The 72,089-nt window shown below is 36.1% G+C and overlaps 3 protein-coding genes across 6 annotated transcripts; 1 reads left to right on the top strand and 2 right to left on the bottom strand.

The window, feature by feature from the left end:
• The first annotated feature begins 8,747 nt into the window (after window positions 1-8,747).
• Window positions 8,748-15,587, top strand: LOC120071316 (receptor-like serine/threonine-protein kinase ALE2). 4 transcript variants are annotated; one of them, XM_039023512.1, is made up of 14 exons: window positions 8,748-9,379; window positions 9,679-9,804; window positions 9,885-10,124; window positions 10,350-10,484; window positions 10,638-10,709; window positions 11,013-11,144; window positions 11,232-11,441; window positions 11,548-11,613; window positions 11,705-11,794; window positions 11,883-11,981; window positions 12,069-12,728; window positions 12,842-13,231; window positions 13,366-13,609; window positions 14,671-15,587. In XM_039023512.1, the coding sequence occupies exons 1-14, from the start codon at window positions 9,298-9,300 to the stop codon at window positions 15,368-15,370; spliced, it is 3,246 nt and encodes a 1,081-aa protein (XP_038879440.1). In that variant the 5' UTR covers window positions 8,748-9,297; the 3' UTR covers window positions 15,371-15,587. The 4 variants fall into 4 exon arrangements, with proteins under 4 accessions (XP_038879440.1, XP_038879441.1, XP_038879443.1 ...); XM_039023513.1 differs by having other exon boundaries at window positions 9,930-10,124; XM_039023515.1 differs by having other exon boundaries at window positions 9,733-9,804; window positions 9,930-10,124.
• A 12,402-nt stretch (window positions 15,588-27,989) lies between these two features.
• Window positions 27,990-34,732, bottom strand: LOC120072211 (WD-40 repeat-containing protein MSI4-like). Its single transcript, XM_039024623.1, has 15 exons — window positions 34,343-34,732; window positions 33,904-33,967; window positions 33,567-33,653; window positions 33,412-33,474; window positions 33,045-33,110; window positions 32,860-32,934; window positions 31,934-32,009; window positions 31,497-31,713; window positions 31,190-31,271; window positions 30,751-30,824; window positions 30,390-30,501; window positions 30,071-30,145; window positions 29,741-29,817; window positions 29,471-29,570; window positions 27,990-28,353 (listed from the first exon to the last, which is right to left on the bottom strand). Exons 1-15 carry the CDS (start codon window positions 34,621-34,623, stop codon window positions 28,252-28,254), a joined length of 1,551 nt encoding a protein of 516 aa, XP_038880551.1. The 5' UTR covers window positions 34,624-34,732; the 3' UTR covers window positions 27,990-28,251.
• Window positions 34,733-62,128: 27,396 nt separating this feature from the next.
• LOC120071519 (transmembrane protein 258) lies at window positions 62,129-64,218 on the bottom strand. The gene is made up of 4 exons (XM_039023842.1): window positions 64,058-64,218; window positions 63,837-63,937; window positions 62,654-62,732; window positions 62,129-62,468 (listed from the first exon to the last, which is right to left on the bottom strand). Exons 1-4 carry the CDS (start codon window positions 64,058-64,060, stop codon window positions 62,421-62,423), a joined length of 231 nt encoding a protein of 76 aa, XP_038879770.1. The 5' UTR covers window positions 64,061-64,218; the 3' UTR covers window positions 62,129-62,420.
• Between the last annotated feature and the right edge of the window lie 7,871 nt (window positions 64,219-72,089).

Consider the following 72,089-nt stretch of genomic DNA (forward strand, 5'->3'; position numbering starts at 1 on the left):
TGCTCTTATAAATGCTCCTTTTTTTACTTTTCACAAAACTACTTTGACAATTTTTTTTAATTTCCCCCAAGGGCTTCACTTCGATTGAGTGTTTGCCAAACAACCCTTTATTGTTTCTTATTTTATTTACTCATCCTTCCACGTTTTGCCAACTAATATTAATTCTAAACCCAATATTGGCTAATTAAGATTAATCTAATTTATAATTAAATTCACTTGATTTCCCATGTGATTACCTCTACTACTTCTCAACCACTCCTTAATTTAAAACTAAAAGGGAACATTATATATGAATTAACAATAATTTAGGAGGTATTTCAAATAATATTCTTTCTTTATTTGTTTTGTAGAGTGTTAAAATTAAATTAGTTCATATTATTTTATAATTTTCAACTAATTTAGGAGATATTAATTAGTTTACCCTTTTAGTAAGCTTGGATTGATGTACTATAAGTGTGGAATTTGAGTACTCTATATTTGGCTTGTGGGCTTATCATTGGGTATAAAGATTTTTTTTCTTTTATTTTTTTTAAATAGTTAAAGCCGATAGAGCAAACAACTCAAAATGATGGAAAGAATGTTATCTGAATAAAAAAAAAACTTTCCAATCAAAGAATGCCTTTGAGAGGAAGCCAAAGTTGTAATGACATGAACATATATTTTATAATATAAAGAATGGATATAGCAAATATTTTATAATATGTTAATACTGAAGGATCTCTAATTATAGAGGACCTTTGAGCGAAAGCGGATCGTCCAAATTCTATTTTGAATGAACTCATACATTTACAGTTGTACAGAACAGATTATGCAACAAACTTAAATTACAACATGCTCTCGAAATGAAAAACAAAGGATAAAAGGTTATACCTTTGAAGAACCTTTCTTCAAGATAATCCCTCGATTGTTCACCAACGTGTCGAACAAGACGATCTCCCTCGATCAGCAATAGGTAGCAACTCGATCCTCGAACCAATCGGACAATACCACTAGGTTATCTTAATATTCTCAGTGTGAGAATCTAGGAGTGGTGGGCTCTAGCTTATTTTGGTTGGAGGAAAAATTGGAGTTTAGGAGGAAGATGATCGTATAGGCAACAACACTATCGTGTAGAAAAAAACTAGTCTATCGCATAGACTTCCTACTCGATCGTTTAGGCTCTCAAGTGGTCGTATAGTAAGACTCTCTGACTCGATTGCTTATCAAGTTAGTTCTCTAAGATTTTGAAATCAATTTTCATTTTATCCTAAATTTGCCATAAAACTAAATAACTACCCACTAAGGGTGGTTATTGAGAAAAAGAATTTAATGATCAAATAATTAATAAATATAAATAAATATGATAACTAACTTATCATATTATATTTATAACATATAGTTTTAATATTGCATCATATACAATATATAAACCATAGTTCTTTTTCTTTATTTTATGGAATTTAATATAAATCATATTTATATTAAATTTAATAAATATGAATCTTATTCATAGAAAATATATTTTAATCATATTCAAATATTAGTTCCTCCAATCAAACAATAATGTATCAAATATATTATATCAATTATATCATATATAATTGAATTAACTTAATTATATCATATATAATTGAATTAACTTAATTATATCATATATAATCAAATTCACTCTTATTAATTTGAACATTTCAAATTAATCCCAAAAATTGATTCTCAACTTAAATCTATTGAGCTACCAATGGGACCTTATGGATCTGTAGCTTAAAGCTCCAACGGTACGTGAATAACTTATTAAACTCTTTAATCACATTATCCACCATCCGTTAACTGTCGGGCACTCCACTAAAGACCGACAGCTCTACTCTTTGCACTACATATATATTTCTATGTCCATTGGACATAATCAATCAACAATACGATGACCCTTCACAAACCGCTCATAAGTACAACTGGGCCAAATTACCGTTTTACCCCTATAGTTACATCTAACTTCTTAAATACCACTGATTCCTCTAATGAACAATAGATCATAGTCCCACTATGATTGAACCCCTCTCGAGTCAAGAGAGGGTGTGGCTTCACATTATTCAAGACTCGGAATCCGCCCTTAAGGGAGCAATTTATCTACTTACCCCTGCTTCGGGGAATGAGTGAATTTCATCTTATGTAGCTGAGTTCTCAGCTCCCCAATTAGACGAATCCCCAAAATGGTAAGCTTGTTGAGTCGGCAATCTGACCACTCTCACCCGTGCAAATTAAAGGACCGCCCTCATAGGCAGAAGTTCACAACTCACTCAGGATTGAGGTCGTGTTACCTATGGTCATCCTAGTGAAATGAAAGTCTCAATTATGAACGGCATTATATAACGAGACTAAACATTTCGTGGTCCGGTCTTATACAAGCTCTTTTGTATAGAATATCCCTGCTCGCATGTCTAATACATGAATGATTAGGATCAGATCATTTGTAGCACTTTACAACATTCGTAACACCTACAAAGTGGGACATACTCGTAGTGTCACTAAGATAAGGTATCCAACCTTATCCATATACTACAAACCATTTAGGTTATCATTTAAAACACGATCCACTTGTATGTCTCTGGTGGCGGGAAATTAGAAGTCAAATTATTCAACAACCAAAATCCCGTGGACGTGGTATGCGATGCATGTTCCTAAGATATGCGTTGATAGTCATGCGTCGATAGTCATGCGTTGGAATGATAATGCGTTAACGAATGTATGCGATGACCATGCGTCCTGCCACAAGTTTTCTTGTGCTCACGCTAAGTATAACACAAACGCAAGTTTTTCGGGTAATCCGAGGTTGAACACAGGGACTTGTAGCTATATGAATGCGGTGATGTACATGCGGCGGTTTAAATAAAAGAATGAAAGGGAGGTTGATAAGTTAAGCCTACTCCTACTTTTATCTAACAGACAATGCAATGAGAATATGCATGAAAGGTAGAGATACTACAACACTTGACATGGTATAAATGTGTGGGAAAATAGATAAAATGCGGAGGTGATTTCATTGCAACCCTTAAGAGTGACCGCAAGAGCAACCCTAGTCAATGCAAGCCATGCGCTCATGCAACACACATACAATAGTAATCCACCTCTCGGTACGAATGCTACGACTTTTAATGCTAGAACGCATGCGATATATGTGATAAGTCTATAGGACCTACACATAAGCCTCTATTCTTATTTATGCGATGAAAAAGTGACACACACACAAATAAGGCGACCACATAATATCATACCTATTCCTAGGGTGTATGCGATGCAGTGTTGACAAACAGAGCTTATCTTTAAGTCCCTATCTCTCTCGAATCTAGATTCCAACCTAGCTCTCTCGAGTCATTAGGTTCTTTCTTTAGACTCTCTCTTGAGTAGCTCTAAAGGGGTGTTGGGCACAACATAAAACAAGACAAATGCATGAACTTAGTTGACGCAAGATTATTACTATCCCTAGTGAACAATGCATACATTACTTAATGCATCCAACCACTTACCCTCTCGGGCAGTTGATTGTTGCTGACTTTACTCATAGACAAGCAATGCGTTAGCCTATAGACAGGTGTTGCAGCAGCTTCACACTAAGCAAATAAGGTTACTCACACACTCGCGCAACGCACACCTCTTGTGGGATGCTACATGCTTCATATCTCTAATCCACATGACTAAGTATGCAATACCCAAGCAATCCCACTAATTGTTGTAATGAAAGTAAAGATGCTAAGCAAAGAAGATGGAGATGGAGTTGAAGGAAACAGAGAAGTGCATTGAAAACAAGTTGTATTAATTCCTTAATCACAAAATGTCATACAATATAATATAAGAAAAGAAGGGGAAATGAAATGACCGGCTGGAAGCAAATATTTACTTCCAGCGGATGTGCGTCAACGCTGCCGGTGGTGCCATGGATGGGAGGAGGAGCTAACTCTCTTGAGATCTAACTCCGGTCGAAGGCTCTGGTCGTCACTCGGAATGGTTGAAGGAGGTGAAGAACTCTCAAGTGTCTTCTCACGCATTTTGTCTGGATCGCAAAGATCCGCCCTAGGCAAACCTCAAGCGAAAACCTTGGATTCAACCTTGGGCGAAAACCCTGGATAATTTGAATTTCTGCTCATTGGCTTCTATTTATAGAGCTTAGATCGCCGACAACATTAATTGGACTGCTTTAAGTCTGACGTTCGGTGTGTTAGTTTTTTTCTGAACCTCTGCCACTAACGGCGTGGTAGGTGAAATATCAGCATCAGCTTTGGATTTTCTCGAGGTAGATGTGTTGATGTGTTCATTCCACCTACCTTGCATTGATCCCATTAGTTTGCGTTGTCGCGCAGCCGTAATCATTCAATGAGTGCGTTCGCTTAATGCCGCAATTCTACACGATGATCGCAATCGCTTGACGAGCGCAACTCCCATGCGATGGACGCATACGGCTGATTACTGTAACATCCATGCGTTGATCGATGCGTTTTCCTTTGCGATGGAATGTTTCTCCACATGCGGTCGTCTATGCGGTGGTCCAGTTTTCGAGTTTGCGTCCATTTCCTGCTTTAGCTACAAAAATAGAACATTGAATGCATAATAAACGCAAAATAACGGGTTAACTGAGATTCGACATGCTGATCGGCGCAAACTCGTTTGCTCGTGAATTCCTAGCATAATTGCCGCATATCCTGCCTAATAACCTTCATAATTCTAAGTAAAAGACCTAAGATGACATGCATTTCTGCATGTCATCAGTCTCCAGATACATGTTTAAGTTACAACGACAACCATGGATCTTAGTTTATTGGTTTGTGATTAATGCAATTAAAATATCAAATATTTCAAAGACAAATCACATAATGTTTGTTCATACAAGTGTTTACAAACTACATGACCCTACAAAATTTAGGGCATCAACCCCAATAAATACCATTATTTTGTGTCATGCCCATCGATTGGGTGCAAAGTTAGGATATATAATATAAGGAGTGGGTATTTAATAAGTGTAACCTATTTAAGGAGCGGATATTTAGTATTGGATATTTATATACAATATAGGATATATAATATGAATTTAATTAGCTTTGAAATATTTTAAGTTTAACACCAATTTAATTCAACATATAGAAGTGGCCAAAAATAAATAAATAAATAAATAAATCTTTTAGTTAAGGATATAATGTCTTAACCAATTAATTTTTTTTGCTTGGTGATTTACACAAGTCCAATTTTTTTTTTTTTTTTTGTTACAAAATGGGATAAAGGAGAATCAAATCTCTAACTTCAAAATCGATTGACATGTTTTATATTTTTTATCAATTAAGATATGCTCATTTTGGCTCATAGAAACTACTTAGTGAGCTTTTCTTTCTTCTTCATTGATGCTTCTTGAAATTCAGCATAATCTTAAGTTTAATCACGATATTAAATTTTGGTCAATATTTCAACAATTTTATAATAATACTTTCGCATTTTCATGAGTTCAACATAGACATAAGAGGTGTATCAAAATTTTCATTACATCATGAAAAATCTGAAACATAAAAAAATAAGCAACAAATCACTAATATAAATATAATATATCCAATAAATATGTTAACTTGTTTAAAGCAACGTACGTACATGTTTATTTATTAATTTAAATATTTTTATTTTTTAGTCATCTTTATAATTTCTTAAAACATATCCACTGATACATTGAAATTTTATCGATATTTTTATCTACACTGTAATATTGAAGTCTTGATACTTTTATTGACACATCGACATTTTAACCATTAGGTATAATCACTATTAATTAATGAATTGTCAATACATGTGTCATTCAGTAAAAAAAGCAACAATTATCGTTTCAAAAAGGTGAATGATTCGATTCTCCTGTAAAATAATTATGAAGAAAGGTTAAAAATAATGCACAAAGATTTATTTACGGGGTATTTGGTTGGCGACAAGGAATCCAATAATGAGTCAGCTGATCATGTTACAACTTACAACACAACACATAGGGATTCTTAATATAAATGTTTAATGTCTCCTAAGATATCCATTCTGTCCCTTTTCCTTTGATTTCTAGACAAACAAAGGGGACATGGACTTGTTTTCTTTTTCTTTTTTGTTATGTTTTTCTCAATTCATTTTCATCCTATGCCAAAACATAACCATAATTTGGACATACCCACAACCAAATTTGTAGTTTTATCCCTTTTTTATTATTCACTCTATAAATTTTGTCACTCATATATATAGAGTCAAATTCATCGAAAGTTGATGGGTTACAATATATTGTTTTATTCATCAATACATATTATTTGCTCGTGTAGACTTTACATGTAACTTAATAATGAGCTTTTAAGCTTATATGCTTTTATCTATTTGGTATTTCATTATTTTCATATTGACGAAGAACACTACTCTTAGTTTATGAACTGATTTTAATCAAATTTAAGTATTGGTGTTGAAATTGATCATTATGCCTATTAAGTACAGAATTATAACTCCACAATCTCATTAGAATCTTAGTTAAAATACATTTTTGGTATGGTCGTTTATTCCATTTTATTTCATATACTTTCAATTATCCAATTTTAAAAGTTTAAATTGAGTGTTTCAAAGTTTTTCTTTAATCCAAATTGGTTAAGTAGTAATAATAATAATTTTTGTGTAAGTAAAGACATCATGTGCATATATATTTTCACAATTGATAAAGGATATGCTAATAGATACTAAATATTTTTAATAAAATAAAAACAAACTAACTGCATGAATTAATTTCAAGATGTATTGAAATTAGACGGACTAAAATTGAACACTTAAAATTACATGGACTAAAATAAAATAAAATACTTTGTACATGAACCAAAATTATAATTTAACAGTAAATATAATATTAAATTTACCTTCTCCCATCAACTTAAATTTTTGGGTCAATACGTGATTTGACGAGTTTTTTATATGGACGACACATTCAAGTCCTTTTATGATTAATGACTCGCCCGGTATGAAATCTAACCTTCTAATTATGTTAGAGCACTCTACCGCATTTTATAACTAACGTGATGACCATCTCTAGTCTGATCTTCATCTTTTTCAGGAAACTCCAACAAACGGCGAGAAAACTGAAAAATACGACAAACAATTTATGACCATGTAGCTCTAACGCAATGGTAAAAACATCTCTATTGCAATCCTTTTTGTCTAAAAAAAAAAAAAAAAAAAAACTAAGGAAAATGAGGAAAACATATCGCAATAAAAATGATTATTGTGTTAGGGTTACAATAGACATAATCATCCATAATCCGATAAGTCATAAAATGTAATAGTGCATTCTAACGGAAGTAAAAGATTAGATTTCATACGTTTGTGGGGGACGGATCATCAATTATAAAAATCCTTATGAAAGGTTATTCAACCCAAAAAAAACTCGGATTTGACATTAACCTAGATTTTTTTTTTTAATTTAAGAATATGGACTAAATAAATAGATCTTAAAAGTCCTTAACATGTTTATTTAGAACCAATAGCATATCTTAGTATAAAAGTTTCTACAATAGCCTTGAAGAATAAGCAACACACTTTGAAAATATTAATGTTTATCAACTACTTTATAAGGCAGTTTAATCATTCTATAAATGATCATTAATAAATATTGTACTAATAAAAGAAGAAAAACAAAAAGAAAAAGGGAAGAAAAAAAAAAGGAAAAAGGGAAAACGTTTTCTTTCTACAGCTATTTGAGTGAGGATTTTGACCCATGAAATTAACGTATAAGTCATTCATTGAAATTATTATGATGCTGAATCCTAAGCACCAATTTCTAAGATTCTTAAACAAAAAGTTGAACAAAATAAAATTTTGTTTAAATATTATTTTCGTCAATTCCTTTCGACTTTTAGTTCACTCTAGTATTTATACTCTGAAATCGTCTATTTCAATTTATATACTTTTCACTTTTACTCATTTTCATATTTGTAGTTTTGAAACTTTTATTTTGGAATTTATACTCTTAAGAAGGGATAATTCCCGTTCCTTTAGTAAAAATTTTACTAGGACATTTTATTCACTAAATATTTTTAAAAAATGTTATAATAAATATGTATCGAAGAGTTTCAATTATATGTAGACTTCGTGCAAAAACTTTTACAAACTGAGACTTAAATCGTCATTTTTTTAAAAATTTACAAGTCAAATTTAACAAGATACAAAGTTTAAATATAAGGACCAAGATAAACACGGTAGATATTAAAATGAAACAGAGTTAAAAATAGGCTAAAATATCACTTAGCTCCTACTTTGGTTTCATTCCATTTTGGTCCTATGCTTTGAAGTTTGTTTAATTTTAGTGTACGTACTTTCAAGAAATCTTGATCCTTACTACTTGTTTATTGTTAATTTTTTTCAAAAACTTTTGTTATTTATTAGCAATTGGAAACAACAGTATAAAGACTCAAATTGAACAAATTTCAAAGTACAGAAACTAAAATGATATTTTAATTTATTTTAAAAGACAAAATGAGCCAACACAAAACTTATATTATTGACTTTGTAATCAAAGATTCGATTTTTCACTTCATCTTGTAGGGAAAAAAATTAAAATCTAACCAAAGTTAGAATATGAAGACTAAAATAGTATAACAATAAAATTATAGTGTAAGATATGGAAGGTGATGAGTCAAAACGAGTTTCAAAGCAAGTCACCATCTGTGAAAAAAATGGCCAACAGGAAAAGCACAAAACCAGGAAAATCAACCATCTCGATTATGAAAAATAAACCCACAAATGAAATTAAAAAGAGAAGGAAATAAGAAGAAGAGTTGGCTCAATTCCCATTAACAGGGTCAGTGTCTTCCACCTCAGTTGGATCCAAAAAGAAACCCATTATAATATTTCACTTTTTATTTTCATTTTTCAGTCACTGAATGATATATGAAGCGACTGTTACTTCAATCCCCTGCTTTGGATTCAACATCTTGGGTTGAATGTAAATATTTCCAAACAAATTTATAGAGATTCTGGCTTTTTGGGTCAGTTTCTTTTGGTTCATAGCTACCTCAAATCCATTTCAAAACGGATGCTTCGTTTTTTTTTTTTTTCTGGGTTGTTTTCACCAAACACAGCTTTGGGTTTTTTCATCACATTGCTTTCTTTTCACTGTTCTTCGGGGGTCTATATTGTTCTTGCTTCAAGTTATAAATTCCTAATTTCAACTCATTTTATTTAATTCGTTTTCATCTGTTTCTTCTTCATTTATCGATGTTGAATAAATAACTTTGTCGTCATTTGAGGAAGTGGGATTTTGGGTTTTTGAGTTTATATGGGATGGAGGAGGTTCTGATTCTTCAAATGGTGATTCTTTGTCTCATTATTGCTGCTAATGCTTCCAACCTTGGGGAAATTGCTGGTAAATCTCTTCCTTAATTCACATTTGGAATTTTGTAATCTGGGTAGTTGAGATTTGAATGAACTGGTTGGCCATTAGATTTCATTTTGTTTCTTCCTTTTTCTTTGGGCTGATTTACTGCTATTGTTGTCCTTGGTTCATGTGTAATTTCCTTAACTGGGTTTGAATGGTTGGGAGTTCTCATCTATGTTAGTGCCTTATTTTCACTTGAAATCTCTACTCAACCACTGATTTTTCTTAGTTCATTGATTTGTTCTGAATTTGTGCTGGTTTGGTTTCACTACTTCCCATGTTAATAGGATTAAGAAACTCTCCACCCCCTTCAACTTTTTCTGCATTTCCTCCGGTTTTAGGAACACCTGGTTCAGTCCAACAAGAAAAATCGTTGAGAATCAATGGACCAAGCTCAGCACCACAGCAAAATGGTAGAGTCCATAAACTTTGTAACTTCTAAGCTGCTGTTTCTTCAAATCGTGATATAAACATTCTGATTCTGATAATGTAGAGTCAACTTTGCAACCACCTGTTATGTTACCAACAATTGTTCCAGGTCCATTGCCTGATACGATCGAAGGGTTTATACCATCCGCTTCACCCCATGCTCCGCCTGAGGCACCACCATTTAATAGTATGCCTCAGCCATCTTTACCAGTTCAACCAAATGCTCCATTGATTTCACCAAGTGCACCAGAACCAGAAGGTAAAGCACCAGCGAATGAGACTCCTCTGTCGATTGTTTCTCCAGGTAAATGACTAATGATATGTTTGGAAATGATTTTAAAATGATAAAATCACTCGAAAAATGCGTTGAAAAGTGTGAAATTAAACATTGAATTGATTTTGAGTGATTAAGAGTGTGTTTTGAAGTGATTTTAACCATTTCAAAATCACGTCCAAATATGCTCTAATACTAGTGTCCTATATTCCTCATGTGAAGTTAATTCATCATTTGCTTAACTATAATCCACAGGTCCAGCTGTGTCATCTTCAAATTCTCCACATTATCCTCCTACAAGTTCCCCACATGAGCAAACAAATACTTCATCAAGTTCTCATCAAAGCACTTCACCAAATGTAGCTCCAATCCCTGAGCCAATTTCTCCAGGTTCCACTTGTTCCATCTATTTTTTCGAAGTTCTTATGACATCCCCAAAAACTAGCCGATTGTGAGTTTGTCTTCTCTTCCCTTTTGCTATCTGAAATTTCTTTTCCTTGTCTCCTCTTATTTGAACCATTTCCATACGACTTGCAACGCCAGCGAGCAAGTTGCCTAAGAACTCACCGGCTAGTCATCCGGTAGGTCTTGAAAGACCACCATCCATATTACCAGGTGAATGTCTGTTTGTGATCTTATCTCAATTCTTAGTTATGTACAACACAGGAAGAATTATTTAGTCCCAAAAGCTAGGAAAACAAACAATTTGACACCAGAGCATAGGAAAAAATGATTCTCCTTGATAAGTTAGTAAAGTACGGAAGGTTTTATTCAGATTTCAATAATGGAAAGTTAACAAGTGCGGTCTAGATCTTAGTTAAAAACTTCATTCATATCTTTATCGTGGAATATTTTCACAGTTTTTTATCTGATCTATTTTGAAATTCTTTGTTTGGTTGGTCAAATTTGATGTTTCAGAACCCATTATCTCTCCAGCGATAGCTATTTCCCCAAAAGCTAGCGACAGAAAGAGATTAGAAACACCAGCAGCTACACCTTATAATGCACTGCCCAAGTATATGCCACCTGTGAATCATTCCCCAGGAGAAGGTACTATGTGAAAGTGTTTCAATTAAATTGCTCCTGAAGAAAGAAACTCCCTCCCTGGTGCTTATTTTCTAGTTCTTTTTTATGAAGCTCCTTCCAGTCACAATGACATGGGACATTCTCATGATGCTCAACAGCCGATCTCTCCACCGCAGAAAACTCTGTTTCATAGAGTAAATCTTTCTCCAACATCTCCTCCTTCGCCCTCAAATTATAAGAATCGCAGAAGGGAGAATCATATCATCAGTCACGCACCTGGACCATCATATCCAATTTCCTCCCCCATGACAAAAACGCCGGGTATTGATTTAACCTGGATTTTGCCAACTTCACACCTATTTTAAGTCTTGGTATCACTGGTATTGAAGGCCATTGAATCTTTTTCCCCTTTGGTTTAATATCATAGGTCCAGTTATTTCTACAGCACAACATTCGCCGGGCAGACAACACCATGCTCCACCTTCGGAATCAGGTACTTGGATGTATATATATCTTGTGTGAAGTGTTTAAAATCAAGAATGAGAAAATGACCAATGTGATTTACATACTTTCTTCCTGTGCAGAACCTCCTTCACATTATGCTCCACTGCCGCCTGTGACTCATGTTTCACCTTCTCCTTCACCACACCAAAAAATATCTGGGCATACTAGAAGTAAGGACAATGTTTAAATCAAATAAGTGTTCTTTAACACAACAATATAAAAGAACTGACTTTGTTGTTTTTTCTTTCCATTTTTCAGGACATTTTTATCCTCCTAAAGCTTCACCGTCGAAACCTTGGGCAAAAAGCCCAAAGATGCCACCAATTCATACATTGCCACCTCCACCTCCCGATGAAGGTATACATCTACTCAAATTCTTTCTCATCCAGATTAGACGGAGGAAATTACTATTCAAGAACATGCTTGTTCAATTTGCTTTTGTAGATTGTTTAGCTACCCAGTGCACCGAGCCGTATACAAATACTCCCCCAGGATCTCCCTGCGGTTGTGTATGGCCCATGCAAATTGGACTTCGCCTCAGTGTTTCGCTATATACCTTCTTCCCTCTAGTTTCAGTGCTGGCAACAGAAATTGCTGCTGGGGTGTTTGTAAAGCAAAGCCAAGTTCGCATCATTGGAGCCAATGCAGCTAACCAGCAACCAGATAAGACTGTTGTCCTTATTGACTTAGTCCCACTTGGTGAGAAGTTTGACAATACTACAGCCTTTTTGACTTACCAAAGGTTTTGGCATAAGAAGGTTTCGATCAGAGCTTCCTATTTTGGGAACTATGAAGTATTGTATGTTCGATATCCAGGTTTACCTCAATCACCTCCTTCTGGAGATTCAGGACTAGATAATGAGCCTTATTTCGGTAATAGTAATGACGCGAGGGCAGTAAAACCAATTGGCGTCGATGTGCAGAACAGACAGCACAAAGATAGGCTAAGTGGTGGTATGATTGCCATCGTTGCCCTATCAACTACTATTGCAGTGGTTTTATGTGTTGCAACTGCTTGGATTTTGCTCTTCAAACGCAATGATGGCCCTTGTCAGCCAAAACCGACTCCAAATGTTTTGTTAACCTCCCTCAATAAACCATCAGGTAATATGGATTGTCTACTTATGTGGATCTTTTGCGACGTTAGTTAATTGCATTTGTTAGCTCACTGTTCTCAGTCCTCCTACGTTTTTCTAAGTTCTTTTAGAGTCTTGCAGGTGCTGGTGGATCAGTTATGGCTACCATGCCGAGTTCTGCCTCTTTATCATTTGGATCTAGCATTGCCCCATATTCAGGGTCAGCCAAGACATTCAGTGCCTCCGACATTGAGAAAGCCACCAATAATTTTGATCCTTCAAGAATATTGGGAGAGGGTGGCTTTGGACGTGTTTACAGAGGCGTTCTCGAAGATGGTACTGAAGTAGCAGTCAAAGTTCTCAAGAGAGATGATCATCAGGGTGGTCGAGAATTCTTGGCTGAAGTTGAAATGCTTAGTCGTCTCCACCATAGAAATTTGGTCAAGTTGATTGGAATATGTATCGAGGAACGTAGCCGCTCCCTGGTGTATGAACTTATTCCAAATGGCAGTGTGGAATCTCACTTGCATGGTAAGAAAATGGTCTTCATGTGTTTCCTTTATTGTTTAAGCAGCATGATTGTATTTCTACGTACCGATATAAAGCAATTATAATTTTGAATTTTCATACACCTGTTTTTGTTCTTCTTTGTTCTTTTCTATCAGGTTTTGATAAGGAAACTGCTCCACTCGATTGGGAAGCCCGGATCAAGATAGCACTCGGCGCTGCTCGAGGTCTATCCTATCTACATGAGGATTCAAGTCCTAGAGTCATACATCGAGACTTCAAATCCAGCAATATCTTGTTAGAACATGATTTTACACCAAAAGTTTCTGACTTTGGGTTGGCTAGAACTGCAATGGATGAGGAAAGCAGACACATATCCACACGTGTCATGGGAACTTTCGGGTATAAATTCCTTCCATTTTGATGTTGTTAGAAGTTCTTTTTTATTTAACCCTGCCAGATACTGTTAGAGCTAAAGCTGAGGTTGTCGTAGTTAGTTTAATAGTCACAATCTTCACTTAAGGATCCTTGCTTTTATATTATGCAGGCAAGTAGGGGTGTTTAAAAAACCCGATCAACCTAACCTAATCCGTACGGTTTGGGTTAGGTTATCAACTCATTCAAGTAGAGTTAGGTTCAAATAAATGAAAATTTTACGGGTTGAGTTGGTTCATGAGTTCACCTAAAATAACCAAAACCTACGATAAGATTTTATATACATTATTTATTTTATTTATGCTTCAACATTTTTAATAGTTTAGAAGGATCTACATAATATAAATTGAATTGAGTTGCTAATTTAATTTAATATATGAAAATAATTAAATATATCTTTTACATATAACATTTTACTTCTTTGTAAATAAACAATTTAAATAAATGGCTTGAGTAACCCAAATCAACCCAATCTAAATGTTTTATGGTTGGGTTGGATTAGGTTCATTGTTTAATAAGAGTTTTCTGGGTTAAGAAAACTTACCACCAAAATAATTTGGTAGAATTTAAAAAGTACTTCAAGCCAATCTAACCCCCGAGCACCCCGATTGTCTCAGCTTGAGCCTACTAATATAATTACAAACTTGAGTATGGAACATTATAAGTGCTATTAAGTTAAACTAGGCTAATGCCTCCAGAAACAAAAACAAAAGAAAAAAGGTTAAACTAGGCTAAGATTTTGACATTTCCCATTGACTTAAGAAGCAACTTTGGTTCACACAAGGTTGCTTGCATCCCGGGAATCATTAATAGACGTTGAATGTTTACCTGAATTATTGTAAACTTGATTACCTTCAAAGTAAACGTTTATTCTTAATTTCAACTTAAGGCTGCAACTTGTGGAAACAAAGAACACTGAACCCCAATTTTTGTACAATAATAATGAGATTATTATGCATCTTCTTTTTGTTCGTTTTGTATTTTATGACTTCTCTTACTCGAGAATTTTCCATCTCTGATATACTTAGGTATGTGGCTCCAGAGTATGCAATGACTGGTCATCTACTTGTGAAGAGTGATGTTTATAGCTACGGGGTCGTTCTTCTTGAGTTATTAACTGGTAGGAAACCAGTTGATATGTCGCAACCACCGGGTGAAGAAAATCTTGTTGCGTGGGCTCGTCCTCTCCTCACAAGCAAAGAAGGCATAGATGTTATAATTGACAAATCAATAGATTCTAATGTTCCTTTTGAAAATATTGCCAAAGTGGCAGCCATTGCTTCAATGTGTGTGCAACCAGAGGTATCACATCGACCCTTCATGGGTGAGGTTGTTCAAGCATTGAAACTAGTTTGCAACCAATGCAACAAGGCTCGAGAAACAAGCTCACAGGCTAGTTCGAGCCCGCAGAATTCAACTATCAATACGAATGATGATGAGGCATCGAGTTCAAGATATATGCTAGACTCTTTTCATAGCGAATATTTAGTACCTAACTCAATTTCGAGTCTTTATGGCATTGATACACGTCTCTCAATTTCAGACTTGTTAAATACTTCAATGGGTATCGGAATGCAAGAATCTAGACAGCTTGAAAGATGCTTTAGTTCCGGTCCTCCTAGAATTGGAAAAGGCAAGAGGCACTTCTGGGAAAGAATGAGAAGATACTCAGGAAGTAGCATAAGTGAACATGGAATGCCCACTAGAATATGGTCAGGTTCTACCTAACAAATTAGCATGCCTTTCCACATTCTTAAATTTCTGTCTGACTCCTTTCGATCCAAACCTCCCTAAGATGAACAACGCATGCTAATTTCGAATTTTTAACTAACTGACTCCTAAAATAGCTTCGAAGTGTCATATGCAACTTCTTGGAATTGTGGAGCAAAAGTTCAATAGCATGATTGATGAATCGAGGCATACAAGCCCAATTGTTTTCCTCTTAGATTTTTTTTTCTTTTGCAGAATAAAACATTAGAGTGAAGAGAATACTGTAAAATTCGAAGTCTTTTCTTTTCAATCAATCAGTATATATAACACTTTGCATCCAGAAAAAGAAATCCAAAATTTTAGAGTTCACTCCACTCTTCTTAAATGTAATCTTTTTCAAATATGTAATTTACATGTATTCTTCATATGTAACATCATAAATATTAATATCAGATTTATATACTATCCTTTCAATAGAACTCTCAAATTTGTTTACTATCCTTTTAATATAGGGAAATTTGGGCCAATGACTTAATATTTTAGCCATAATGCCAAATGATCCCTTTTTTTAAAGAATTGTTAATTGACCCTCTGCTTACGTCATCACGGTATGAGATTACAAAAATGTCTCTCTAGTCTATATAGTACTCGTGCGCTCAAACTCAACGGTCGTCTCACTCCGCTCAAAATTATCGTGCAAGTGTCGTTCAATCTCGCTTTGCAAAACCATTGTCCATTTACTATCGTAATCAAAGTTCTCTACTGGGTTAGTGAATTTAATTTTTGTCTTCCATATTGTGTTACGTCTGTTTAGGTTGATTTCGTTTGATCGGTCGTCACATTCATAACTAGTTTCAGGGTTTAATCGGTCGCGTCTATTTTTTATTTTGGGTTTCGATGTGTTTTGCATTGGTTGAGGACGAAGAAGATATAATTAGAGTCAGACAAGGTAGTGGACGAGTTTTGTGAGAGCGAGATGGGCTAGAGCGAGATAAGAAAGAGTGAGAGTGAAACTTTAACAGTATGTTTTGTTAGTGATTTTTTAGTACGAACCTATTAACTGATAAATTGAATGTTCATACAATGCATGAGTAATTTAAGATGTCAAAATCTTTGAAAATTCATGAAGTTGATAGGTTTTCGGGGCAAGTAACGTGTCTGACCTACGTTGCCAATGTCAATAAGATTGTAAAGCATAAGCTTACCGGAAGGCAGTTAAAGATGTTTAAGAAAACAGTTTTTGGTCGCTTTGTAGATACTAAACTTGTATTCAACAGCCCACTAATCTACCATATGTTATTAAGGGAAGTGAAGAAGTTAGAAGTGGAATCGATTAGTTTCTTTGTCAAAGAAAAGGTCGTCACATTTTCGAAGGACGACTTTTTATTGATCACTGGTTTGTGGCGGTCTCCTATGCGAGTTGTACGGAGTGAGGAGTCCTCATAAGAACTTTTGATGAGGTACTTTGGTAATCGGTCAACCTCAGACACATTCCACTTGAATTTACTTGAAGAAGAATACAAAAATTTGGTATTTGAAAATGACAATCATGCTGTTAAAATTACCCTAGTATTACACAGATGTTGCAATGAAAGGTATGAAGGATCTCATATCGAGAGTTCCATGAGCGGGCTGAGATCGCTCTGATTTCACAGTGATCGGAACACAAATGATATACATTCCATACTAACAGTTATGCATATTAAACTCATCAATAGCATGCTCAGAATACAATAAAATATAGAGAAAAGGGGTTCATACCAGAGGAAGACGGTCTTCGTATGTGTGAACCCAAAGCAACGGAAAACTCCCATCGATCTACCAACACCTGGCGAGTCTGCTGACTATTACTGCACGATCCGAACATACACGAACAAGGCTGCAGGGACAACACCACCATAAGGGAAACCCGAGTATCCTCGGCATCAAAAACCCAAAGAGTGGGCTCTGGTGAGTTTGGTAGAGGACAGAGGAAAAGATTTCGTGTAAAAGATAAGCGCGCACGAGAAGAACTCTGCTATCGTATAGCGGAGACGCTTATCGTATAGTAGAGCTACACGATTGTTTAGGAAAAACTGTATGATCGTTTAGGAAATTGGTATACGATCGTTTAAGGAACGCATGAACTAAACGATTGTTTAGACGAATGAGATTCTATCATATAGGCTCTCACGATCGCTCTTTCGCAGTTTTTTTTTGGGCGTGGGATCTTTAAAAGCACGACTAAATTCATTCTTCAAAATGAAAACGATTTTCAAACTTTAACCCGCCGGTTACCTTAACCTTCGCGGCCCCATGTTCCTACGTTCAAACGTGAATTAATTGGTTAATTATTAAATAATTATTCAATTAATTTAATTAATAAATATAATCATATTATATTTATATCCTATAGTTTGATATCATATATCTACTATAGTATTTTTTCTCCACTGGATATAAATCATATTTATATCTAATTTCCTCCAAAATAATGTATCTCATACATTTAGCCAATTACATCATATATAATTAACCAGTCCAATTATATCATATATAATTGAACTTCCTCTTGTCAATTTGAACATTTCAAATTAACCCAAACACTGGTTCTCGACTTTATCCAAGCTACCCAGGTGATCTAATGGACCTATGGCTTATAGCTCCAACGGTACATGAATAGCTAACTAAATTCTTTAGCCACGAGATTCACCATCCGTTAACTGTCAGTGATTCCACTAAAGACCAACAGCTAAACTCTTCTTACCATAGATATATTTCTGTGTCCATTGGATATAACCAATCATGAGTACGATGACCCTTCACAGATGCTCGTAAGTACAGCTGGACCAATTTACCGTTTTTCCCCTGTAGTTACATCTCACTCCTTAAGTACCACAGATTCCTTTAATGAACAATACAACATAGTCCAATTATGTATGAACACCTCTCGGGCCAAGAGAAGGTGTGTGGCGCCACATCGTTCAAGCCCCGGAATCAGCCCTTAAAGGAGCCATCTATCTACTTACCTCTGCCTCAGGGAATGAGTGAATTCCATCTTGTGTAGTTGAGTTCCCAGCTCCCAAATCAAACGTATCCCCAAAATGGAAGGTTTGAATCGGTGACTTGGCCACTCACACCCATACAAATCAAAGAACCACCCTCAATGACAGGAGTTCCCAACTCACTCAGGATTGAGGTCATATTACCTATGGTCATCCTAGTGAAGTGAAGTCTCTGTCATGAACGGTGTTATATAACGAGACATTAACACTTCATGGTCAGGTCTTATACAAACTCTTTGTATAGGACACCCCCGCTCTCATTTCCCCAACACGAATGATCAGGATCAGATCATCTGTGGCAAGTCCCAACATTTGTGACCATTCCACAAAGCGGGTCGCGTCCGTAGTATTACCAGGATAAGGTTTCCCTCCTATATCCATATACTGCAGACCATTTTGGTTATCACTCAAGACATGATCCACTTGTATGTCACCACATACATGCTGAGTCACATACAGATAACCAGAGATTTTATGTTTATTGGTTTGTGGTAAAGCAAATAAAACAAATAATCGAGAAAAACAACAAGATGTGAAGTAAATATCATATATTAACAATCACAAGTGTTCATATATACTATTTACAAACTACAGGACACGAGACTTTAGGGCATCTACCCCAACAGGGTAAAAACAAGCAAAAGAATATTGTTGATCGTACTCTATTTGACAATGTTAAAGACATAGATTACTACAACAATCTTGATTGGGGTACAATTATTTGGCAGAGGACACTCGACGCCTTGAAGACTGCACTGAACGACAAGGTTGGTTTATACAAGGAGAATGTGAGGGGAAATAAAAATTATGTTGTGAAGTATTCACTCCGTGGATTTTCCCAAGCATTCCAGGTAGATGTTCCTTAACTTAACTTTATCTTTGGTTTAACATTAACATAGTTATAAATTTGAGTTGTTTGGATTTAGGTGTGGGCATACGAGATTCTATCGTCAATAGCAGAGAACGTTGTCACTCAAAAGAGCAAGGTAGCTGTGCCTCGTATATTACGGTGGTCATGCTCCCACTCGGTGTCATTCAAAGCACTCGAGAAAGACATTTTTTAGTCTCAAAATGTAAGTGTAATCTATGTAGCCACAGTATGTTTATTCAGTAGTTAAATGTACACTAACCATCTTATTGGGTTCCTTAATGCAGATAAAAGTCAAAGAGAGGCTTGTCATGTCCGATGCTGAGAAGGAGTTTCGGGACACCCCAATTGATAGACGGGCCATAAGACAAGCACACTTTAACACCAAGAGTTCAGGGAGCTCTAGTAGTTCAAAGAGTGGCAGTAGTTCAGAGAATAGTTCAGAAGGTGGGGAAGGTGAACAACAGAGTAATTCAGAAGGTGGAGTGGGAGACGAAGAATCTGATGGGGACCAAAACATCCACCAGCCTACTTACACCCCAGCGAGGATATGTTTCATGATGTGTTGGTGGGTGACGTACGTCCTCAGCCTAAGGAGGAGTGTTCTATCCCGGAGGTTTCGGCCCAAGGGAGGGAGGCAATGTTGATCCTGATGTATATTCATACCTGCAAAGCATTGTCAACTAAATATCGAGCTTGGATGCCCGTGTATCAAACCTGGAGATGGACACGAGAGACATCAAAGCACACTTGTCAACTATTTTGTCTCTATTACAGTCTATGAAGGGTTCCACGGTGTTTGAGACGACGAGGTCTCCACACCACAGACAGGCAATGATGCCACCATGTCCCCCATCCCGACTCTATCTCAGTCACCCACCCAACTTGTACGTAGGTCACCTACCCCACCTCCACCTAAGTCACCTAACCCACCTCTATCTCTCAATTCATATGTACAGCTTGATATCATGACCTCTTCTAACACCCTACATCTCGATTCACAGGTATGATCATTATGTGATTCAAAAATTTCTTTCTTCATATTTGTTATTCAACATGTTCACCATTTTGTTATATTTCTGTAGGTTATGGTTGAGAGTAGAAAAACAACACGTAAGAGAAAGGTCGTTGATAAATACACACCCTCATCGAACCAAAAAAGAAAATAACAAAAAAGAAGGAAATGGTTCAACTTCCTTTGAATCGTCCAACTATTAAGTACCCTCTCCTTGGGATACTTATGATACAGTTTAAAGTGACGATCCAATACTCCTTGGAGCATGAGGTTCCAGCTGTTGTATTCAAAGAAATGGTGAATTGGATTGACGATAAGAATACGGACAACGAGGTTTGAGAAAATGCAGTTCAGCCATTATCCAAATCCTTTTTCCAGGAGTTGACCGAACCAAGTTCGTGGGTTGAGTGTGACGTAAGTTTACGATCCTTGTCTTTTTTACCAAGTACATACAGTTTACTCCCCTCTCCTAACGTATATCTTGTTCTAGATACATACCCTAAATATCCTACTTCAGTTCATAAAAGATGAATTCTATAGGCGACCAGACATATGTATGGCCAGCTTCACCATCCTACCAATTGGAATAACGGTAACCATTTACTGCACTTTTGAATAGAAATAAGTTGATTGACTATTATGTGTTTTTAATGTTCTTTTTGAAGGAACTCTTAACGAAGAGCATCCATGAGCACATTCGGATCTCTCCGATTTCATTTTGACCGAAATACAACACATACATTCTAACAGACAATTATGCAAATTCACAGTAATTAAAGGCATGCTTTGAACACTAAAAAACAAGGGAAAAAGTTCTCATACTAGTTGAAGACCCTCTTCAAGCTTTAAACTCAGATGCAGCGGAAGAACCTCCACCCGCACTCTATCGCCCAGCAAACAAGTCGGCTGCAGCAACACGATCGTTTACACGAAGGGCAGCAACATGAATAGTCACGAACGCATATAGCAGCGGGGACGACACCACCAAATGGAGCCCTTGGTATTCCCGGAGTGAGAATCCAAAGTGTGGTCTTTGATGAATTCAGTAGAGGTTGGAGAAAGAACAAATCATGTAGACGATAAGCAAGTGGGAGAGAAAATGAGCTATCGTATAGCTAGGGTTCTTATCGTTTAGAATAAGCTACACGGTCGTGTATGCTTTACTAAGTGATCGTTTAATAAAAGTTAGACAATCGTTTAGAAAACTCGGCACGCGATGCGATCATTTAGGAAAGTTAAGCGATCGTTTAGGGACGGGCATGTGATTGTTTGGGTGCGAGGTGTGCGATCATTTAGATGATAAAGCTCTATCGTATAGGCTCTCGACTATGCGATCGTTTACATTTCCACACCGATGCGATTTTTCGAACTTTTGCAAAATGAAACAAATTTTCATTTTATTCTTCGGTTACAATAACCAACTTTGGATTCTCCCACTAACGCACGTCCGAGAGAAGTTTTAGGCCAATTATCATATAATTAACCAATTTAATAATTAATGAATATAATCATATTATATTCTTACCCTATAGTTTGATATCACATATCTACTATAATAATTTCTCCTCTACTTGATATAATCATATTTATATATAATTTTCTCCAAAATAATGTATCTCATACATCTAGTCAATTATATCATGTATAATCAACCAGTTCAATTATATCATATATAATCGAACTCCCACTTGTCAATTTGAACATTTCAAATTAACCCAAACACTGATTCTCGACTTTATCCCCAGGGGACCTAATAGACCTGTGGCTCGAAGCTCCAACGGTCCGTGAATAGTTGACTAAACTCTTTAGCCACGAGATCCACCATCTGTTAACTGTCAGGCATTCCACTAAAGACCAACAGCTGAACTCTTCTTACCACAAATATATTTCTGTATAGGATGCCTCCGCCCGCATGTCCCCAACACGAATGATCGGGATCAGACCATCTATGGCAAGTTCCAACACTTGTGATCATTCCACAAAGTAGGCCGCATCCGTAGCGTTACCAGGATAATGTTTCCCTCCTATATCCATATACTACAGGTCATTTTGGTTATTACTCAAGACATGATCCACTTGTATGTCACCACATACATGCTTAAGTTACATACAGATAACCAAGGATTTTATGTTTATTGGTTTGTGGTAAAGCAAATAAAACATACAACTGAACATAAAATAAGATGTGAAGTAAATATCATATATTATACAACACAAGCATTCGTACAAATTGTTTACAAACTACAGGACACGAGACTTTAAGGCATCAACCCCAACACTTTTCGTCGTGTAGAGTCACCTAAATTCTCGAAATGGGGTCTATAAACATATTAAGAACAAGTCGACTTTGCATGCTGCCATAGCATGGGGGAAGAGACGTCACTAGATTATGTCGTGGGTAAATTCGATGTCAAGTGGTCAGATGTGGACTTCGTGTATACGGCAACAAACATCGATCAACATTGGATGTTGATTGCATTTGATCTAAATAGAGGCCGGTTTTTCGTATTTGACTCACTACCATCCATGACATCAAAGAAGAAGTTGGAGTCTTTCCTTGAATTGTTGACTTACACCCTACCATCGCTTCTTCACTACTGTGACTTGAAACGTTGGAAGCTGGACATAGAAACATCTCATTGGAAGATATCCCGACCTACCTCTACGAATACACTTCATGGGTCATTATATTTTGAAATATTTGTTGTAAAATTTTAGAACATTTAGCGACTGGTAGTGCCTCATCTGTAATCACTCAGGATAAGATGAGTGACTATAGGATGTAATTGGCATGTCAATTGTGGACGAACACTCCATATTATTGACGTACATATATATTATGTATATTATGTATATTATTGATGTAATTTTACTAACATGTTATTTAAATTGTTAGTGTAGAACTACCATGAATAGATTAGAAGATTCATCCATGAATATCTAACAAGTTAATTAAACTTATAAAAGGGAGAGCTAGATAAGCGAGACATCTGAAGAGATTCATGAATAGACAAACTTTAGTAATCAAACTTATAAGTGAGACATTTTAAAAGGGATTACAAGTGATAGCGAGAGCGAGACGTTTCCAGAATGGTTCACGAATAGGCAACAATTTAATTAAACTTATAAAAGGGGGAGCGAGATAAGAGAGACATCTGGAGAGATTCATAAATAGAAAAACTTTAATAATCAAACTTACAAGCGAGACATTTTAAAAGGGATTACAAGCGATAGCGAGATTAGCGAGACATTTCCAGAATGGTTCATGAATAGCCAACAATTTAATTAACCTTATAAAAGGGAGAGCGAAATAAGTGATACATTTGAAGAGATTTGTGAATAGACAAGTGGCACATAGAAAATTACAGTTTTGAGGATTAAAGTGGCACATAGAAAGTTATAGTTTTGAGAATTCGTGAATAGACAAATGGCACATAGACAAGTACAATTGACCGACATTTGAATCATTTGGATTAGAATCAGTAGGTCGCCCGGACGTGAGCGGTTCACTGCAGTTTTGTCGATTATGCCCGTAGTTCCCACATCTACCACATTTTATTTGTTTGCGTTGTTCTCCTCTTGATGGTATTCTTTGTACTCTTCGTCGCCCAACCTGTACCACTCTTCTAAGAGGTGCAATATGCTTTTCCACATATCCCTGAGGTCTCTTCCATTCAGATATGTGACCGAGTGGATTTACGGGCTCTGCATAAGTAGCCATGAGGGAGTCAAAGTTATAGAATGGACTGCACAAACCATGGATGGGGATGTTTCGTTCTCGCACAGCCACAATTACATGCGAACATGGGATATCGAGTGAATCAAATTCCTTACATGTGCATTCCTTTGTATGAAGGTTCACAATACCATCCAATCAATTGTCCCGCACATGGATCCTATAACAATCAATCGGCTCAACTCGATATCGTCTGCCCTTGTCACACTCAATTGCTAATCGATTTTCACAGTAGTCCGAATGTGACGTCATTCGAGATATCCAATAATTTCTCCGTTCATAAAACCATGATTGGATGAGGCCTCAAACATGTTCCAACAAGCACATTAAGGGCAGTTGTCGATATTCTTTGGTCAATGAATTGAAACACTCTACACTATTGGACGTCATGTTATCGTATCTTCGTTATGTTTGGTAAACACGCACCTACCTTTCAAGACCAATATCCTCCAAATATTTCGATACTGCACCATTTCGAAAAGTACGTAGTTGGTCTCAGTGTGCTTGGAACTCTAACATGCGAAATGCCCTGGTTGCATCCTTGAACATCCCAACAATCGTATTGTCCTTAAAGTCGGAAAGAATATTATTTTCTAGGTGGTATGTGCACAATTCATGAAATGTTGTGGGAAAAACTACACGAATGGCATGGCCAATAGATACTGCTTGATCGGACACGAACACCAAGTAGGGGATTCTCTAATGGCCCACTTCAAGTTTGACATAAGCCACTTCCAAGCTCGATCAGTTTCATTGTCCACTATGGCATATGCTAGTGGGTAAACTTGGTTGTTTCCATCCATGGAAACACCGACCAACATGGTCCCTTTGTATTTTCCTTTCAGATGTGATCCATCAACAATTATCACAGGCCGATAACTTGAACAAACTCCAATACAAGGCCCTAATGCCATAAACATGTACTTGAAATGGACATCATTTTCAAGTTCGATTCAAACCTTTACCTGGATTCTCCATTTTTAACGCTTCACCATATGCATGTAAAACAGCGTATGACTCTTCTGGAGTACCCCTAACAAGAGCATAAGCGGTTTCCCTTGTCGCCACGCCTTATCATAACTTATAGTTACGTCGTAATCTTTCCTCATATCCTCAACGATGTGACGAGGTTTATAAATACGTCCTATGCCTGTAAACTTGTCTTCGATTAGTTCACCAACTACCGCAGTCGCTGCTTGTCTATGGTTATGATTTAAAATTCCAATAGAACACGTGTGCGACCGCATATACTTCATGATCTTAAATATATCACACCCTGGAATTTTCAATGCACGAAGGCTCCACTTACAATTATCCTCTATACATTTGACAGTAAACAAAGACTTAGTTGACTTCCTTACCTTATATTCAAAATTATTATTTATAGACAAAATAGACAATTTCATTTTTAAATCACTCTTACTCAAAAAAAATTGATAATCATCAACATCTATCTCAGATGAAGAGGTACCAGGTATAATCAATTCCCCTCTACGACATGAAGACATGGAATTCAATCCTGTTGATCTCTCAGTAACAGCCACTGCAGGTCCATGCACCTCTGAAGAACCACAGTCCATAGAATTCAATCCTACTGATCTTTCATTACCAACCACGAAAGGATCACGCTTTCTGAAGGACCACAATCCATAAAATTCAAGTTTGTTGATCTCTCATTACCAAGCAAAGGTCCGTTACATTGGGTTTCTCTTTCCAAGTCCACTACATGAATGTTGTCATTGTCTATTAATAATGTTGATGATTGAGTGTTTATAAACAATGGAATATCACTCTCTTCTCAATTAAGCTCATATGATACCTTGTATTGTCTGTCTACACCTATACTATCATGACTCATATTCACATTTTCGTCGTGGTATGATTTTAGTGTTACATATAGTTGAACTCTAGAAAGATCGTCCCGACAAAGAAGGAAGTGAATATCACCGTCATTCCATATATACTGTGGAGGGGCTTCAAAGTCGAACTTAACTCTCATAACAACATTAAATTCTGAGCAACTTACATTTGCAACCCTGTAAATATGAGCTTTAAGTTCTTCATACTTCAAGGTAATAGCACGACAATTCCTGTTAGCTCGCCTCCAACATACAAATTTTGGTTCTCATCCCAATGACCTCCGTATCAAATTAGTAATACACATGGATCTCTCTTACTATCACTCCCAAGTGCTCTCGCTCTCGTGACTCTCACTCCCAAGTGCTCTCGCTCTCGTTATATCTCGCTCTCCCGCTGTCGCTCAATCTCGCTCTCGCTCTCACATTGTCACTCAATCTCACTCTCTTGTTGTCGCTCAATGTCGCTCTCTCTCTTTCCACCTTCTCGTTGTCGCTCTTTCTCACACCCCTTTCGTTATGCTATTTACAATGTCTATTTACATACCTTTTTTGAGACCACGTTTCTACAAACACCAATGAAACCAAGTTCAAGAAAAGTATGTTCCATTCTGAAAAACCCATTCTGAAAACTCCATTTGGTTCTCAAAAACTCCGTTCTGAAAAACCTCGTTCAATAAGTCTTCATTCAACAAAATGACAATTAAAATAAAGTTTAGATTTTAAAGAATTCACCATTACACATTTTGCTCTATGCCAACGATTTTAAGTTGTAGACAGATTTCGTAAAAATTATCAAATCAATTATACAGTGACAAATAATCACATCACAATGGAAGATAGACAAACAATGAGAGCAAGATCCAAATAGCAAGAGTAAGACGATTATCAGGGACAATTCTTGTAATCTCATACCATGATAACGTCAGCAAAAGATCAATTCATAGTATTTTTAAAAAGTCATTTGACATTATGGACCTAGATATTAGGTCATTGGCCCAAATTTCCCTTCAATATATTAGTTCTAATTCATTTGGATCCATGTATTTTCAAATTATTTATTTGGGTACTTTATTTTCATTTTCAAAGGACCAAAAGGATCACATTTAGAGAACAATGTTAAAAATGAACCAAAGTTGAAAATCCAACCTATGTAATTTATCTATTAGTCATTACCAGCCTCCTGAAAAACTTCCAGCTTCTACCAATAGATTTTCTGAAGATCAACATTAGAAAGTTCAAAATAAGAAATAGTTCACGTGTTTTAATGACCCACTGCATCCATAATCTTTCAAGACTATATGCCATAAATTTTGATTTCGTTTATATCTCGCTCATAACAAATGAGATCAGAAGGGCAAGTATTGACAAATAAACTTCAAACAATTTATCACCAGCATAACCCTAACCTTGGAATATTTTCAAGAAATTGGGAAAAAGAAATCAAATGTGCAAATTATTACCAGAAAAATAGACAGATGATATGCAATTTGACAATTCAATGTGGAGTCCAAAGAATAACCAAAGGGAGAATAAAATGATTACTAGCCACCAAACAGACGAGATATGGTTTCGAACTAACCTAATAAACGACCGTAAGAAGAGTAATGAGGAAGAAGAATGATAAAAGCCACACATAGTTTCCTCATGCTCCTTGAATTTATGATAAAGTTCAAACCGAATAAATACTAAAATGCGAACAAACAACATTTAAAAAAAGCAATAAGATAAAAAGATTTGAAAAAAAAAAACTAATCCATTTTTTTTTAGTAATTGAAGAAAAGAAAAGAGTTTAGTACTCAAATTACAAGAAATAAAAGTAGTCAAACCAAACTACGGAATCGATACTAAAGCAAACAACATATAAAGACTGAGCTAGAAAGAGACATTCCAATTCGAAATATATCTCGAATGGAAAATTCTATATAAAACTCGAAACAAAAGCACCAGAAAGAAACTTTAATCCTTGCAATTCCAAAACAATAAGAGCGACATTTTAAGAATCGAATTCTGTGACTGGCTAAATAAGTTGGTTCTGGCAAGAATAAGAAATCCTAGTTCCCATTGAACTTCTAAACAAAATCAAATGCAGAATGATTAATGAGTTCTAACGCCAAATTTCAAGCATCCATGCTCCAAGTAATCCAGGTGAAACAAGAGCTCAATTCATTGAAGGTGCCACAATGGATCATATTCATTCTACGACTATATAAACTCTATAAATGGTAGAGAGAGCCTGACGCCGGATATTTCAAATGCTTGCACACAAAAAAAGAAAAGAATGGAGCACAGAAAGACTAGAAGTCGAAACCTACTACAAACACAACATCTACAACCTACTAATAAGTTATGTCTCGAGAAAACATGGCTTACGAAGCTCTCAAGGCTTTGCAGCACATTCAATTACATGAGATTTGAACTTTTCAAGCTCAGCTAACACCTCCTCTTCCGGTCGATAAATTAGGTCACTCATGCGCCAAATCTGCAACTCATAACAAATTGAAGAAAAAATTAAGGCATATTTGATAGAGAATCCATATTCTATTTAATGTTTTAGATTCACTGAATTCAACAATTATATATTTGACAGAAAATCCCGAATTCTGCTTTTAAAAACTATTTTCGGATTTTGTAATTCAAATAGTACAAATTTTAAAAACATTTTTATATTTTTATTGTATCCAGTCATGAATTTTGAATTTTGAAGTGCAAAATTCTATTAAATAAAGATAAAAACACTTGGAAGTACATTATATCATGTGATAAACTCAATTCATTTTTTGAAAAGTAAAATATGTATTATGTAATGTATTATAAATTACATAATATTACAAAATAATAATTATACAAAAGAATTAACAGAAAGCATGTTTATAAATAAATTAATAATAGTCTATTGTCAAATAATATTTAGTGGGTAATTACAACAAGTTTTATGATTTATAAAAATAAGGAAAATTTTCACAGATAAAAAAAAGGTCAAACTATTGACAGAAATAACAAAAAACACTTATAGACACTAATAGACTTTTATCAAGTCTCATTACTGATAGACACTGATAGACTTCTATCAATCAAAAAAGTTTAAAATTTTGATATTTTGTGTAAATAATTTCACTTATTTTTCTATTTTTGAAAATCCTTCTAAATATAATATGAATCACATTTTAAATCATTATTTAAATTAGAATTCAATTTATGAATTTGGTACCATATTTGAAAAATATGAAATACAACTCCGTTTTCATTCTGTTTTCAAATTCCCTACCAAACAGGTCTTTAGCACCCCTCCAACAACCCCAATTGTATAATAAAAACCAATTGCATTGTAGTGTAGGCAACCAGTGAAATAAAAGTGTGGTTATTCTCTCAACTTTAATTTGCTTGATTAGAGGTCTTTTTTTCTTGAATTCTTTCATTTATTCTTAAGGAAAGTGTGGTTATTCATTAGAAAAAGAAAATGAACGACCCTTGCTTTTGCTTAAGAGGTGAAAAGTCTTGTCAATGGTAACTTAGCACTTCAATTCCTATGTTCAGAATCCATAAAAATCTATTTATTTCACTTTTGTGCATGAGAGAGAGAGAGAGATGTAGTAGACCTGCAACGTCCCTCCTCCACCAGTCGTATCACAATCATCAGACACGCTCACAACAGTCCATGGATCAGCTGCATTCCAATGAAAGTCGACGACTTTATCCCTGGATGTAGCCAAGAGGTCAGATGGGAAGGACAATTTCCACTGAGACCAAATCTAGTTAAAATAAAATTCTGCCACCCTACAAGTACATAACACGGAACACTAACCAAAAGCAAACTAGAAAAAACAAAAAATCCCTAAGCTATATCAAGAAAGGCAGCAACATGAAACCTGTGCCCAGCATGCTGAAAAAATAAACCGGGAGGAGCAGCAGGCGTCCTTGTAGCTCGCTCTGTCTTTTTACCAACCTGGAACATATATGATATATATGCTGAGATCACAAAGAACATTGTAATCTATACTACAAAGAACCCAATTCCAATGACAAATTCGCCAGATGCCATGAAAGTTTGTGGAATCCAATCTCTAAGCTAAAGAGCATTAGAAGTAACATAGTTTGACATATTATTATCCTGCGTTCTGGCATTACACCAAGCCCTAGATATTCTACAAGCGAGATGGTGAAAACTAAAACATGGTTTAAATCTCAAAATACTGTACCTTATCGTAATCCCAAATATTCAACAGCCCATCCTCTGCCGAACTTCCAAAGACAGATGATTTATCTGGAGACCACTGAACAAATATACATGGACCAGATTGTATAAACAGTACGTCTTACAACTAATAGGAAGAGAGCATTTTCACATAAAAAGCAGTACTAAGAAAAGAAGCAAATACAGTGCCTATTTGAATTCACTTTTTAAGTACTTCAAAAAAGTGTTTCTGTGTGCGCATGCGCGACAGACAAAAAAAAAAAAAAACACACTTCGCCAATCCAAACAAACCCATAATAAAACTTAGAAAACAAAAGGAATACCTGAACACAAAGAACCGCTGCTTTGTGGCCCTCAAATTTGTAGATGGGCGAGCCAACTCCATTAGAAGTGAGATTCCGACGATCAAACAAACGAATAGAATTATCTGCTGACCTGAAGAGAAATTTGTGCCAATTTAACCATGTATGTCTACGGCAATATCTATAAGATGATGAGACAAAACCAAATGCTACACAACAACCAAATTAAGTCGGGGAAAATAGCAGTAAGACCATTGTGCTATTTATTATTTCTTCTCACTCCCTGTCTCTGAATATTTATTCTCTTTTTTGTATAAATATATGAGACCCAATTTTGCCATAAACATAAGCAATTGAAAGAAAATAAAGTACTAAAATTTACCCTGTTATTATAAGATTATCATCATGGGGATTCCAATCAACACAATGAAGATCAGCATTATGTGCCTTTTCGACCTGCCAACCAGAAAGAAAGATAGACTAGGATGAATAACAGAAGCTCCTAAAATATGCATTGACGATAAAACATTGAAGGCAGAAATAAATTGTAGGATTACCCATTTCATCTTGCAGGATAAATCTCGTACACAAAATACTTGGAACGAACAACAAAACAATTACTACTACAAAAGAGAACCATGGAAATCTCATCCTATCAACACAAGCCAGTATAACAAACACAAAATATTACTCATAATAGGAGAATTATAATTTCTAGTTTTGTCAAATGCACGCTCTATAATACAACACATTTCAACTTCCACATTATATGACAAGGAGAGTCCCTCATTACACAGAAAGCTAAACAAGAGAAGTATGACCTTGACAGCTGGGCCCGAGCCAGTACGGGCATCCCATAATATTAGGCAAGAATCGTCTCCCACACTGCAAAACTCCTGTGCGCTTAAGAAGGGAAAAAAGAAAAGGAGGATGCTGGTTAAATTTGGAAAAGAAACCACTAAAAATTAGACTTCCATCCACCAAACCCCAGCTAGAAATCACATGTTCTACATGCTAATCAAAATATATAAATAAAGATGGTTTTATATGCCCCATCCACATGTCCATATATAGCTAATTCTCAACATAAAAAAGTGAATGACTTGTCATTCAGAATTAAGATATTACTTGGACGGACAGAAGGTCACATCTTCAACGGTATCCTCATGGCCATGGTAAACTCCTCGTGGCCCAATAGAAGGGCCATCAGAAGCCTTATCATTTGCCTCTCCCGGCTTCTTTATGATAGATCCTCCAGATCCTGGTGATTTTGAAGCAGCAGGGTCTGTGGCAGAAGTTGTTATGTGGTCCTGGATACTCCACAAAACAACTAATTTGTCCTTCCCTGCCATAAGATTAAATAGAATCTGAGAAATAGAACCCCATATGCAACACTCCAAACCATAAGATAGACATAAATCCCTTACAGCAAAGAAATCGATGGTTTTGAAAAAGATAACAAAAACAATTTGAGATCCAAATCTGTAACAGTGCCAGAGTTGAGTAAAACTTTACAGATTGAAGGACCAACTTTAAGGAGAGAAAAAGATTGGAAAGCTTTCAACCTCCAGAAAGAACATAAGGTTCAGTGGGGCACATTGCTAGAGCAAACTCGGCATTTTCTTGATGACCAGTCAGGATCTGCAAATTGACAGTAAGTTAACACAAAATTGCACAATGAAGGTTTTTAACAAGCAAGGTTAGAATGTCCAAGTTACAAACACTAGAAGAATTTATCTTTTGCCCAGGTTGAAAATTTGTTAAGATGTACAAATGAGACCTAAGAAGTCTTACACACTTATTAATGACCTGTCATGGTCTACCAATGGGACTGTGAATCCACCTCAGCTCAACATAATGGTTTTATAAAATATCTCCCATCAGATTAAAACTACGACATGCTTTGACCTTTAACATACACATTACACGAGAAAATAAAATGTGGCTTATTGTTCAACCATGACAACAACACTTAATAGTATGAAAGTTAATTAAACTCAGTTGGACATATGAATATCCTAATAAACTTCTATAACAGGATTACAATTAACCTCAGCCAGCCAAGCCCATAATCTACATCCAAGAGACTGCAAGAATTTCAGATTCTCACAAAATCTAAGCCTAGAAAATTTGAGTCTCTCTTAAAACCATATGCATATTTAGTGCTTAAATGAGAGTGATAAAACAATTTTGTACAAAGTATATCTACCATCTTAACAGCTATTCTCAAACAGCATCCTAATGATGCAGATCCAAAGATTTAAAATAAAATGATAATATTTGTTTTGCTTCTTTTTTTTTTTCAAAAGATATTAGTTTTGCTTTAATGCAAGGCATACTCCAACATCAACGTTATGTATTCAACTGTGGTTGTAACCAGAACGTAGATAGAGAAACATCAAACAGAGATGTAAACCTGAGATTTAAGATATAGCAACAAGTATAGGACAACAAAGAATGTGTTGGAAAATCAAATTTTTAATGGAATTACCAAATCTGGGCGAGAATTTGTGGCACCAAGGACAGCATGACGGTTAGGTTGTGCCTCAACATCCCAAATGAGAACCTAGATGTTGAATACCAAAGAGACGTAAACCAATATCTGTTGAATAAATGTACCAAAGACATAAAATTTCCAATTGGAATACAGCAAGAATTAAAATTGATAGCACATACATCTGGACTATCAGTGTGTGTGGCAACAATTCGGGAATTCTGGGGAAGTTCCCTAATTCTGTTAACCTGGGAAAAATTCAACAAAGAATATTAGAAGGAGAACAATTTTAAAACAACTCTTCATTTTTAATCATTTTCAACTTCCAACCAAATGATTTGATAACTAGCCCAAGAAAGCAATATAAATTTTTCAAGATTGAGAAAGACCTTGAAACTCAAATGGGGAAAAATAATGTAAGGATAACTACATGAAAACATGGAAGGAATGCCTGAAGGGATCAACCAGCTTATATGAAGACAAACTTCATTATAGCTAATGTTTTCATATGTTTTGTACTTCATTGTTTGAGAGGTTGCAACACCATACCTCACCAGGATGTATGATAGTCTTGTACTTCTTCACAAATGGTGAGCGTGCTTCTTCATTGAACTAAAAATATAACAATCACACACGACATATAGATTAAGTAGCATGAAAAAAGAAGTACATAGAGCTTTCAAACTTTTAAATCGATCGATCACCTGAGAAATGTGCTCTGCAGCTGCAACCCTAGGCTTCACAACTTCACAATTTGCAATAACCAGTGTATTTGGAACACTACCATCAGTCTGATAACAAGGAATTTAAAAAAATAAACAATAAACAACATTTACATAACAATCTCCAACGTGATATAGTAACATCTAGCTCTGCACCATAAGCAAACAGTCCACAGCCTCCAATAAAAAAAAATCAGCACAAGCTAATTTCTCTCCCTAAGGGAGTTTAACGTCGCAATTCAGCACAAGTACATCAAGAAATAAACACTGTAGCCATTTCAACAAATCATAGTTATTCACTGTGAAGGTAGTCAGTCACCTGTTCGGAAAGATAAAGTCGCTGTCGATTCTTATACGTCGCTTGCTCAAGCTGAGGACCCCACCTAGACCCAGAAAATTTTCAAACTCAAATCAAAGAAACGCCATATAGACAGCCCCCTCCCCGCCAACTAGCCGTAGAAGGGGAAGGAAGATATCGTAAGAAGTAATAAAGACAATGCAATATGATAATCAACAATAATAACGTAACCACTCGATTTCACAAGCTCAAGTTCGCAAAAATGCGATAAATAGTATTTTTAAAAATTTTAAAAAAAAACCCTAAAAATGAACAAGTGACAGATCCAGTAATCCAATGGAGGTGATTTTCTCCAAACAACACGAGTGAAATAAACAGCAAACAGAAAACCCTAGAACCGAAAGAAGAACCTACATTTGACATTACAGTGGAAAAACAGAAGAAAGAGTAAGTAAAGTACCGGCAAGAGAGAGAAGGCCAAACGAGATTATGGTTAGCAAACCAGTCATAGAGAACAGGAACAAGAGACTTCCACTGAGTATAACGCTCGTCGACGGAGGGTTGTTGTTGAGCCTTCATCTTCTTAGTTTGTTGTTCGTCCTTCTTCTCGTCCTTAGGCTTTGGCTTTCGGCCTCTAGTCTCCTTCTTCTTCACAACAGGTTGCTGCGGCGGTGGCGGCGGCTGCTGTTGAGGCTGTTGTTGTTGTTGCTGCTGCTGCTGCTGGGACTGAGAAGAGTCCATGGCTCACTAGAGGTTCAGTCAGCGATTATGGCTCTTCTTTTTCTCTGACCCTCGCGGCTTAAGGCGACCCCACCGTAGGCTTGAACTGGTTGCTGTAAACTCAGACAGCAAATATATTTTGGAAATGGATGGATGAATGATGATGATGATGCTCCCACCCATCATCTACGGTTGATCGTGGAGACACGTATCGGAATCTCGTTAACTTGAAGCGCCTTTATTTTTCCTTTTGTCGTCTCGTCTTTTTTTTTTTTTTTTTTTTTTTGAATAAAAAAACAAGAAATTATGTACAACCAACTATCTCCTCGAGGAGCCAACATGAATAATTACAGTTTCAAAAAATAGCTTCATTCTCCCGAATGAAAGAAAAAAAAACTGGTCAAAAGAGTTATCAAAAGCAACTCTAGCAAGGATGTGATCCACATTGTTGTGATTCCTATGACATTTCGAGAAAACCACAACACCAACGAAAGGAATTTCCTCCAAAATTTCATCCAAACATTTTTGGATTGAGAGATATTAGAGTTTGGGTTGTTGATGGCATTAATCACTTTTAGAGAGTCCGACTCGACAAAAAGAGGAGGTAGAGTGTCGCAGTCATACTCCTCCAATCGTATGGCATCATGATTCCCACGTGGTCATGGTCAACCTTAAGGGAAACTTAAGTCCCAGTTCACTTTTTTATCAACTCTTTCTCATCCTCGTCATATCTCACTTCATCATCTTGGTTCCCAACAACACGCCTCCAATACTCTTACATCACTTCGGAACTTTACCGAGATGAGTTTGGACCCCTCGTTGAGCCAAAATAGGCTTATAATACATTACCGAAGTTTACCGAGTGATTCAGACACTTATTGGAACTTTATAAGACATAACAATGCTTACCAAGCTCTACTGCCCTACTTCAGTGCCTATCAGGCTTCTATTGGCCTAATGGTCGCCTACTGGGCTTTATCGGGCCGTTAGAATGATTATTGGGACAACTCGGACAAGTATCGGATCAACCGGGAACTATCAAGTCCCACTAATGCTTCAGGATGTCATTCCGTGTGTCGAGATATTATTAGCTTTCTCTCTCCTGCTTAGACACACTTATTGAGAACCATTGTCAACCAACCCATGGGCAACTTTCCAACCCGAGATTTCCCGAACATTCATCCATCCAGACATATCGAGACTTAGGCCCTTCTGAGTTTGTGTCGAATCAAAACGGCATATCGAGTGTTGCATTGAACCTCCAGCTCGTGGGAAGGAGCGCAATGCCGGCACACTTATGTCATCTGACACTATCCACGAGATTTCATTCTTGATGCAAGACGCCTAAGACCCTTGTCTTGTAATGCTCGCCCATGCCATGACACACGTATGTGCCATGGGGTAACTCACTTAGGCCACAAGGCCCAGGTGTGGTGGAGAGTTGACACCATGCCACCCCCTATAGTGCATTATGAACAGTTTCCTCTTTGACACCTATGCATATGAAATGTGGTGAATCATCACTCGCCAACATAGAGCGTCCGTCTGAACTCTGATTGACATGAAATTCGGTGTGCTTGCATATTTTATCAATATGCATCTAACTCTAGAGTCGCTCGTCCAAACTTGTGACGAAATCGCACCTTCCAAGGCCACGACTCAGGGCCCCATCTGGCCCCCATTGAGCTTGTCACTGACACCATCAATGACATGGTTGCTTGCCTTTCCGCTTAATGTTCAATATGTCATGTTTACCCACTTATGTTGGTGTGTTGGATAATGCACTGTAACGACCCGACTCCCTAGGACTCGAGCTAGGTCGTTACTATACACATGCATGCATAGAATTTAAAATGATACATTTTTCATAGCGAAATAAATACTAAATAAATAAAGCCAAATAAAATATTTTCATTAAAATTAAATAAAAGTCAAATAACAAGATACCCATAAATCATAATTAGACATTTAATGAGTCTAGAAAACTGTAAAAGTTTGGAAACAAATACTAATCAATAAGTTTCAAACATGAAGACTGAAAGTGGAAAAACATAAGAGAAATCTAAACATCATGAGCGGAAGCATAAAAATGGTCTCAGTGGCTCGATCATGGATTCCGTTTTTCATTCGTCGGCGCGTCCTTGCTCTTATCTGAAACATAAACATGAGAAAGGGTGAGTATAAAATACTCAGTAAGTAACCCCACTACGGGGTCAGGCTAAGCATTTATGTCCAATAAATGCAACATGAACTGAAACTCTCTACTAATGGGATCTGAAGATTTCCCTTACATGGCTCACTCTTTTACCTTTCACCTATAGTGCACCTCATACATACACTCCAGGTTCTCTCTATGAATGTATGGACGTGTACCTCTTTTGCACACATGGTTATGCATACACCTCTTTCGTATACACATAACCACTGAATGTGTATCTTTTACGTACACATGGTTATGCATACACCTCTTTCGCATACACATAACCCACTGAGTGTGTACCTTTTTCGTACACTTGGTCATGTATACACCTCTTTTGTATACACATAACCCACTGAGTGTGTACCTCTTTCGTACACATGGTTATGTATACACCTCTTTCTTATACATATAACCCATTGAGTGTGTACCTCTTTCGTATATCTGGTCATGTATATACCTCTTTTGTATACACATAACCCACTGAATGTGTACCTATTTCGTATACACATAACCCACTAAGTGTGTACCTCTTTCGTACACATAGTTATGTATACACCTCTTTCGTATACACATAACCCACTGATTGTGTACCTCTTTCATACACCTGGTCATGTTTACACCTCGTTCGTATACACATAACCCACTGAGTATGTACCTCTTTTGTACACCCCATATCCTCTTTATGAATGTAGGGATGCATACCTCTTTCGTACACATGGTTATGTATACACCTCTTTCATATACACAAAACCCACTGAGCGTGCACCTCTTACGTACACCCCAGTACCCTCTATGTATGTATCACTTTCATACACACTGACCCTAGTACATCTCTTTCATGTACTAACGTCCTTGGACATGTATCACTTTCATGCAGTCATATAGTCTGGAAAGGAAAAGAGATTACATCTAACTTCATATCACATATAACATTCACATAATCATGAGTCCTCTAAAATCTCCTCATCGAGGTCATGTTAATTAACCTCAACGTACTTGTTTAATCTAGTTTTAATGGTTTAACTCTAGTACATCACTTTCATGCACTAACTCACGGAAACAATCGAAATTTCATAATACATTATATAGCCAACACACTTTCATAATAAATCACATAAATATGTACATCAAGAAATGCTCAAACTTTCACATAGCTTTAAGACATTCCAGTAGTAATGTCGCTTAACTCATAATTTAGGGTCATTCTCGATCGTACTTGTAATATGTCTCATAAAATTCTAAATCATACTCATACATTAACATGCTTCAGACATATTATCACATGCTCATATATCTTTTCTAAACAGTCCATTAAATCTCGGAACAATCAAAATTATCCTTGTAACTAGTCATAAAATCCTCAAAATAAATCGTAAATTTATCGCCCGACACAAAGGCGGTTCCAGTAGTAAGATTACTTACCTCAATATGAAATTGAAATAATAATTATGCACTCAAGCAAACTCTCCAATCCCACTTCACAACCTTTAGTTCAATCCCAACTAACACTTTAATCTTAAATCACATCCAAAACCCAAGTCAAAATCCAACCAAGAACTCCTAATTTAATCTTGTGTTGAATAGCGTGATCCCAACTTCAAACTTCGGTCTAAATTTCCAACACAATGGGCTACCGTTAGATTAACTTAAAAGTCAAAACCCCAAAATCCAAAGAGCCTTGCAAGGGAGGATTGTTGTCGCGTGGGAGAAGAATGGGTATTTTCTCTTCTTTTCTTCTTCTTTCTTTTTTTAATTTTCCACCACACAAAAGTATAAATAATATATAGTTCTCTTCATTCTAATCCTACTACATTTGGATAAAATTTAACCGGATTGAAATATTTCTTCTGTTTTATTGATTCCTGTGAACTCAAAAAGAAACAATTTGAATATCGAGTGGGATTTTTTATTTTAATGAATCCATTTATATATAACAAATATTATTTCCTTTTCTTCTTAAATTCCAAAATCCATATATATATACTTCCTTTCCTTAATAAGCATATCACATCAAACTCAAATCTTTCACTTTTTCTCTAACTAATTAAATAAAGCTCAAAATAAATTCACCAACTTTAAATCACTTCTTTCCAAAAATCCTAAACCCCAAAATTAAATTCTAACTTTCCAAATTAACTTAAATTCAAGTTAAAATCTTTTTAGATAATTGATTTAATAACTTTCAAATAAACCAATTATCTTTTCCTAATTTTTTACTTAAATTTTGGATTCAAATTCCAAAATTAAAGAGGGTAAAATTTTAAAACCACAATTTCCCTTTTTTTCCCTTTCAAAATTCACAAAACTCAAATTTCTTATCCAAATAATTCAATTATCCATTCCAATTAATTTAAAACTCTACTCAAAGAATCCATATAATCAATAAAACTTCTTCAACTTTAACAATTTGATTCCAAATTCTAAAGATTAAAGAAAAACTAGAACTCAATAATTTGCGATAATTAACTTAAAATTTCCTAAAACGTGAATAGCTGACTAAACTCTTTAGCCACGAGATTCACCATCCGTTAACTATCAGTGATTCCACTAAAGACCAACAACTAAACTCTTCTTACCACATATATATTTATGTGTCCATCGGATATAACCAATCATGAGTACGATGATCCTTTACAGATGCTCGTAAGTACAGCTGGACCAATTTGCCATTTTGTCCCTGTAGTTATATCTCACTTCTTAAGTACCACTGATTCCTCTAATGAACAATATAACATAGTCCAACTATGTGTGAACACCTCTCGGGCCAAGAGAAGGTGTGTGGTGCCACACCGTTCAAGCCCCAGAATCAGTCCTTAAGGGAGTCATCTATCTACTTACCCCTGCCTCGGGGAAGGAGTGAATTCCATCTTGTGTAGCTGAGTTCCCAGCTCCCAAATCAGACGAATCCCGAAAATAGTAGGTTTAAATCGGCGACTTGGCCACTCGCACTCATACAAATCAAAAGACCGCCCTCAATGGCAGGAGTTCCCAACTCACTCAGGATTGAGGTTGTGTCACCTATGGCTATCCTAGTGAAGTGAAGTCTTTGTCATGAATGGTGTTATATAACGAGACATTAACACTTCGTGGTCAGGTCTTATACAAACTCTTTGTATAGGACACCCCCGCTTGCATGTCCCCAACACGAATGATCAGGATAAAACCATTTGTGGCAAGTCACAACACTTGTGACCATTCTACAAAGCGGGTCGCGTCCGTAGCATTACCAGGATAAGGTTTCTCTCCTATATCCATATACTACAGAACATTTTGGTTATCACTCAAGACATGATCCACTTATATGTCACCACATATATGCTTGAGTCACATACAGATAACCGGGGATTTTATCTTTTATTGGTTTGTGGTAAAGCAAATAAAACAAATAACCGAGCAAAACAACAAGATGTGAAGTAAATATCATATATTTACAATCACTGGTGTTCGTATATACTATTTACAAACTACAGAACACGAGACTTTAGGGCATCAACCTTAACAATAAGAAGATACAATAGATAGAGTATGTGAACCTTTGAATAACCTTTCTTCACGTATCCCTCGATCGTTCAGTAAATGGTTCACTGCACGAACTTGAATGCAACGAACAGAATACGATCTCAACGAACGTCTGAATGCACCTCGATCCTAATCGAGTCCAATTTGATCCTCGAACTGAATAGGAACACCACCACAAGTATTCCTTGGTATTCTCGGTGTTAGAATCCAGGAGTTGTGGGCTCTGTATGATTTTTTATTGAGGAAAGCAGGAGGTAGACGATCGAGTAGGTGGGAGAAGAGGTCGTCTATCGTATAGATGAAATACTCTATTGTTTAGTAAACAGAAGCCTATAGTATAGACTTTACTACTCGATCGTTTAGCAACAAGTAAGCGAGTAACTATCATATAGTCATCTCGATCGTCTATGCTCTCTATGCTATCGCTTAGTAAAACCTTTTTACTTGATAGTCTTTTTGTGAGATTATTCCGAGTGAATCATCAACCTTAATTTTGGAAAACCATTTTTCTTTTTATCTCACGATTACCATAAAACTTCCAATAACTATCCACTCAATTCGGTTATTAGAGAAAAATAATAATTAATTATTGTATAATTAATATGTTATAAATAAATATTATAACCAAATTATCATATTAGATTTATAACCTATAGTTTTAGTATTTCATCATATGAAACATATAAATCATAGTTCCTTTTCTATTTTATGGTATTTATATTAAATCATTCAATTTATGTAACTAATACATCATATCAATTATATCACATATAACCTCTTGTTAATTTGAACACTACAAATTAATCCAAAATCTGATTTTCAACTTGAACCCATTGAGCTACCAAAGGGACCTAATGGACCTGTAGTTTGAAGCTCCAATGGGACGTGAATAACTAATTAAACTCTTTAACCACGAGATCCACCATCCGTTAACTGTTGGTCACTCCACTAAAGACCGACACTTGTACTCTTCGCACTATAGATATATTTTTGTGTCCATATGACTAATCAACAGTGCGTTGACCCTTCACAAATTGCTCGTAGGTACAACTGGGTCAATTCATCGTTTTGCCCTATGTAGTTACATCTAACTTCTTAAGTACTACTGATTCCTCTAATGAACAATAAGTCATAGTCCTACTATGACTAAGTCCTCTCGAGCCAGGAGAGGGTGTGACCACTATGTTCCCGAATCAACCCTTAAGGGAGAAATTTATTTACTTACCCCTGCTTCGGGGAAGGAAAGAATTTCATCTTATGTAGTTGAGTTCACAGCTCCCCAATCAGATGAATCCCCAAAATGGTAGGCTTATTGAGTTGGCAATCTGGCCACTCTCACCCATACAAATCAAAGGACCGCCCTGATAGGCAGGAGTTACCAACTCACTCAAGATTAAGGTCATGTCACCTATGGTCATTTTAGTTAAATGTAAGTCTCGGTTATCAACGACGTTATATAAAGAGACTAATCATCTCGTGGTCTGGTCTTATACAAACTCTTTGTATAGAATACCCCCGCTCGCATGTCTCCACATGAATGGTCATGATCATACCATTTGTAGCAGTTTACAACACTTATAACATCTACAAAGTGGGTCGTATCCGTAGTGTCATCAGGATAAGGTATCCCTCCTTTATCCATCTACTACAGACCATTTAGATTATTACTTAAGGCATGATCCACTTGTATGTCTCACATACATGCTTAAGTTACATGAAATAATCATAGATATTAGTTTATTGGATTTGAGTAAATGCTTATAAAATAACATTTATTTTCTCAATAATAATATGTGTACAAGATGTTTACAAACTACGAGATCACTGGAAGAATTAAGACACCAATCCCAACAATCTCCTACTTGTCCTAATGCCTCGGGAGACTAATGTACAATACATAAAAAACAGTACAATATACAATAAAGTAGGACATACTTTATACCCCAATATTATCTCTCACTTGCCCTAGACATGATGTCTCATGTCCCATAGACCCAAACTCTTCAAATGACCCTCGAACACTTTAGCCGTGAGAGCCTTTGTAAACGGATCAACAACGTTGTGCTCCGACACGATCTTCGTGACTATCACATCACTGCGATGCAAAATCTCCCTGATCAAATGATAATTTCGTTCTATGTGTTTGTCTCTTTTGTGGTTTCGAGGTTCCTTAGAATTTTCTATAGCCCCGCTATTATCACAATAAAGTGTGATCACAAAGACATATTTGGAATAACTTCCAAATCGATAAGGAACTTCCTAAGCCAAACAACTTTTTTAGCGACTTCACAAGCGGCTACGTATTCAGCTTCCATAGTAGAGTCCGCGATGCATCCTTGCTTAATGCTTCGTTAAACTACAACTCCTCCGTTCAGAGTGAACACTGACCCTGATCTTGATTTCTGAGAATCTCTATCAATCTGAAAGTCAGAGTCTGTGTATCCTGTAAGGATCAAATCCTTATCTCCAACAGCCGATGCATTGGGGTTGATGCCCTAAAGTTTCGTGTCCTGTAGTTTGTAACAGTTTGTATGAACGCTTGTGATGTATAATATATGATATTTTACTTCACTACTTGTTTTTGTTCAGCTGAATGTTTTATTTGCTTTACCACAAACTAATAAACTAAAATCCTTGGTTATTTTGATGTAACTTAAGCATGTATGTGGTGACATACAAGTGAATCATGTCAGTGATAACCAAAATGGTCTGTAGTATATGGATATAGGAGGAAAACCTTATCCAGATGATGTTACAGGTGTAGCCGGTTTTGTGGAATAATTACAAGTATTGTAACTTGTCAAAGATGGTCTAATCCGATCATTTGTGTAGAGGACATGCGAGTGGGGCGTCCTATACAAAGAGTTTGTATAAGACTTGACCACGGAGTGTTAACGTCTTGTTATATAACATCGTTCATGACAGAGACTTCACTTCACTATGATGACCATAGGTAACATGACCTCAATCTTGAGTGAGTTGGGAACTCCTGCCATTGAGGGCGGTTCTTTGATTTGCATGGTGCAAGTGGCCAATTTGCCGACTCAAACCTACCACTTGGGGGATTCGTCTGATTTGGGAGCTGGGAACTCAACTACACAAGATGAAATTCACTTCTTCCCCGAAGTAGGGGGTAAGTAGATAGATAGCTCCCCTAAAGGTTGATTCCAGGGCTTGAACGATGTGGCACCACACACCTTATTTTGGCCCGAGAGGTGTTCACACATAATTGGACTATGTTGTATTGTTCATTAAAGGGATCAATGGTATTTAAGGAGTGAGATGTAACTATAGGAGCAAAACGGTAATTTGACCCAGCTGTACTTACGAGCATCTGTGAAGGGTTATCGTACACATAATTGGTTATATCTTATGAACACAGAAATATATCTGTGGTAAGAAGAGTTCAGCTATTCGTCTTTAGTGGAATGCCTGGCAGTTAACGGATAGTAGATCTCGTGGCTAAAAAGTTTAGTCAGTTGTTCATGTACCGTTGGAGATTCGAGCCATAGGTCCATAAGGTCTCCTTGGTAGCTTGGATAAAGTTGAGAATTAGTTTTTGGATCAGTTTGAAATGTTCAAATTGACAAGAGAAAGTTCGATTATATATGATATAATTGAACCGATTAATTATATAAGATATGACTGACTAAATATATGAGATACATTATTTTGGAGAAAGTTGGATATAAATATGATTTATATCAAGTAGAGGAGAAAACACTATAGTAGATATATGATATCAAACTATAGGTTAAGAATACAATATGATTATATTATTTAATTAATTAATGGGGCGATTATGTGATAATTGGCCGTTTTTTTCTCCAGATTTGTGCAATAGTGGGAAGTTAGATTCAGTTCTTGTAACTGAAGAATAAAATGAAAATAACTTTCATTTTTGCGAAAGACGCAATAAAAATCGCTCACGGTGTGAATCTATACGATCGCTCAGCGTTGAGAGCCTATACGATAGTGTCCGTCTTCCTAAACGATCGCACACCCACGTACTAAACGATCGCCCACAATTTCTAAACAATCGCTTAGCGTACTGAGCAGGCCTAAACGATCGCTTACCATTTGATAGATGATCACTTAGCTAAACCTACATGATTGTGTACCCCGACCTAAACGACAAGCACCCGACTATAAAATAGTCTTTTACTATCTCCCACTTACTTGTTCGTTCTACACGATCGCATTTCCTCCTTCCCTCTACCATTTCCATAAAAGTCCACCCTTTAGATTCTCACTCCGAGAATATCGAGGGCTTCGAGTGGTGATGTCATCCCCGGTTGCTGTTTGTTCGTGCGCTACTGATCGTGTAAACGACTGTGGTGCTACTAGGCGACTGATTACTGGACGATAAGAAGCGTGAGGAGTTCGCTTCTGCTGGACCGAGTTCGATTGAAGAAAGTCTTCAACTGGTACGTTTACTCGGTCTTTTGTATTTTATTTGTTAAAGCATGTCAGTATTTAGTGTTACAATGCATATCTGTTTGTTAAAATGTATGTGTAGTAATTCTGTCACAATAAAATCGGAAAGATCCGCTTCCGCTCATGGATACTCTTGTTTAAGAGTTCTTTCAGCATAGGGAATCTGTCTCATTTCCTCAACCTCTTAAGGTCTCTTAAAACATTGTTCTTTAGACAAAATAATTCCATGCCTGAAGGGTAATAAACCCTTCTTGGAATTCTGCATCGAATACCTGATCAACATCTTGTCAATGTACGATGCCTGAGACAAGGCCAACCTTTTGTTCTTATGATCCCTTATGATTTGGATCCCTAGAACAAACTGTGCCTCTCCCAAATATTTCATTTAGAATTGGGTGGCTAGACAATTCTTAATGTCAGTTAGAAAACCTACATCATTCCCAATAAGTAGGATATCATCCACATATAGCACTAGGAAAGCTACTGAGCTATTGATGATTTTCTTGTAAACACAATGCTCATCAATATTCTGATCAAAGCCAAATAATTCGATCACACTATAAAATCTAATGTTCTACGATCTAGATGCTTGTTTCAGCCCATAAATGGACCTATGAAGCTTGAAAACCCTTTGCTCTTGATTTGGAACAATGAACCTCTTTTGTTGAGTCATGTAGATGGTCTCCTCAAGATTACCATCCAGAAAGGCAATCTTAACGCCCATTTTCCATATCTCATGATCATAAAATTTGGCTATGGACAGAAGAATCCTGATAGACTTAAACATGACAACAAGTAAGAAAGTTTCCTCATAGTCCACTCCCTCGACTTAAGTATAACCCTTTTCCACGAGTATAGCCTTAAAGGTCTGCACCTTTCCATCTACACCTCTATTCCTCTTGTAGATCCTTTTACTACCTATAGGTTTTACCCTATCAGGCTGATCCACAAGTTCCCATACGGAATTGAAGTACATAGACTCCAGTTTCTGATTCATGGCTTTAATCCACTCATCTTTGTCAACATCTTCTATTGCTTGCTTATAAGACAATGAATCCTCAACTCCGTCATCAGACATGATGTTTTGGGCTTCAGTCAAACCCATGTAGAGTTCCGGTACGTTCGCAACCCTCCCACTACGTCGAGGCAGTCTCAACTCTAGAGATGGTTGACTAGATGAACCAATATCAACAACTCTTATTGATCAGTCTGTTCAACAACTCTTGTTGAACTCTCAGTAGTCTCACTAGAAATCTCATTTAAAACAAGCTTACTTCATGGTTTATGATCCCGTATGTGGTCTTCTTCCAAGAAGATAGCATTTTTCGACACAAACACTTTATTCTCACTTGGATTATAGAAGTATTCACCCCTTGTTTCTTTGGGATAACCTATAAATAGGCAAACTTTCAAACATGGTTCGAACTTTTTAAGGTTAGCCACTAGTATGTGGGTCGAACATCCCCAAATCTTGAAGCGGTGTAAACTACCTTTACAGCCTCTCCATAGCTCAAAAGGTGTTTTAGAAACACTATTTGAGGGAACTTTGTTCAAAATATAAATTACAGTCTCCACTGCAAATCCCCAAAATAAGTATGAAAGATGAGCATAGCTCATCATAGACTGAACCATGTCCAACAAGGTTCTGTTCCTCCTTTTCTGATACACCATTCTGCTGAGGTGTACATGGGGCCAAGAGTTGAAATGTAATTCCATGTTCTATCATATAGTTCTAGAATTCTAAGTTCATATACTCTCCACCACGATCAGATTATAGTGTTTTTATCTTCATACCTAACAAGTTTTCAACTTCAGCCTTATACTCCTTGAACTTTTCAAGAGCGTCAGACTTATGTCGCATTAGGCATAAATATCCATATCTTGAATAATCATCTATGAAAGAGATGAAATATGAAAGAACTCTTATCAAAGAGTACCTCTGAGCGGAAGCGAGATCATTCCAAACTCACTATGACCGAATTACCACATCCACAATCCAACATACTAGATATGCATTTAACAACAAATTACAGGCATGCTTTGAACAATAAACAACAAGAGAACGAAACACATACCAGTTGAAAAAATCTTCTTCACAGAAAAACTCGTTCTCGTCCAAGGACTGCTCCTCTCGCTCTCGTTGAGAATGTCCAAGTTATCGTCCACCAAATCGTCTACCCACGAACACGGCAGCAGGGATGACACCACCACTTAGAAACTTCGGTATTTTCGGTATAAGAATCCAAGAGGTGTGGGCTCTGTTGGATTTGTAGAGGGAAGGAGGAAGAGAAGATCGTATACCATGATCAAGCAAGTGGGAAAATATCGAGTGTCTACCATATAAACGATGCTTGATTGTTTAGGTAGAGGTACATGACGTTTAGTAAAAGGGTTGCGATCGTATAGACGATCGTTTAGTAAACGCTCAGACCCGCGATCGTTTAGGAAAAACCTAGACGATCGTTTAACAAATTCTGTGTGATCGTTTAATAAACTGCGCACGTGTATACGATCGTTTAGAAATGTTGAGCTATTGTGTAGACTCTCGGTTTGCTATGCGATAGACAATATACACCACTCGTGAGTGAATGTCTGATCCACTTGTAAAATGAAAACGATTTTCATTTTATCCTTCAGTTCGAAAATTGAAAGCAACCCTCCACTATCTTTCGATTACAGAGAAAAAGCCGGTACAATTATCCTATAATTGTTAAAAATAATGATAAATATAATCATATTATATTCATTCAACCTATGGTTTAATATCACATCAAATGCAACATATGAACCATAGTCTTTTCTCCTCCACTAGATATAAATCATATTTATATCAATTTCCTCCAAATAATGTATCTCATACATAATGTCAATCATATCATATATAATTAACTAGTTCAATCATATCATATACAATCGAATTCCCTCTTGTTAATTTGAACACTTCAAACTGACCCAAAAACTGATTCTTAACTTGAATTCATTGAGCTACCAATGAGACCTTATGGACCTATGGTTCGAAGCTCGAACGATACGTGAATAACTGACTAAACTCTTTAAGCCATGAGATCCACCATCCGTTAACTGTCAGGTATTCCACTAAAGATCGACAACTGCACTATTCTCACCACAGATATATTTCTGTATCCATTGGATATAACCAATCAACAGTACGATAACCCTTCACAGATGCTCGTAAGTACAGTTGAGCCAATGTACTGTTTTACCCCTATAGTTACATCTAACTCTTTAAGTACCACTGATCCCTCTAATGAACAATACAACATAGTCCTACTATATGTCGACACCTTTCGGGACATGAGAAGGTGTATGGCATCACATCGTTTAAGCCCCGGAATCAGCCCTTAAGGGAGTAATCTATCTACTTACCCATGTTTTCGGGAAGGAGTGAATTCATTTTGTGTAGCTAAGTTCCCAACTCTCAAATCAGACGAATCCCCAAAGTGGTAGGTTTGAGTTAGCGATCTGGCCACTCGCACCCATGTAAATCAAAGGACCGCCCTCAAAGGCAGAAGTTCCCAACTCACTCAGGATTGAGGTCATGTTACTTATGATCATCCTAGTGAAGTGAAATCTCTGTCATGAACGACGTCATATAACGAGACTATAATACTTCGTGGTCTGATCTTATACAAACTCCTTTGTATAGGACGCTCCCGCTCACATGTCTCCATATGAATGATTAGGATCAGACCATCTGTAGCAAGTCACAACACTTGTAACTTTTCTACAAAGCAGGTTGCATCCGTAGCGTTACTAGGATATGGTTTTCCTCCTATATCCATATACTATAGACCATTTTGGTTATCACTTAAGGCATGATCCACCTGTATGTCTCCACACATGTGCTTAAGTTACAAATGACCACCAAAGATCTTAGTTTATTGGTTTGTGGTAAAGCAATTAAAACATCCAATGTTTATAGATAAAAGTGAAGAAAATATCATATATTATACATCACAAGCATTTGTTCAAAACTGTGTTTATAAACTATAGGATCCAGCGAGAGTTTAGGGCATCATCCCTAACAAAATATTCATACCCACCTCGAGCTCTAACACTTATCGGACCACAAAGGTCTGAATGTATAAGCTTCAAGTTTCATTGGCTCTATAACCTTTTCCAGTAAAAAGTCATTTGGTTAATTTGCCTTCAAGGCATGATTCACATACCAACAAAGAGTTTTCTTCTAAACCATTTAGAAGTCTACATTTCACCAACTTCTCAATCCTATTGAGGTTGATGTGACCTAACCTTAGATGCTAAAGATGGGTATTTTCTTTAGGAGAAACCTTTGGTCTTTTTTCAATTGTTGCTGTTCTGAACATTTCGGTATTAAGCAAGGCTTTTATGAATAACAATCTTAGTACATATAATTTATTTTCCATTGAACCAAAACCAATCTCCTTACCATTCTTAAAAATAGACACTTTATTCTCAGAAAATGAGACGGAATAACTTTGTTCAATCAGACAAGAAATTGAGATTAAGTTCTTCTTGATATAAGGAACTACATAAACATTATCAAGTAATAGATAACATTTCTTGGCCAAAAATAAATTTAGCCTACCTATAGCAACAACTGAAACAACCTCACCAGTACCGACTTGAAGAGTCAACTCTCCATTTTCCATTGTTTTCCAGGAACTAAATCCTTGGTAGGAAGAACTTATGTGATTAGTAGTACCTAAATCAAGTATCCAGACAGAACCATCATTCTCTACTAAACACGTCTCCAAGACAGATAAATAACATTTATTCTCTTTAGAATTCTTCCTCTCCTGGAGAGTAGTGGGATCAGTATCAGAACTTATATAAGCTCCAAGTTTCATGTCAGAGAACAATTCTCGTCATTAAACTTCTTCAGAGTTAGCAACAATTGCTTTCTCTTTTAGTCTCTTGACATTCAAGAAAGACTGGAGGTTATCTTTGAAACTGACGCTACTGGTTTTTTGTCATTCATCCCTTTTTGCTCAAAAAGTGAGAACTTATGTTCAAACAATTCTTGCAACGAGTCCACGATCTTACGTGCAATGATCATGTTCTCAACCCTTTTGGCCAATGCATCAAGTATGCTAGCCAAGATGTGAAGTCAGGCCATCGAATTAGCCTTCATCCACACCTCATATGCATTACAAACATTTCACGGTGTATCAAGGGTAGGGACTTGAGGACACTCCTTAACCATGACAAACTCGAGGTCGTTTACCACAAAATATGTTTTAAGAGACTATTTTCAATGTGTGTAATCGGTCAAATTAAAAGAGGCAATTAACGAAAAATCATACAATGACATGTTGCTGAAAAAATTAACACATTGATCTACATTAGATTTTAGCAAATACTCTTTAAAACAAAATCCAATCTGGTTTAGCAAAATCTAAATGAACCCCATGTGACATCTAATTTTGCAATGACGCTTCAGTGGTTTAGGACAAAAGCCACCGAAGGGTAGTCAATATATCCCTCCTCTGAATCGAGACACTCTCAACTAATCATTACACTAGAACAACTCTTATTCCTATGACAATTAGCCATCATTGATTTGGTCAAGAAATGATTAACTTGCTTAACAGTTTTCCGTAAGTGTGACCCTTCATTTTAGATCCTAGAGTTCCGCCCTAAGCAACCAATCTGAAGGGGAAAAAATTTGATTAGGGAAAAAACTAAAACGACCATATCCATTTTTGGAGTTCACTTTGATATTGACCAACCGCACAAACCATCCGAATGGGGACGCTTCCAGGGCGCCACGAGACCGTGCAAAAAGATCTCACGGTGCAAACCAATGAAGAAGACCGCAGGACATATTAACACACATCCTTCCCCCACTTACTATAAATACTCTTTNCTTACTATAAATACTCTTTTCGTTCACCTTGATATTAACTCATGCAAACACCATCTGAAGGGAGATGCTCCCAAGGCACCACGAAGCCAAGCATGAATCTCATGGTGTGAACATTTAGGGAGAAACGTGACTGGAATTGACATATCATATATATTTTTTCCTCCCACTGAGTATTTTAAAACCTAGGGTTTAGTTTACTTAGAAAAAACACGGCTAATGCTTTAACTAAGTGACTTTTTAGGTTTGTCCAAAAATAGTGCTTACTTTGGAAAGTTAAACAACTTTTGATCATCATTCATTAAACTCTTTAACGAAGTCTTTGATCAATTGTTGCATGCTTGTAGCAAATTTATCTAATTTACCTTTCCAGTTAGGTTCCCAGGTAGGGATATTTCGTTTTCGTCAGCTTAAATACCCTAGTCTAGCCATAACCCGCCTTAGACAAAAGGTCTCTTATAGATAGATTTATTACAAATTTAATCTTTTATAAAAAAAAAAAATAGTTTAATCCTATTAAACCGACTGAAAAGATTAAACTTAGGTATGTAATCTCATTAGAACCATGAATTTAGGTCTATCTCAATCAAATTTTAAAACCCTTTTAAAACATGATTTTACCTAAGTTCGCATGCAACTCTTTCTTATTGATTTTAGTTCTAATTTCCATTATAACTCTTATAAAAGGAAACAACTAAAACCAACCACAATGCAAAGCAACAAATTCATAAGGAATTCATAACTCTTATAAATAAGTCTAAGTGTCATGCTCTATGTATCGTTCATTCATTACTACTTTTATATAACTCTTATATAAGAAAGCAATGAACCAAGCATACATGCTTTCATGTACCCTTATACTATAATACTTATAATATAAAGATGATGCATGAATATGCTTAATGCATGCATAAATATAACTCTTATATTATATGATGCATGAGCATGCTTTAATGTAATTTCATCATGCTATCTATTATATTACAACACTTATAATATAAAGATGATGCATGAATAAATGCATAACCTAAGCTGGGTTTTAAATCTATATGTCATACATTATGACATATAAACAAACATACATCTCATGTACATTAGATAAAAGTTGATGAACCGGGATAATTAGCCTCAAATCTAAAAGAATAAAGCTAACCATTACAAAGAGCATTGAGTCCACTGATTCAAACAGGTGAACCGAGTCTTGAACCGTCTGGTCGAAGCCGCATCTCCTTGATCGTGTAACAGCTCCTTGTGTTCGTTTAGCAATGCTGTATGAGCATAAACGATCGTTTAGCAACGATCGAGTACCTTTGACTATGCGATGAAGCATGAAGGTTACTCGATCGTGCAACGCATGCCTTAAACAATCAAGTAGATGAAAACTATATGGTGAAGCATGATTGTCTAAACGATCGCGGAGCAAGCGTCAAGTATTGTATACCAGGTGATCGGGTAGCCAGTGACTATGCGATGAAGCATGTTGGACTACATGATCGTTTAGTGTGGGCGCCTATTAAACAACGAGTATCAAAAACTCTACGCGATCATTTACCTCAAGCGTCTATGCAATCGAGCAGCCAATGCAACACGATAGAGTAAACTCTTTATTCAATCGTTTAGCATAAGCTATACGATCATTTAGAAAAGGCTACACGGTCAGGTAGAACTTTTCTACACGATCGTTTAGTCTGGGCTACACGATGTGACCAACCTATGGTCTTCTTCTTCGATGAGAACAAAATCTCCATGCTTTGAAACTTCTTCACGAACGACTCAAAACACTTTAAACACTTTGAATACATACTCGATTGCTTATTAATTATGCCCAAAAATGTAGGGGCCCTTACAAATTAACACTTTGTAAACTTAAAGAAAGCTTTAAATAGAGGAAATCATCCCGTAAACATCCATAAACACATCCACAAACACATTTAACTTTTAAATGCATTGTAGAAAACTTAAAGCCCACCACGACTGTAAAAGAAGTTCAATACAACAATGGATTTTGGAATATCAGAACAAACCGGACACTGATACCAATTAAAGGAAATCTAAATGGAGATCCTTTGAGCAGCAGAAATGGATTGTTCCAAATCCCATTCAGAATGAACACAAACAATTACAATCTAAACGGAAACGAACAGATTATGCATAATTATAAATTACAGCATGCTATAAGAAGATACAAGGGATAGAGTATGCGAACCTTTGAAGAACCTTTCTTCACGTATCCCTCGACCATTCAACAAATGGTTCACAACATGAACTCGAACATAACGAACAAAATACAATCTCAACGAACGTTTGAATGCACCTCGATCCCAATCGAGTCCAACTCGATCCTCGAACTGAACAGGAATACCACCACAAGTGTTACCTTGGTATTCTCGGTGTGAGAATTCATGAGTTGTGGACTCTGTATGATTTTGGATTAAGGAAAGCAGGAGGTAGACAATTGAGTATATGATCGAGTAAGTTGGAGAAGAGGTTGTTTATAGTATAGACGAAATACTCGATTGTTTAGTAACGGGAAGCCTATCGTATATACTTTGCTACTCAATTGTTTAGCAACAAGTAAATGAGTAATTATCGTCAACTCGATCATGTATGCTCTCTATACTATCGCTTAGTAAAACCTTTTTACTTGATAGTCTTTTTGTGAGATTATTCTGAGTGAATCATCAACCTTAATTTTGGAAAATCATTTTCCTTTCTATCTCACGGTTACCATAAAACATTCAATACCCTCCCACTTAATTCGGTTATTAGAGAAAAAGCATAATTAATTATCATATAATTAATATGTTATAAATAAATATAATAACCAACTTTTCATATTATATTTATAACCTATAGTTTTAATATTTCATCATATGAAACATATAAACCATAGTTCTTTTTCTATTTTATGGTATTTAATATAATTCATATGTATATTAAATCCTCCAATTTATGTAACTAATACATCATATCAATTATATCACATATAATTGAATTTCCTTTTGTTAATTTGAATATTACAAGTTAACCCAAAATCTAGTTCTCAACTTGAACCCATTAAGTTACCAAGGGGACCTCATGGACCTGTAGTTTGAAGTTCCAATGATACGTGAATAACTGATTAAACTCTTTAATCACGAGATCCACCATCCGTTAACTGTTGGTCACTCCACTAAAGACCGACAACTGCACTCTTCGTACTACATATATATTTTTGTGTCCATATGACCCATCAACAGCACGATGATCCTTCATAAATCACTCGTAAGTACAAATGGACCAATTCACCATTTTGCCCTGTGTAGTACATCTAACTCCTTAAGTACCACTGATTCTTCTAATGAACAATAAGTCATATTCATACTATGACTAAGTCCTCTCGGTCCAGGAGAGGGTGTGTCGACTATGTTCAAGACTCAGAATTAGCCCCTAAGGGAGAAATTTATCGATTTACCCCTGCTTCGGGGAATGAGTGACTTTCGTCTCATGTAGTTGAGTTCACAGCTCCCCAATCAGACGAATCCCCAAAATGGTAGGCTTGTTGAGTTGGCAATCTGGCCACTCTCACCCATACAAATCAAAGGACCACCCTCATAGGTAGGAATTTCCAACTCATTCAGGATTAAGGTCATGTCACCTATAGTCATTTTAGTGAAATGTAAGTTTCAATTATCAACGGTGTTATATAAAGAGACTAATCATCTCGTGGTCCGGTCTTATACAAATTCTTTGTATAGGATACTCCCGCTCGCATGTCTCCACATGAATGGTCAAGATCAAACCATTTGTATCAGTTTGCAACACTTGTAACATCTACAAAGCGGGTTGTATCCCTAGTGTCATCAGGATAAGGTATCCCTCATTTATCAATCTACTACAGACCATTTATGTTATTACCTAAGGCATGATCCACTTGTATGTATCACATACATGCTTAAGTTACATGAAATAACCACGGATATTAGTTTATTGGATTTGAGTAAATGCTTATAAAATAACATTTATGTTATTAATAACAATATGTGTACAAGATGTTTACAAACTATGGGACCACTAGGAGAATTAGACACCAATCCCAACAATAAAGTGCTACAAAATGATCTGATCTTGATCATTCATGTAGAGACAACCGAGCGGGGGTATCCTATACAAAGAGTTTGTTTAAGACTAGACCACAAAATGATTAGTCTCTTTATATAACATCGTTGATAACAAAGACTTACATTTCACTAGGATGACCATATGTGACATGACTTGAATCCCGAGTGAGTTGTGAACGCCTGCTCATGAAGGTGGTCCTTTGATTTGTATGGGTGAGAGTGGTCAGATTGCCAACTCAACAAGTCTACCATTTTGGGGATTTGTCTGATTAGGGAACTGAGAACTCAGTTTCACAAGACGAAATTCACTCTTTCTCCAATGTAGGGGTAAGTAGATAAATTACTCCATTAAGGGTTAATTTTGGGTCTTGAATATAGTGGTCATACCCTCTCTTGGCCAAAGAGGACTCAGTCATAGTGGGCCGATGACTTATTGTTCATTAAAGGAATCTGTAACGACCCAAATTTTGAGTTAATTTTTACTTTAAATATCTTAAATTATTTGGGTGTTATTTTGTTTAAGGTTAAATTGGATTTTGTAAATATATATATATATATATATATATATAATTTGGAGAAGATGATTAGAATTAAATTAATTGAATTGAGATGATTGATTTAAATTTATTTTGTTCCCAAAAGGATTTGAGAATTTATTTATTCATTTTTTTTTTTAAAGATTTGGAATTTAGAAATTGGAATTTGAGAAGAAATTGGGATTTAAAGAGAAGAATGAAAGAATTTTAAAAATATATATAGTCATATATATCTTTGGTATTGAAGGAAACGAAAAAGAAAAATAAGTAAACAAGGAATAAAATATAAGGAACAAAATAAAATAAACTTTAATTTTATTTTATTAAAATATTTCTTTTCTTTTTCTTTTCTTAAATTAAAACCCTCCCCCTCTCGAGATCCTCTCCTTGCTACACACCCAGCCGCTGCACGCCTCGCCAGTCATGCACCTCCAGCCGCCACAATCGTTCGCGTAAGCTCTAGACGACGTCATGCCACCACACTTGAAGGTTTCGATCATCGGCCAGTTGTGTCGCATGCCACAGATTTGTCAAGCCGTGCGCTAGTCTTCGTTCACCGCCACAGATTTGTCAAGCCGAATGCCAAGTCCACCTGCATTGCCACTATCGAGCTTCCCTCGTGCCGTTGCTTCAGCCCAGCTGCGTGTTTACCACCGCTTCTCCAGCTCTCGCTTGCCACCAGATCGAACGAAGTCCCAGTCGCACATCGCTCTTCGTCGGGTTAGTCACCTGCGTCGATTGCCACCGATTCGTCATCGTGTCTGATTGCCGTTCAAGCCTAGCCTCGAGTCCTCACTGTCGTCCTTTTGGGTTTTTGCAGGATTTTGGAGATAGATTGTATTTTGGGTAAGATTTAAATTATTTTGAACGATTAAGGGTTTCTTGTGTTTGGTCTTGGAATACTCATAAGATTTTGGGTTAATTGAATCTAGACCCCAAAGACTGATTTGGATTGTGGGGATTCATTACTTTGGGTTATGATTGTTAAATTAAGCTCTGTAATTTCTGTTTTAGGTTTTTCTTCAAGGTTTCCAAGAACCAAGAGGGAGTTTAGTTGGTCAAATAAAATATCTGAATTTTTCTTCAAAGTAAGTAGCCTTTATGCCAGGCGATAAACTGTAGATTTAATATTGAGGATCCTGCAACTGTTTTCAAGGATAATTTTGATTGTTCTGAGGATGAATGGACTGTTTAGGAAGAATATATGAGCATGTAGTAATATATCTGAATATAATTATGTATGAGCTTAATTTGTAATTTTATGAGTTATATTAAAATGATGATTGAGCTGACTCTTAAATGATGAGTTAAGTGGCACTCCTAATGGAATGTCTTAAAGCTGGATGAAGATTAGACATTTGCTGATCTATATAGTTATGCGATATATTATGAGAATGTGTAGATTGTACGATATATTATGAAATCCATAATACTTTATTGTTTACATGATCTAGTGCATGAAAGTGATGTGCTACATTGATCCATTTAAAACTAGATTAAATATGTATGTTGAGGTTAATTAACATGAGGTTGATGAGGAGATTTTAGAGGACTCAGGATTAAGTGAATGTTATATGTAATATGAAGTTAGATGAAATCTCTTTTTCTTTCCAGACTATGTGACTGCATGAAAGTGATGCATGCCCGAGGGCGCTAGTATATGAAAGAGATGTACTAGGGCTAGTGTGTATGAAAGTGATACATACCTAGAGGGTACGGGGTGTACGAAAGAGGTACACACTCAGTGGGTTATATGTATACGAAAGAGGTATATACATAACCATGTGTATGAAAGAGGTATGCATCCCTACATTCATAAAGAGGATCTGGGGTGTACGAAAGAGGTACACACTCAGTGGGTTATATATATACAAAAGAGGTATATACATAATTATGTATACGAAAGGGCTATGCATCCCTACATTCATAAAGAGGATCTGGGGTGTACGAAAGAGGTACACACTTAGTGGGTTATGTGTATACGAAAGAGGTGTATACATAACCATGTGTGAGGCACACATGCAGTGGGTTATGTGTATACGAAAGAGGTGTATGCATAACCATGTTACGAAAGAGGTACACGTCTTTATGATCATAGAGAGGACCTGGGGTGTATGTAAGAGGTGCACTCTAGGGGAAAGGAGAAATAGTGAGCCCTGTAATAGCCTGACCCCAGTAAGGGGTTACTTATTGAGTTCTAGTTGTTTTTTTTTTTTTTTTTTTTTTTTTTTTTTTTTTTTTTTTTTTTTTTTTTTTTTTTTTTTTTTTTTTTTTTTTTTTTTTTTTTTAATACTCACTCTTTCTTATATATATTTTTCAGATAAGGATAAGAGTATGCCAACGAATGACAAGCAGAATCCGTGATCGAGCCACTAAGACCAGATATATGCTTCCGCTCATATTTTTTAGGATTTGATGTCTTAAAGTTTCTAGTTTTGATGTTTGGACTTGAAATTTTGGTATTTGTATTTTCAAAACTTTTCATTAGGATTTTCTAGTTTGTCTTATGGTGTTAAGGGTACCTTGCTACTTGAATTTCAATTATTTAGTTTTAATAAAATTACTGGTTTTATGTTATTTATTTGGTTTTACTAAGTTATGAAAAGATGTTAATTTAAATTCCATGCATGCATGTCCATAGTAACGACCCACGTTAGAGATCTCGAAAAGCCAGGTTGTTACAGAAGCAGTGGTATCTAAGGAGTTAGATGTCACTACAAGGGCAAAATGGTAATTTGGCCCTGCTGCACTTACAAGCAATTTGTGAGGGGTCATCGCATTGTTGATTGGTTATATCCAATGGACACATAAATATATCCGTAGTGTGAAGAGTGCAACTGTGCGATCTAGTGGAGTGTCTGACAATTAATGGATGATGGATAATGTAATTAAAGAGTTTAATTAATTATTCATGTAACGTTGGAGCTTCAAGCTACAAGTCCACAAGGTCCCCTTGGTAGCTCAAAAGAATTATGTTGAGAATCAGTTTTTAGGTTAATTTGAATTGTTCAAATTAATAAGAGGATGATATAATTAAATTAATGTATTTGATATATTATTTGGAGGAAGAAATATTTGAATGAGATTCAAATAGTTGTTAATTTAATATAAATATGTTTTATATTAAATGCCACAAAATAGAGAAAAATAACTATATTTTATATTGTATGTGATGCAATATTAAAACTATAGATCATAAATATAATATGATAAGTTAGTTATCATATTTATTTATATTGTTTATTATTTTGAATAATAATCATTTTTCTCAAAAACTACCTTAGTGGGTGGTTATGCAATTTTATGGTAATTGGAATGAAATGAAAAAGAGTTTTTTTTTTTCTCCCCTCCTCCTCATTTTACTTCTAAGACTAAAAGACACCAAAGAGAACAAAAGATCGCAAAGGAGAGACTATACGATAGTCTACACGACAAACACAGAGCATGTGTGATAAGCTTTTGTTGTCTATGCGATAGGAAGACTTATCTATTCGATAGTCTAAACGACTAGAAGTGTTTACTATGCGATAACCTAAATGATTGAGAAGTTCCTATACGATAGTGCTTCTTCGATCGTCTTCCTTCTCCAAACTCACAAATATCCTCTTAACCAAAATAGTCAAAGCCCACCAGTCCTGAGTTCCCACCCTGAGCATACTGAGGAATCCGAATGGTAGTGCCCCTATTGGTTTGAGGATTGCATTGATGTTTGCTGCTTGTTCAAGAGGAGTGTTCGTGAACAAGTTTGATCGTGAGATTACTTGAAGAACGGTTCTTCAAAGGTATAATCTCTCCACCTTTGGTATGTCATTTTGATTTAACAAGGACTCAGAAGGGTCTAAGTCTCGATATGTCTAGGAAATCTATAGTTGGGAAGTTGTTCATGGGTTGGTTAATGATGGTTCTCGATAAGCGTGTCTGAATAGGAGAGAGAAAGTCGATGACATCTCAACACTCGGGATGGCATCCTGAAGCATTAGTGGGACTCGATAGTTCACGGTTTGTCCGATACTTGCCCGAGTTGTCCTAGTAAGCATTGTATGGCCCGGTAGATCCCGATAAGCCACCATTAGGTCGATATAAGTCCGGTAAGCGCTGAAGTAGGTTGATAGATCCCGGTAAGCATTGTTATGTCCCAGAAAGCCTCAACAAGTGTCTGAATCACCCGGTAAGCTTTGATAAAGTGTTATAAGCTTGTTTTGGCCGAACGAAAGGTCTGAACTCATCTTGGTGAAGTTCCAAAGTGATGTAAGAGTATTGGAGACGTGTTGTTGGGAACCAATATGATGAAGAGAGACGAAAATGATGAAAGAATCTCGCCTAAGGTCTGAAACTTCAAAGAGTCGAGCAAAAAGTGAATTGGGACTTAAGTTTCCCTTAAGGCTGACCATGATCGCGTGGGAATCATGATGCCGTATGGTTGGAAAGTACAATCCTGACACAGTGCACCATCGACAAAGCACTTAACAAAGGTCAAATCGACAAGAATCGGTTTGGCTTCTAAGGCCTTAATTGGTCATCTACTCTTGAACACTTGAAATCCAATGCAATTGGAAACCTCTGCGAGTCATGAACCACCCAACCAAATCCTCCTCTATTCATAAAATCGAACCATGCCGCATCAGAATTTAACTTCCAACAACTTTCTAGAGGCGACTTCCATTTAAATTGACTTGCATACTAAGTTTGAAGGACAAAAGTTCTACAATTCCAGTAAAGCTCTTTTAGTTGTATTGAACATTGAATGTACACTAGCTTTAGGATTGGGTAAAGGGCTTTGGTTGATATGAATTTATGTAATTCCAAATGCTCCAAAGAATTGTAATGGCTCTACCCAAATCTAAAGAGCTCAATTGGCTTGGCAACTAATCCCAATAATCTTTTGTTTTCCAATCCTCCCTGCACACAAGATATAAATTAATAAGATTAGGGAAAAATTCAAGCCACACTTTTTTTTTTGGAAAACTTACACATTCCACATCACATGGCAAGAGGTTTCCTCCTTTTTCCTACAAAATAGACTTAACGGGTTAATCACAACTCCTTTATTTTTAATGTTGGTCATGGAGGGGATAGAGTCATTAAGAAATTATGTCACTATCTATTAGTGAAAGACAATAATAAATACTGATAAATAGTGTCGAGACACTGATAAATGATTATCAATATCTATCACTGATAGACAGTGACGTCTTGTTATATTTGTAAACAAGTTGACTAATTTTCCTATATTTGAAAGCAACTCTAGAAATATAATATTTCATGTTATATTATAGGTTTCATTTGGTAACTATTTTGTTTTTTGTTTGTTTTTTAAAATTAAACTTATAAATATTAATTCCACCTCCAAATTTTTTCCTTTGTTACCTATTTTTCACCAATGGTTTAAAAAACCATGTCAAATTTTGAGAACTAAAAACAGTAGCTTTAAAAAAGTTGTGTTTTGTTTTTAGAATTTGACTAAGAATTCAACTATTGTATAAGAAAGATGCAAATTATTGTAAGAAATGAGAATGAAATAGTCTTAATTTTCAAAAATAAAAACAAAAAAAACAAAATGGTTACCAAACAACCATAGTATTTTATTTTTTAATTTGTATTATGTAATTTATTATAAGTTATATACTATTACAAAATTAATTTAACTAAATCGTATAAAAAATTAATTAATGATAGTTTATATTCAAACACACATGAAACATAACTCAAGAAGCCTTATTTTCAAGTTTTTGTTTTTAGATTGCATACCAAACAAATCCTTAAATACTAAATAAATGGCTACCATATATTAAACAACTCATTCTCTCATTTTATTAAACCTATAACCCTTGTAAACCAGTACGGCAATCCTTGATGATATTTAAAAACTTTTGTTTTGTTTTGTTTTTTTCCTATTGATTTATTATGTTAATCTACCCTACCCTTCTTTAGCTGGGAGAAACTTATTGTGGGATAGAAAATTTCTTAAAAAATTGATATTTTAAATTGGACACCTAAGATGATGGTTAATTTTGAAATGGTTAAAAAAATTTATTAGATTGATTTTGAATAATTAAACACATTTTATAAGTAATTTTGAAAATGACAAAGTGATTTAATGATTTTAAAGTCCCTCTCAAACATGTCACTAGTTCTAGTTCCCCTAAAAGGGAGATCAGTTGCACTCTAAAGAATGAGAGAGGATTGTGACAAGGAGTTCAAGACAATGCTGAAACAATCTTATCTATATCTTGTCCTGGAGGTTTAAGGTGATTTGAGATCATTGAAAACCATAAGAGAGGTTAATCTTATTTTACAGTTTAAAGCGCATATAGACAAGTTACAAAAGAATATTCATTAAAAACAACCAAAAACGGCCACATCCCCACTTAAAACGTTCACCAACCAAGAGGGGAAAAGTGAATCCCAACACTCTTACATTCCACCTTTCAAATTGGAAGCCAAAATCTGCACAAAATCAAACTCCAACCCAACAACGACACGAGCTAAGAGAAGTGTGTACTACAATTTACATCCCGCTTAAAAAAGGAGCAAGTCAACAAAGAGGGACACAAAAGATTTGCCAGCCGTTTGATTTCATCAATGAAAATTCACTTCAGTAAAGCTCTCCACAACCCCCACCCCCCCAGCGTCAGACTCAACAAATAGTAGATGGAATTACAAAAGGGCTTGGTCAAATCAAGCTTCCGATTTTGATTAGATGGATTTATGAAATACCAAAGCCCCTCCCCAAAAATTTAAAAAATAACAATGACAGTTCTAGAACTTTTTTAATTAAAAAAAAAAAAAAAAAACCCCACCAAAAACATGAGTCAGAAGACATCTGGCTCTTAATTCTGCAATTCCTGTTAACAGAGTACAGATGGGGTTCAAAGTCAATACCAACCTTGCTCCAATTTCTATATTATTCTAAAGAGCCATGATTCTATTTCTAGCAAAAGCTGATTTCTTCAGCACTATCATTCTTAAGCCTACAAAATTCCTTCAATCATATTGCATATTATGAGTATAATGCTCCATAAAGAAAATTCGAAAATGTTAATTCCTCATTGGAAAAAAAAAGAGAGCACCGTTTTTAGGAAGTAGTCCTATCCCAGCATCATACACGTAAAACTGACTCTGCTAAATAAGAACCATTCTCAAGATGTGCTACCAATAGGTTAGACATAAACACCAGAAGCAAGCAACAAGAATAAGGATCCAAAACCCTGCAACAGACGATAACGGAAAACCGTAAGTATATAACATCGGGCTCCATGATCAAATCTAGCAATAACTAACAAGAGATGTACAACAATAGTCGATGTGAAAGTATGGACATTTTCCTCCCACTGACATGGTCAATGGAAAAATTTGCATTTAGGATAAAAAAGATCAACAGAAAGATCCGTACCAAGAAAATGGAGGCAATCGATCCTCTAGTGATTTCCTTTGCCAGACTACGGTTTTTCCTGGAAGTTGTAGCTTCATAGCTGCAAATGATATTCATTGCAGTTAGAGCGACCCCAAACCACACTCCTTAAGGAGATGACAGTTATACAATCAATTAGAGTGATACAAGCATGTCATCTGACTCGAACCTTACCAAGAAACTTGGTTGTATTGTATTATAGGTCATGACTATGAATATCAATTTAATCAAATCTGAAACCCAATTTATCGAGTTCAATAACTTTTTCTCATTATATATATCATCTTAACAGAGACAGATTATAACCATAATCGACATTAGTCTGAGCAATCTCACAGTTGCAACTACATACAGCAACGAACAGCATTTGTGATTACATACAATTATCACTGTCAAGTCAAGGGAAGTTTAAATCATCAAACTACCCAAGATGGGCAATAACAACCAAATTAGTTTCCCGCTGTCCAAGAGAAATGACTCTCTACTCAGCGACAGCCACACTCCATATATAGCATCATAAATATACAGTAAATTTAACCCTAGATGTAGCAGGAGATTCACCAACTTTAGCAGCTGATTCATATCATAGTCAAAACGCCACATCTTCAATGAAAAACATATGGAACAATATAATCGCGAGTGATTTATCCCTCGACTAAAGGTCTGAAAAATGACTTCCAATTATATGTAAGAATCTAAGATAATATACTATCACTACAAAATGATCAGTGAACTCAAAGAGGATGATAATAACCCTAGCACTACTCGAAGATCAAGAGGCAGATGCCTCGTGGAATCCTTTGGGGCCAAATTTGGAAACTAAATAGATGAACGTCAACGCATTCGAACATAGATTTCACAGCATGGATGGTACAAAACGAGAATGATCAGAAATTTCCGCATTCGAACATAGATTCCACAGCATGGATCGAGAAATTTCCGCACTTCCTCCGTTCCGAAACAAAAGATCAGAAACTTGTAGACTTGATAACTAAACATCTTCTACGTATTCCATTGTAATCCAAGTGAATTGAGCTAGTAACAAATCCGTAATCTACTTTTACAGAACAAGCAAGAGAGAAACCTATCGTTTCACGCTGAATAATTAAGATTAACCAGATTTCATTTCGCTACAGAGAGGAAGAACAGATCCGATCGAACTTACATGAAAAACGAAGCGGTAATGATGAGGCCAACAGAGATCATCAAAACCGCAAGGGTTGGGTACCAGGCTTCGGGGACGGGACTGGTAACAGGTTTCGGAGCCTGCAAAAGCATATGATCCACGAAATTACAAAATGCAAAATGGCGAAGACAATGAAATCCAAAGGAATTGTTGGGAGAGAAATTCAAACAGCATATTTCATCGACTTCAATTTCACTCACCATCAAATCTGGTTGGGGCGAAGAAATTTTGATTCCAAAGAGATCTCAAGTTCTATCGACGAGGGAATTGAAGACTGAAGTCGCGCCAGACGGAAGGACTATTTTAGGGTTATTTTGCTGACATGAAAAAAAGGCTTATTTTAAACGTAAAATTGGACTAATTTTTTGTTTATATAATATTAATTTTGCGGTCATAATGTCATTTGTCCCGATTTATATAATAATTTATATAATAATGAAAGATAACCCTGTGTCATTGTTATAATGTACTAAGAATACGTTAATTATGGACTCTTCTTTCCTCCTCCATGCTCGGACTCCTCTTCCCTTCCGTGTACTTGTTATCTCATTCCACTTATCCAATACAAATAATGTTCTCACACATTAGAGCTTTTCCTCTCTTAGAGTCTCGTTTACCACTCAGAATTCTTTATAATAGTGTGCAAGGGCATTATGAATAATTAACACATTGTTAACATAGGGTTATTCTTCATTATTTTTAACTATTAGAGGTATCTTTCTATGAAAGTACATACGCATCTTAACAGTTAGATCGTGATGATCTACATTCTCAATTATACTCGTATGTGAACTAATGCACCACTTATTTGAATGGATGTCTTTGCCTAAACAACTATGACTTATTACGTCAATTGATTAGTGTGTCACATAAAGTTTGAATTTATGAAAATAATAATAATAATAATAATAATAATAAATAAATAAATAAATAAATAAAGAATAATAAAATATTTGAAAGTCAATTGTAAACTAATACTTTCCAAATACCCAACTATTAGAGGTAGCTTTATGTGAAAGAACAAACACATTTCAACTGTTAGATCGTATCATTCTATAATTAGATCACATTCATATATACAGATACACACCACTACTCTTAACGTGCATTATGTCATAAATAGTTGGTTTAGATAACATTAATTGATTACAATTCAAATAGTTGGTTCAATAGCAGCAACCGATTCATGTGAGTCATGAAGTTTGAAGGACAAAATAAGATTATAACAATGAAAATAAAAATTTAATTTAATATTGAAAAGTTTTGGTGAGTAATGCCTAAGTTTCTATTTTTAAAAGATACGCAGATGGATAAGTAAAAAATACTAATTGAAATAATATATTCAATTGAAAGTTTTTTTTATTCATCTAATATTATGATTATAGATGATACTAACAAAAATCTCGTGACATAGTTAAGAAATCAATTCATCATCTGTCTCTCTATCCCACGATTCACAACCAAATTTATGACCAATCCTTCCTTTAGTGATCTTACGATATATATATATATATATATATATATGTATATATATATATATATATATATATTATATATGTATATATATATATATATATATATAATATATATTATATATATATATATATATTATATATAGTATGTAATGTACACACATACAACTCCTTATTTGGTCCAAAGAGTTTGTGGGTCCAATTACTAAAAAAAAATAATTTTATGCCTTATTAACTAAGCGCCAGGAATTCACTGTTAGGATTGGTATCCTAATCTCCCGGAGTCTGTAGTTTCTAATATATACACATTGTATGAATAAAAATAGAGTTATTTTATCTGACATTTACTCATATCCAATAAACAAAGTTCTATGGTTATCGTATGTAAACTTAAGCATGTATATGAGATATACAAGTGGATCATGCCTTAAGTGATAACCTAAAAAGGTCTGTATGTATAAGGATTAAGGAAGGATACCTGATCCTTGTGACACTACAGATAGGACCCGCTTTGTAGAGGTTTGCAAGTGTTGTGAACTACTACAAATGGTAGATCCTGACCATTCAAGTGGAGACATGCGAGCGGGGGTGTCATATACAAAGAGTTTGTATAAGACCAAACCACGAGATGATTCGTCTCTGTATATAACACCGTTGATAATAGAGACTTACATCTCACCTAAACGATCATAGGTGACATGACCTCAATCCTGAGTGTTTTGGAAACTCCTACCTTTGAGGGCGGTCCTTTGATTAGTATGGGTGAGAGTGGCCAGATTGCCAACTCAACATGCCTACCTTTTTTGGGATTTGTCTGATTTGGGAACAGGGAACTCAGTTACATAAGATGGAATTCACTCCTTCCTCGAAGTAGGGGTAAGTAGATAGATTGCTCCCTTAGGGGCTGATTTTAGGTCTTGAACAAAGTGGGCACAACTTCTCTTTGGAAGAGAGGACTCAATCATAGTAGACTATGATTTATGTTTATTAGAGGGATCAATGGTACTTAAGGAGTTAGATGTAACTACAGGGACATGACGGTTATTGGTCCAGCTGTACTTACGAGCAATCTGTAAAGGGTTATCGCTCTATTGATTGGTTGATATGGACACATAATAAATCTGTAGTAAGGAGAATTCAGCTATTAGTCTTTAGTGGAGTGACTGGTAGTTAACGGATGGTGGATCCAGTGACTAAAGAGTTTAGTCAGTTATTCATGTACGGTTGGAGCTTCGAGCTACAGGTCTATAAGGTCCCCTTGATAGCTCAATGGATTCAAGTTGAGAATCAGTTCTTGGGTTGATTTGAAGTATTCAGATTGACAAGAGAAAATTCGATTATATATGATATGATCGGTATGATGTATGAGATACATCAAGTGGAGGGTTAGTGTAAATGAGATTTACATTAAGTACCATGAAATAGAAAAAGAACTATGATTTATATGTTTAATGAGAAAAAATATTAAAACTATAGGTTATAAATATAGTATGGTAAATTGGTAATCATATATATTTATAATAATATTAATTATTAGATAATCATCTCTTTTTCTCTAATAACCAATTGAGTGGGAGGTTATTGGTGGTTTCATGGTAACTGTGAGATAAACAGAAAAATGTTTTTCCTAAATTTAGTGCGATCGAGATTTTCTATTCTCGGAAAGACTCACGCAAAGGTTATCAAGTGGATTAGATTCACTAAACGATAGTTTAAGAGAGACTAAACGATCGTGGAGTGATACTACACGATAGTTCACTCAGCTGGCCATTAGCTAAACGATCACGGAGCATCTACTAAACGACCGCATAACATTTGTTAAATGGTTGGGAATCGTCTATACGATAGACCTCTGTCATCTCCCACTTACTCAATCGTTTACACGATTGTTCTTCCTTCAGTCTCTTCCTCTAACTAAGTCCACACAGAGCTCACACTTCTAGATTTTCACACCAAGAATACCAAGGTAGCCATTGTGGTGGTGTCGTACTCAACTCGACGTAGTCGAGGTTTTTGGAGGTCGTTCGCTGTGTTCGTGATCTTGGAGATCGCTGAGTTCGTAGTCGCTGTGATCGTGCTATGTTACGGTCAAAGTGTTTGAGCGTTCGTGATATTGTCTTGCTAATTAAACGAGCGTTTGGGATCGAGGGAGGTTGAAGATGAGTCTTCAAAGGTATGATCCTTTATCCCTTGATCTTTGTTAAGCATGCTGTAATTTTGTGCATTGCATGGCCAATTTGTTTCCGTTTCTTGATTGTAATTATGTATGTTCATATACGAATGAAACGTTGCTCATGGAAATCCTCGTGTCCGATACCTTCAATTGGTATCAGAGACAGGTTGTTCTGATATTTCAAATTTCACTTCTGTTTTGAACTCCTTTATAGTCGTTGTGGGTTTTTTGCATTGCGTTTAATTGTTAAATGCGTTTATGGATGGCGTTGATGAATCTTTATGGGCTAATTGCCTCTATTTAAAGCTTTCTTTAAATTACAAAGGTTAATTTGTAAGGGCCCCTGTGTTTTGGGGCATAATTAACATGCAATTGTGTTTGTAATTCAAAGTGTTTGAGTTTTTCGAGTCATTCGTGTTGAAGTTTCGAAGCATGGAAATGCGGTTCTTAGCGAAGAAGAAGACCAAGATTTGATCGTGTCGTGTAGCCTCAAGTAAACGATCGTTGGGATTTGATAAAACGACCGTGTAGATTTTTCTATGCGATTGTGTAGTATTTACTAAACGATTGTTTAGCTAATGCTAAACGATGAGATAAAGTGTTTGCTCTATCGCGTATCGTTGGTTTCTCGATCACATAACGTTGGAGGTAGACGATCAAGTGGGAGCATTTGATGCTCATCGTTTAAAAAAAGACGCGCGTGCTAAAAAATCGTGTAGTTAGCATGCTCATCACATAGTTACTGACTACACGATCACGCGGTATACGATACAAAGGCGCTTGCTCAGTGATCGTTTTAGACGATCGTGCTTCATCGCATCGTAGTCGTTTAGATGATCGTATAAAGCTTGCGTTGTGAAGCGTGCTGCACAATCGCGTACCTCGTGCTTCATCGCATAGTAAAAGGTACACGATCGTTTAGCTCTGGAAGCGTAGGTAAATGATTGAGTAAAGCGTTTACTCTTTCGTGTAGACGATCAGAGGAAGTTTGGTACACAATCAGTAGAGGAGCAGACTTCGATCGGACTTTCAAGACCCGGTTCACCTGTTTGAACCGGAGACTCTTTGTTTTTGTAATAGTTAGCTTTAGTTTTGAGGATTTGAGGCAATTTTTCCCCGTTCATAAACTTTTTTTTTAATATACATGAGATGTATGTGGTTTATTTGGCAGTGTATGACATATAAATTTGAAACTCACCTTAGGTTGTGCAATTATTCATGCATCATGTATTATGAGTGTTATAATATGGCACGATGAAATTACAAGAATGCATGCGCATGCATCATGAAAATATAAGAGTTATATTTATGCATGCAGTAAGCATATTCATGAATCATCTTTATATTATAAGCGTTATAGCATAATGGTAAATGGAAGCATGTTTTGCTTGGTCCGTTGCTATTTTATATAAGAGTTATATAAAAAGGTAGCAATGAATGAACAATGCATGGAACATGACACTCAGGCTGTTTATAAACGTTATGAATGCCTTGTATGTGTTTGCTTTGCATTATGGTTGATTTTGGTTGTTTCTATTATAAGCGTTATAATAGAAATTAGAACTAAAATCGATAAGAAAGAGTTGCATGTGGACTTAGGGTGAACTCATGTTTTAAAAGGGTTTTAAAATTGGATTGAGATAGACCTAAGTTCAAGGTTCTAATGAGATTAGCAACCTAATTTAATCTTTTTAAATTGGTTTAATAAGATTAAATTGATTGGCATAAAAGATTAAAACTGTATTAAATCTATCTATAAGGGACCTTTTGGTTGGGGTTTGTGCCCTAAAGTCTCATGTCCTATAGTTTGTAAACAACTTTATACGAACATTTATGATGTATAATATATATGATATTTACTTCACTTCTTGACTTTGCACAAGCATGTATGTAGTGACATACAAGTGGATCATGTCTTAAGTGACAACCAAAATAGTCTATAGTATATGGATATAGGAGGAAAACTTATCCTGGTAACACTATGGAAGCGGCCCGCTTTGTGGAATTGTTACAAATGTTGTGACTTGTCATAGATGGTCTGATCCTAAACATTCGTGTAATGGACATGCGAGCGGGGGCATCCTATACAAAGAGTTTGTATAAGATTTGACCTCGAAGTGTTAATATCTTGTCATATAACTCCGTTCATGACTGAGACTTCACTTCACTAGGATGACTATAAGTAACATGACCTCTGAAGGAAATCAGATTCAAGATTTCCTTGAGCAACAAAAATAAGAACGTTCCAAATTACAATCATGAATGAACATCACATATTACAGTCGTATACAAAACTTGCGATTATACAATCAATATAGAAATTACAGCATGAAAACTCAAATGAACAAAGAGAAAACTCTACGAACATTTGAAGATGCGTCTCCACGCTTCTTTGTGCAAGACCGCTCAAACAACAGCAACCTCGAACGCTTACACGATCGTAACACAGCACAAACACTTTGCGGTCGTCCTCAATGATCACATTGGCCAAGAACTCCTAAGCAAAAGCATGAACGACCTCCACAGCACCTCGATGGTGTCAAGTTGAGTATGACACCACCAACAAGGCTACCTTAGTATTCTTGGTGTGAGAATCCAGAGGGTGGGCTCTGTTCGGACTTGGTATGAGACAGACAAAGGAGGAAACACCGATCGTGTACACGATTGGGCAAGTGGGAGATGGCGGAGACCTATCGTATGTAGGAAATCTGATTCACAATTTCCATGAGCAGCAGAACAAGACTATTCCAAATTACAATCATGAATCAACAAATCATTTATAGTCGACTTCAATACAAGCGGTTATACAATTTACAAAGAAATTACAGCATGAAACAACAAATGTACAGAGGGAAAAATTGTACAAACAACGGCAGAAGCGTCTCCATGCTCCGATGCGCACTTTGATCGAACAATAGCAAGCACGAGCACTTGATCTACACGACCGCAACACCGCACGAACACAACACGAACACTTTGCGTTCTTCCTCAACGATCTCCTCGGTCATGAATTACTCTACAACACGAACTCCTCCGCAGCACCACAAACGACCTCCAGAAAACCTCGACGGTGTCGAGTTGAGTCTGACACCACCAACAAGGCTACCTTGGTATTCTCGGTGTGAGAATCTAGAGGGTTGTCTCTTATACACATCTAGATGTGTATAAGAGACAGTCTAGAGGGTGGGCTCTGTTCGGACTTGGTGTGAGACAGACGAACGGAGGAAACAATGATTGCGTACACGACTAGACAAGTGGGAGAAGTCGAAGACCTATCGTATAGGTTGATATCGTTTAGATAAAACTATGCGATCGTCTAGCAAAAGCTATGCGATCGTTTAGCTCTACAGACTCTATACGATCGTTTACCTTGGGCCAGCGATCGTCTAGTAAAACTATGCGATCGTTTAGTAGACACTGCACGATCATTTAGCTCGCCCAGTCGTCATTTAGTAAATCTGTATTTACTGACGACTTCCGTGAGTTTCTTTTCGTCGGAGAGAAAACTCAAAATCTTTTCAAACTTTTGTGAAAAACTTCTTCTTAAAATAATAGGAAACCACTTTCCTTTATACTCACGGTTACCATGATCCAATAACCACCCATTACATTTGGTTATTTAAAAGAAAAAATATTAATTATTTAATAATTAATATTATTATAAATATAAATGATAACTAACTTATCATACTATATCTGGAACTACGAACCCCTTTGGTTGAGTCATATGGATGGTGTCCTCAAGATTACCATTCAGAAAGGCAGTCTTGACGTCCATTTGCCATATTTCATAATCATAAAATGTGGCTATGGACAGGAGAATCTTGAGACTTTAGCATGATAACAAGTGAAAAAGTTTCCTCATAGTCAACTCCCTCAATCTGGGTATAACCCTTTGCCACGAGCCTAACCTTAAAGGTTTGCACCTTTCCATCTACACCTTTCTTTCGCTTATAGATCCACTTACACCCAATAGGTCTTACCCCATCAGATGGACCAACAAGCTCCAAGACGTTGTTGAAGTACATAGACTCCATTTCCTGGTTCATGGCCTTAACCCATTCATTTTTGTCAACATCCTCCATTGTTTTCTTAAATGACAATGGATCCTCGACCGCATCATTCATAATGACGTTTTAGGCTTCAGTAAAACTCATGTAGCGATCCGGTGGGTTCATAACCCTCCCATTACATCGAGGCAATCTCAACTCTTGAGCTGGTTGACTAGACGTCCCGACCTCAACAACTCTTGTTGATTTGTCGGCCTGTTCAATAACTCTTGTTGAACCCTCAGTAGTCTCAGTTTCACTAGAGATCTCATGTAAAACGATCTTACTTTGTGGCTTATGATCCCTCATGTGATCTTCTTCCAAGAAGATAGTATTAGTGGAAACAAACACTTTGTCCTCACTTGGATCATGAAGTATCCTCCTTTCGTTTCCTTGGGGTAACCCACAAAAAGGCAAACCTTTGAATGCGGTTCCAACTTCTTTGGGTTAGTCGCTAGCACATGTGCCAGACAGCCCCAAATCCTGAAGTGGCATAAACTACCTTTACGGCCTCTCCATAACTCAATAGGTGTTTTAG

This window comes from Benincasa hispida, chromosome 2, assembly GCF_009727055.1.
Source record: "Benincasa hispida cultivar B227 chromosome 2, ASM972705v1, whole genome shotgun sequence".
In the NCBI taxonomy this organism is placed as follows: domain Eukaryota; kingdom Viridiplantae; phylum Streptophyta; class Magnoliopsida; order Cucurbitales; family Cucurbitaceae; genus Benincasa; species Benincasa hispida.

Coding starts and splice junctions, on each gene's coding strand:
- LOC120071316 (XM_039023512.1), top strand. CDS start 9,298: ATGGAGGAGGTTCTGATTCTTCAAATGGTGATTCTTTGTCTCATTATT. Junction 11,442..11,547: donor CCCCATGACAAAAACGCCGG/GTATTGATTTAA, acceptor TTAATATCATAG/GTCCAGTTATTTCTACAGCA. Junction 12,729..12,841: donor CTCCCTCAATAAACCATCAG/GTAATATGGATT, acceptor AGAGTCTTGCAG/GTGCTGGTGGATCAGTTATG.
- LOC120072211 (XM_039024623.1), bottom strand. CDS start 34,623: ATGGACTCTTCTCAGTCCCAGCAGCAGCAGCAGCAACAACAACAACAG. Junction 30,502..30,750: donor GATAATCTTATAATAACAGG/GTAAATTTTAGT, acceptor ATTTCTCTTCAG/GTCAGCAGATAATTCTATTC. Junction 29,818..30,070: donor ATATTTGGGATTACGATAAG/GTACAGTATTTT, acceptor TATATGTTCCAG/GTTGGTAAAAAGACAGAGCG.
- LOC120071519 (XM_039023842.1), bottom strand. Junction 62,733..63,836: donor ATTACCGCTTCGTTTTTCAT/GTAAGTTCGATC, acceptor TATCATTTGCAG/CTATGAAGCTACAACTTCCA. Junction 62,469..62,653: donor CGATTGCCTCCATTTTCTTG/GTACGGATCTTT, acceptor CGTCTGTTGCAG/GGTTTTGGATCCTTATTCTT.